Source organism: Emys orbicularis, chromosome 10 (assembly GCF_028017835.1).
Source record: "Emys orbicularis isolate rEmyOrb1 chromosome 10, rEmyOrb1.hap1, whole genome shotgun sequence".
NCBI classification, from domain to species: Eukaryota; Metazoa; Chordata; order Testudines; family Emydidae; genus Emys; species Emys orbicularis.
In genome coordinates this window covers 29,248,717-29,320,805 of record NC_088692.1, presented here as the reverse complement: position 1 = coordinate 29,320,805, position 72,089 = coordinate 29,248,717, and positions in this window count along the sequence as shown.

Below are 72,089 nucleotides of genomic sequence, written 5' to 3'. Positions count from 1 at the left end.
CTGCCGCCCTAGGTGGCGGAAGGTCCCGCCCCGAAATGCCGCCCCCCCCCCACATAGGCAGCGGAAGGGCCCGCCGCCGAAATACTGCCGTGGTCGCCGCCCCCCAAATTGTAGCGCCCTAGGCAACCGCCTAGGTCGCCTAATGGGTTGCACCGGCCCTGGACAAACCGCTGGAAATTATCTACCTGTAGGTTTGAGAGCCCAGGTTGCACTGATTTTTGAGAGCATGAGGGACAGATCATGTACAGTTGATATAAAAGAAAAAAAAAAAAAGAACAGGATGAAAGGCACAAGTTTAAAAGTTCCATTTCTTCTTAGTACCAAGTGAGCCAATTTTCCACCTGCTTGGAGATCTTTCTGTTCTCCATCCTATGTGTGAATGTATTTTGAAATCTCAGATGACAATTGATGCTGCTTTTGCCTAACATTTGAAAATGTTTCTTCTGCAGTTGGATATCAGTGGATTCAGTAAGTTTGCTCAGGCAATCCCTTACGTGGTATTACCACCACTTGTCTGGGATGAGAGAGGAAATGGGGGTCAGTAACAGACTTAACACTTCCTTCCATGTCCATCGTTGCTGTGGGATATCTCCTGCTGACATTATCAAAAGCTCCTTAGCTGCAGAATGGAAAAGTGCAACCTATTTTTGCTATTTGCAATAAATGGAGCCTTATATTAAACAGGGTGTCATACTAGAGTCATGTAAATAATGTACAGTAAGACAGGACTTTACAATGTAAAACATTCAGATCCAGCATGTGACTGAAATGGGGGTGAAACTGTTGCTTAAATTCAGAATAGATGACACTGTAAAGGGAGAAATAGCATAAAGATCAACACTATTATTTTCACTTTTCTGACATGTCAGCATGTTATTTGCAACATTTCTCAGAATAATAGAATTTATTCAGGCAATTTATCATTAATGTGTGTGGTATAAATAGGTGTATGCAGTGCTTATAGGTCATGTTAATAATACTTGATTTATGCTTTCTTTACAAATTGGAAACATTGATTTTCTTTAGTGCATCCTCTGTATTGAGGCTGTTGCCGTCAGTGCCTATTCTAGATTCTGTGGTCTGAAATAAGTTGATTTTTTGTGAAACTGTATTCTATCATAGGTGGGCCTACAATTCCTTTTTTCATATTATAATTATATCCTGATCTCTTTTTTGAACAATGTTATATTTTCAAAGTGGTGGCCCATGAAACCTTACGTTCCTTTCTATGCAATGAACATTTCCAGAGGAATAAGAACAGAAAAATACTGTGATATCTTTTAAAAGAAGGGTAAGGCTACCATACCCCTCTTAGTCATTGGTAAAGTCGCATATTAATCTGACTTGTGAAGGGATGGCCAGCTGTCCATCTCCAACTCTGCAGTGAATGTTTTCTCTAGCCAGGATATTTAGGAAATATTCCTGGTTTAGGAAAGCAGATACGACCTCAGTCATGGCCCTTGCCTCTTAAACTCCTCTTGCTTTCTCAAGTGGATATAGACAGTGGAGGCAAATTTAGCTGTGAAATTTTTCAAAGCCACCTCTTAAGTAAGTCAACCTCCTCTCATGAGATATATCAAAGACTTGAAGGGCAGAGTTTTCCTTATATACTCCTTTTTCACTCTACTTTGCCTTTATGCTTACTGGTAGAGGGTGCTACAATGCTGGTAGTGTGGAATTTCCATGTGATGGAAGGAGATGAGGGACTCCAACAATTATCAATGACTAATTTTCCTTTCCTTTCAGGGTCATGTTGTATAAGATATGGAACATATATAACTGGGCTATACACTTGCTTAACATAAGAAAAAATGGTACTTTCCCCATGCCTCTATTTTTTATTTGTAATATGTACATGGAGACAAATATCTTTAAAGTTATTACTTACAATGATAAAAGAACATCTTGTACAGTGCTAGGAAATGTGCATACTAAGAAGAGGTCAGAAAAATGATAAGGAAATGGATTTTGAGTTAAACTGTCTTTAAGATGGCAAAACACATCTACTTTCATAGGTCGACAGAAAGTTTGAGCAGTGAAAAACTATGTTTAGCAAAAGTTTGTAGCAGTGTGATAATTACCCCTAACATTTCACAAAGCAGAATTTGAAAGCTATTGTTGTGAACTTTTAGAGAGGCATGAATACATAGACAGCTGTATGATTTGCATCAAGTGGATATCATTCCGTTAATTCAAATTCATTGTTATATTTCAAAGATTAAAGACCTTTTCGTTCAACATGCTACAAGAGCAATAAATCTGAGTTTGATCTACCATATTAGTCACTCAGGATTAGACCTTTTGGTGAAGTGATCCATTAATGTGTTTAAATCTATTGATTCATAGTAGAAAGACACAATTTAAACTCAGAAGTCACTGAATGAACTTCCCATTAAGTTTGGGAGACTATGGTCACAGCTCATTTGATCTTTATGAACTAGAAAATGTGATGTAGACCACAATGGCATTCTATTAGAGGAAATCATGCATTTAACCATGTAACAAAATACTGTAGCCAATTATATGAACATATACCTATTTTACACATGGCTGATTTTCTGAGCGTAAACTATTAACAATGCACGTGCCACCATGTTTTAAGAACTATTTATTTTTAAGAAGAGATGCACGATAAAGGCTTGTAAGGAAAAAATAAATAAGTTTTGATTTATCCCCACATTTTTCAATATGGACTCAGACTTGTGTTTAGGATGTATAGAAATTCATCTTTTGGCATTGGTAAACAGACCAGGTGTAGTCATTTTAATATCATGGCCTAATCTACATTTTGAGTTAGTAAGGGGGGGTGGGGTGAAGAGATTTTACTATCACAAAGTTTCTTCCTTAAAATTCATGTAACATATTGCAAAAATGAATAAATAAAAATAAGTGTGACCACAAGATAGCAGCTGTGAAGAATCAGTTCTGAATAAAGTTTACATTTTTCCCTATATTGGAGTATACATGTTATTTTCTATAAAATCTTTCTATTTGAAAATGAGTATATTGTTACGTAAGAAAATAATAGGCCATGCATGGATGGTGAAGTAGTTGGTGGTTAGTATTAATGTGAGTAACAGTCTTAAGCACCAGTGCTGCAATCATATAAGCACATGATTAATTTTCCTCGCGTTAGTATATCCCCTGAACTCAGTGAGACTACTTGTGGGTAAAGTGCTTGCATGCATAAGTGCTTGCAGGATTCAGGTCTTGGTAATCATTTCAGCAAGGTGGTCTTCTTAGGAGATGTCTTTTTGTCAAGAAGAGAAGTTAACTGACAGATGCCAAAGTTGATATATGAAGTAGGGCTAGAAATGTTTGATAAAAATATTACATTAAAATATTGTAGTGTTGCTTCAGGGTTGCTGAGTTTAAGCTTTTGAATGTGCTTAATGATTCATTGCCTTATTTTTCCATTCCTACGCAATGGCTCCCTGCCTACTCACTGAGCATTGGGCACTTCTGTTGTCAGCAGATTATTTCTTCTTCCAAATCCTTTTTGGCTTACTTGCTGAGATACCTTTGGGAGGAAGGCAAATCTTAATAACCTCATTCTTAACTTTCAAATGACACTAACTCCTACACCAATGGCTTTGACTTATTCCGTTGTCAGCAATAAAATATAGACAGGGAAGTACCGACCTCTATCATTAAGGGCTTATTGTGTATATTGACACTATGGAGCCAGAATGGGCACACAAAGGTATATGTGTTGTATGCCATCATGTACTGTCCTTTAGAAAATATTTAGTGATATTATAAGTACCCTGTATGGAATTTTGCAGGGGATGCCAAAATTAAGTCACGGCAAATTGAACATCCCTAACTGGCTCTTACTTTCACAAGTAGGCACTGCATTACATTCTAGTGCAAATTATTATTTGTATTATAGTTCTCAGATTTACAGCTTAGTTTTCTGAAACACAGTTACATGGGTTCTTAACCATTAATTTGTTACAGAAAGATTTCAGAATTGAAGCACTTGGCTGAATTGAGAGAATGACAGAACTTTAAGTGTTGGTTTGCTAGCAGGTACTTAAATACTGTAACTTTAAAATTTGTCCATCAGCACTCCATCTAAATTAAATGACAGAGCAAAGATATTTGAGATTAAAATAAATAAATTAGCTACTGTATTTCTAGGCTAAGATTTTCATAAATAAGAACCTAAAGTTAGACTCCTACAATGGTATTTAAAGTAATAAGAGAGCGGATTTTCAGAGGAGCTGTGTATCCAGATTGAAGTCAGTAGGAACTCCCTTTGAAAATCAGATCTCTTACTGAAAATTCTGAATGTGGCCTTAGGAGCCTAACTTGAGACCTCTCTTGAAAAGATTGGCCTTATATTATTTGTAATTTTCATATGATGTAATGTATGTTGTACACTTACATTGGTCAAATTTTCTGCAAAATAATCAAATATGTCATATTATATAATGGTAAAATGAATCACACAAATATTTCATGGTGACAAGATGAATCATATAATGTTTTTCCTCTCAGAAACTTCCATGCTATATGAAAAAATATGATCAGTTTTTATGCATGGTGTCATTGTCCAGTCATTTCTATTAGAGAAATAAGGTATGTTAAGCATTGCAATTTATGGTTGAGTGTTACACATATTTCTTGATACTGTAAAGCAAAGGTTAAAAGAGGTGCATCTGTTCAAGAAGTGTTTCAGGTTACTGTCTGAAGTTTTTTTAATTAGTGTAACAAGAAAGGCAAAATATATATTTACTGAGTATTAGTAAAATAGACATGATATCATGATACACCAGTTACATTTTCAGCAGACCTTATGAATATATTGGTGCTCAGATGGTATGTTGAATGGAATATACAAGTGCCTTTAAACATTATATATTTATGGACTATTTCTGTGATAAATGAAGTGTGTGTGCGGGGGGTAGCTCCCTTTTCTGGACACCCAGCCAGCCAGTTAGCTACAAAATCCCTGTTAATAGCTGTTCTCTACTTGCTTTACCTGTAAAGGGTTAAAAAAGCCCATAGGTAAAAGGAAGGGAGTGGGCACCTGACCAAAAGAGCCAATGGGAGGGCTAGAACTTTTTTAAATTGGGAAAAAACTTTCCCTTTGTCGGTCTGTTGTTCTCTGGAGAGAGGGGACAGAGCAGGGACTGGGCTGAAACTATGCTGTAAAAAGCTTTAAGCCATGTATGAAAAATTATCAGATCATACCTAGAAACTACTTATTGAAAACCCCGGATATGTAAGTAGATCAGGAAATGTCTAGGAAGATGCAATTAGAGTTATCTCTTTTATTTCTTTATGGCTTGTGGACTCCTCTGTGCTCACCCCCAAATGCTTTTGTTTTGAGTGTAACCATTAAGCTGGACCTCAAGAAAACCATTCTTGATGCTTAATTATTATATTTGCTCTTTTTAAATCTAACAATAGCCTAAGTTCCAAATGTATTTTCTTTCTTTTTGTTTTTAATAAAATTTACCTTTTTTAAGAACAGGATTGGGTTTTTGTGTCCTAAGAGGTTTGTGCATACAGTAACTCCTCACTTAAAGTCGTCCCGGTTAATGTTGTTTTGTTGTTACATTGCTGATCAATTAGGGAACATGCTCGTTTAAAGTTGTGCAATGCTCCCTTCTAAAGACGTTTGGCAGCTGCCTGCTTTGTCCACTGCTTGCAGGAAGAGCAGCCCGTTGCAGCTAGCTGGTGGGGGCTTGTAACCAGGGTGGACCGGCAACCCCCCTGTCAGCTCCCCCTATCAGCTCCCTGCTCCCCTAAGTTCCCTGTGCTGCAGCTGCCCAGCAGGCTATCAATCGGCAGTTCAGCTGTCCCTCCCCCCCACTGCCATGTGCTCCTCCTGCCCTCTGCCTTGGAGCTGCTCCCAGAGACTCCTGCTTGCTGTGCAGGGGGGAAGAAGTGGAGGGCTAATGTCAAGGTGTCCCCCTCCCCCCTGCTCCTGCACCCCGCTTATCCCTTCTCCATATAGAGCAGGGAGGGGACACGGACGGAGAGAGACAGAGAGAGCTTGGGGCAGCAGCTGCTGTCTCAACTTCCTGATCCACTTAAAAAGACAATGCACTTAAGAGTGGGTCAGCTTACTTAAAGTGGCAGTGTGCATCTCTCTCTCTCTCTCTCCCACACACAAGGTGTGTGTCTGTCTCTGTCTGCTGTGCTGTCTCCCCTCCCTCCTGTTCGTGCTGCCTTGATGAGAGGCTATATTAACAACAATCTGTTAACCCTTGAGGGCTCAGTCAAGTGCTAGTTCATCATTTAGCAGCAAGGCATTCCCTGGGAAATATCCCTCCCTCTTCCACCCTCTAACTTCACCACCTCAACCAAGCTTCACAATCATCATAGCTGTGAACAGTATTAAATTATCTTAAACATATACTGTGTGTATATCTATATAATATATAGTTTTTTGTCTGGTGAAAAAAATTTACCTGGAACCTAACCGCCTCCCCCCATTTACATTAATTCTTATTGGGAAATTGGATTCACTTAACATCGTTTCGCTTAAAGTCGCATTTTTCAGGAACATAACTACAATGTTAAACCAGGAGTTACTGTATGTTGTTTAATTAACTGGTGGCAACAGCTTATTTCCTTTGTTTTCTTTCTGAGCTCTTCCCTGGAGGTGGGTTGAAAGGGCTTGAGGGTACCCTACAGGTCAGAGAGAAACTGTAACCTTGGGAGTTTAATACAAGGCTGGAGTGGCCAGTATTAATTTTTAGAATCCTTGAGGGCCCCCACCTTCTGCACTCAAAGTGCCAGAGTAGGGAATCAGCCTTGACAATTGCATTCCCAAACTAAAAAGAAAAACAAAAAAAACAACAATCTTTGCTAAAATGGAGTTAAGGTTGTGTATGTATCAATAATTGAAAAATATAACACATTACAGGGATATTTCAAATATCCCAAAACCAAGCATTATAAACACTGGAAATTCAGTGTTAAGGTTACATTTAAAATAAATCCAAACATGTTAAGTTAAGAAAGCCATATTAAGGCATTCAAACAACCTTAACTCTGCTCTCTAGTGACACAGTGAGGGGGGAAAGAAAAAAAAATGATTTGGGGTTTGATTCCTTCCCCCCCAGGAATGAATATATATATGTGTGTGTGTGTGTGTGTGTGTGTATATATATATATAATATATATATATAACAGGTATTGTGGATTTTCTTAATAATTAAGAAACCTATATTTTTTTCATCAACTGTATGAAAGCACAGCACAGCCAGTTTCATTTCCTGAAACAGATAACTACCCTTATTTTAGCTAACTAGCTACCACATACTCCTTGAAAGAAATGCCGATGAACAAATCACATTTGAGGTAGCTTGCTTTGAAAAGGCCTGAAACAAACCTTATTTTATATTCTTCCCTTTGAATTATTACTGAAGGAAGACTTTTGGTCATTTTACCTCATCTTCCAAAAGAAACACAGCTGTCGAGATGTTTAGATTATACCAAGGTACGAACAACGCTTTAAAAGGCAACAGGGCATGAATGTGATCGCAACGCTATCACCTGGTGTATGCTACAAAAGTTAGGTCAAATTTGTCTCCCACCAATGTAAGTGCCTGGATAGAGCAATGTGGTAACACCACATCCCCGAGCAGCGTTGAACCATCGTCAATGTATCGAGGTCAACGTAGCATGAGTGTAGACATTGCATTACTCATGTCGACCCTAACAGTCCTCCAGCAGCTATCTCACAGTGCCTGACACCGACCACTCTGGTTGCAATTGTGAACTCCACTGCCCCATGGGTCACAGAGACCAGAAGGCCCCGCTCCTTTTTAAGGCCCTGCAAATTTTTGAAATGCCTTTTCCTGATTATCCAGCTTGGCAAGCACACCTAACAGTTCCCCATTGTTGCTTTTAACTGCCTAGCTGACCGTGCCAGTTGCCCCGTGCCGTGGAGTAGACAGGAGATATTGGATCTCCTGGGCCTGTGAGGACAAGAGCCTGTGCAAGCACAGCTATGGACCAGCTGTAGAAACATGGACATCTATGAGCAGATTAAATGGGGGATGCAGGAGAAGGGGTACAACAGGGACCAGCAATAGCATAGGTGCTGGAACTAGGGTGCTGGGGGTTCTGCAGCACCCCCTGGCTTGAAGTGGTTTCCATCAGATACAGAGTTTAGTGGCTCTCCGCACTCCCCACTATGCAAATTGTTCCAGCACCACTGAGCAACAGTGCCATGTAAAAGTGAAGGAACTGCATCAGGCATACCAGAAGGCCCGGGAGGCCTACAGTGAATTCAGTGCCAAGTGGCAGACCTACCACTTTAACAAAGAGCTGCATGCCATACTTGTGGGAGACCCCACTACCACCCTGCAGACAACAGTGGGTACTTCCGAGGATCCTGAGTCATATGATCCTGACGTGAACAATGAGGAAGAGGAGCAGGATGGGGAATATGTGACTGGGGGGGTGGTCCAGCTATGCCACGAGCCAGAACCCGTTTGAGATTCCACCGCTGTCTAGTCACTGCCAGCAGTCAAGCCTGGGCTAGCTCCATGCAGGGGAAGAAACCTCAGGTAAGTGTGTACATTTATTTCCCATTACAATGGTGGCACCCCCAACTTAACAGGACACAGCTATTGACTTTTCATTAATTTGCTTGTACTAGAAGAGGTAGTGATACAACTAGGAGAGGTAGTGTTATCTGCTTTTCATTTCCCTATATAGTTAGGTGGGGGGTTGAAGGGTGCATTCAGAGCAGTTGTTTATGTACACAAGGATTTCCCTTGAATCCTCCTGAGAGATCTTGATTAAACTTCTGTGGAGGTACTCTGCAGTCCTCTCCCGAAAGTTTCTAGGAATAGCATCATTATTTTTTCCTCTGCAGTAGGATACTTTCCCACCCCAGCTAGCAAAAATTTCAGCAGGCATCATTGCAGTACACAGACTAGCAGCCTATGGGCACAAGTGGCTTCAGATGCCAGCAGCAGCTATGCTCTCTGCCTTTATTACCCTTAGGAATGAGCTATCTGCTAAAATCACCACCACCTGTGAAAAATGGTGTCAGTATTCAGTGTCCTTGCCCTATACTCAAAGTTTCATGCAACCAAGCAGTTCCCTCATTTCCATTCACCCTGGTGGGCCATACTCACCATGGCTGGTGCTGTGGCACTGTGCACAAGCATTCTGAAGCAGAAGTGTCAATAAGCATATCTTGTTTAAAACTTGAGGGGAGCAAGGGAAGGGAGTTCTGAATCTTAACTGTCGCTTTCTGTTGCGTCTATACTGACAGTGATACCTCCATGTGTTTTATTTGCAGGTGTTGCTGTTCAAGCCTTGAGGGTTCCTCCTCAACACTTGTGGAACACCTGAGCCAGATGAGGAGAAAGAAGAGGACTCAGGAAGACATTTTCAATGAGATCCTGCAAGCCGGTGCTGCATCAGACTGTGCAAAAGGCTTGGAGGGCAAACATTGCAGACAGCTTGGAGAAGAAAAGAGTGGACAAGGAAAAGGCCCAGGAGTCCCAGCAGGAAAAGAGGAGGGAGATGAATTAGGACATAATGAGGCTTTGCCGGCAGCAAATACAGATGCTGCAGACTCTTGTGGACCTAGAGTTTCAACAATTATGGGCTCTCCTCTTTGCAGTCCATGGAGAACTCCATTACAGCATCTCCCCGTACTCCCCCCTCAACATTCCACATGACATCAGGGGCTGCAACTCTACCTCTACCACTCCACCCTGGGGAACTTTAAGGACTGCTACAGCTTCACATACACTGACCTGTGAAAGGGATGGTTGCTATGTGTGTAGGTAAAATGGACTTGGACGTTTTTTCCACTGTTAAGTTCTGTTCCATTAATATTGTGGTTTTAATGTATTTGCTTTTAAATTGTACAGAATTTTTTGCACTGGTTTTGTTACTGAATAAAATTCTATTATTTGGAAAATAATTCATCTTTATTAGTTCACGACATATGGTACAGAGTGCCTAGCTGTTCTGAAAGCACCCACTTACTTGTTACTGCACAGTGTAACATAACTCATAGGATCAACGACAATCACAGTGTAACAAACATAAATGTCCAGCAAGCACCTCAAAATGAATAGGTGCATTGACAATGTTGTATTCATAGATGTACATCAAGCACCACCCAGTTCCTAACAGGCCCAAAAATAGCAGGGCCAGGTAAAGCACAGTACAGCACAACATATTACTGTGCCCCACTGTTAAAGTGCTCTTTCAAAGCCTCCCTGAGCCATATAGCTCTGTTTTGAACTCTTCTAATAGACTTTGTGTCTGGCTGTTCAAACTCAGCAGACAGCCACTCCACCTCCACCCCGCCAGCAACTTCCCCCCTTTGCTTCACAGATATTATGCAGGACACAGCAGGCACCTATAACAATTGGGATTTTTTTTTCACCAAGATCCAGTCTTGTGAGTAAAGAATGCCAGCGCCCCTTCTGTCTACCAACAGCGCATTCAACTGTCATTCCACACCTGCTGAGCCGGTAGTTGAATCTCTCCTTTGTGCTGTCGAGGTAGCTGGTATATGGCTTTATGAGCCAGGGACCAAAGGGTAGTTAGAATCACCCAGTATCACTACTGGCATTTCAACATTGCTAATGGTAATATGCTAGTCTGAAAAGAAAGTCCCAACTTGTAGCTTTTTGAACAGTCCTGTGTTCTTAAAGATGTGAGCATCATGCATCTTCCCTGACCAGCCAACATTGATGTCAGTGAAGCATACCCAGTGAGGCACCAATGCTTGCATAACCATAGACAAGTAGCCCTTTCTGTTGTTGTACCCTGATGCCAAAATGGGAATATGCATACCATCTATTTCTCCACCACAGTTCAGGAACACAATTGCTGCAAATCCATCCACGATGCTCTGCACGTTACCAAGCATAGCAGTTCTGCCTCGCAGGAGATGATTAATGGCCCTGCACATTTGAATCACAATGGCCCCCAAAGTGGATTTTCCAACTTCAAAAGGATTTCCCACTGACTGGTGGCAATCTGGCATTGCAAATTTCTACAGTGCAATTGCCACTCACTTCTTCACTGTCAGTGCACTTCTCGTTCTGATGCCCCTGTGCTGGAGGACTGGGGCAAGCTCAGCACATCGATCCAGGAACGTGGCCTTGCACATCTGAAAGTTCTGCAGCCAGTGTACGGCATCCTAAGCCTGCATTATGATGCAATCCCACTAGTCAGTGCTCATTTCTTGGGCCCAGAAGTGGCGCTCCACTATCTGCAGGTGCTCCTTGAATGTCACCAACAACCGTGAATTGATTCTCGCTATGTACCACCTTAATCTATCCTCCAAGAAATCATCGTGTCCCATAGTGATTCAGTTCTTCTTACGACTCTGCAAATACCAGAGGATTGTTCTTTCTGTGCTTGCAATGCTCATGACAATAGTGCAGAGCTGTGCAGGCTACATGCTTCTGTCAGAGAAGGCAGATAGTGAGGAGGGATTTTTTTAAAAAAAGGCATGAAAATTATGGGAGCTAGATGACTTTGTGGGATGGAGACAGTTACAAGCTGGGAAATTGACCCCTTGTTCCCAGTTGCCCCTGTGCGACTTGCTTCTGCCCCACTAGCCATTGTCAAAACTTCTGAAAAGACACTGTGCTGAATGGTGGCTAGATGCACAGTGGGATACCAATCCATAGTGAACCTCACTGTTTCGACACAAGTGCTCATGGTGAATATGTGCAGCACCCCTGCAGGAGCCAAGTATGCATTAACACAAGCGATATACTAATTTTGGCAGCTTTATGCTGATGTAACTTGCAGTGACCAAACTTTGTAGCATAGGCATGGCCTGAGTTCACACTGCTAGGCTTTGTGCTGATAGGATGACATTACAGTGCATTTCTGAGATGCTTTATCTACTGTCTTTCTTTTCACTCATATTTGGGAAATAGTGTATATAGTGAGTATTGGGATGAATTTAGTGTTCTCAGGGGATATGTCTATCCTGCGGTCAGAGGTGCAACTGCAGCATGTGTAGACGTATCTAAGGCTAGGTCTACACTGCAGCGGGGGTCCGACCTAAGATACGCAACTTCAGCTACGTGAATACCGTAGCTGAAGTTGCGTATTTTAGGTCGGCTTACCTGGCAGTGAGGACGCGGGAAAGTCGACCGCTGCCGCGCTGCTGCCGACTCCGCTGCCGCCTCTTGCCGAGGTGGATTTCCGGAGTCGACGGCAGAGCGATCAGGGATCGATTTTACCGCGTCTTCACTAGACGCGGTAAGTCGATCCCCGATAGACCGATTGCTACCCGCCGGATCGGCGGGTAGTGAAGACAAAGCCTCAGGTAGTTTTGATCTAGCTAGCTTGAGTAACAGTCGTCAATCTATGGTAACTGAGGCTGGCTACTCAAGTACATACCCAGGTTCCTGGATGGGCTTGTACAGCTTGTACTGCTGCAGCTTTACTGCTATTGTTAATTGGGCTAGCTAGATCAAACCTAGCTTGAGTATATTCAGTCCTTGTAAAGTGAGAATACGGCAAATAATGCTTATATTAAATCTAGCATTTTGTACATACAGGATTGTTACAAAGTCTCACTCTTATACACACACACACACACACACACACACACACACACGCATGTGTATATATTGCATAAAAATACCACGTTAAAATAATAATTAGGTTTTCAAGCCAAGTACTCAAAAGTTAATAGTACATGATCATGCAGCCTGTGTCACGGTGCATATGCACAAGGAGGCTGAATTAAGGTTGCACAAGCAACCTTAATTCTGATGTTTCCTAACTCCTAGTGCTTGACTTTGCAACCTTAATGTTCTTTAATATAGTTTATTATATGTAATTTCCTCCACATTTTCAAAAACAAACTGAAAACAGCAAATTCCATCATAGGAAATCACATTGACCCCCCAAATTGGGTTATCAGTAGAGCTGGGACCTTCAGCTGCACAGTACAAATCTCTACCACTTGAGCTAATGGAGTAACCGCTTGTAGTAGAGTGTTATCTTCTGTGTGATCCAGCCACTAGAGGAGGATGAGACATACATTTTGCCAATGGGTTTCACAGCTATTGGCTGACAAGAGAGGAATGTTGAGACTCAAGATTCCTATGTTAAATTTCCAGATCTGGAGGGTTATGTTCTCTAGTGGTTAGAAACCCTTCTATCTCTGACTCCCCACAACCTCCTGAGCTCCTGACCCTGTCACCCTCATCCCAGCTTTTTGGCTCTTGTCTTCTTCCAACCAGCTCTGCTGGCTTCTGTCTCTGATTCCCTCTTCCCCCACCCCCTTAGTTCTTGTCTCTGTTCTGTCTCAGACCAAGGTGCTCAGCTTCTTGCAGTATCATGCCCTTATCAGTTACTACAGACTGTGTTAGGGTGTGACAGGGCTGTCCCAGGTCACAATCCCTTGTAGCACGGCATGGTTTTGAAGGAACCCAGCTCTTAGCTTCTCTGGGGTCTTGCAATAATTTGCTCACATACTAAGATACTTAAAGTCCGATTCCCTTTTGTGGGTGTCTAACTTATTACATTTCTTATGGTTTGTCAAATTAGTCATTGGCACCTCAAGTCCCACTCTTGTTCCCTAGATCCAGGGTTCCCACAGCCTTCCTTCCATCACCTGTACAGATAACTCTAGTATGCTTCCCCCCTTAGGTTGGGAGTCTCACAGCGCTCCTTTAGGCTGGCTGCAGCCCTCAATCATCTTCTCTGAGATGGCCCCTTTAATCTTGTTCCTTCCTCCAGCGCTGCGTGAGGTCAGAAGGCCAGTAGGCAAGCAAGCAGACAGTCTCTCTCTTCTCCCTAAACAGGCCTCTTTCAAGCTGACAGTTCACTCTCTTCTCCTTTGACTCTCCTGAGGGTTCTCTTTTATCTCCAGACCTGGTCTGATTTTATTCACATGACCTACCTGTCATGTGGCTATATACAAAATTTCCCCACTTGGGGAGGAGGGCCAAGTGACTCACAGATGGAGCATTACCCATTACCTCTTAAAGGGCCAGTTACCGCATGTCATGGGGATATGAGGTGTTAGTTTTGAAGATGAATGTTATAAAAGAGATAGAATGGTGGGTTTGATTATTATTTATTCTTCTAAAGTCTAATTGGAAGTGTTGTAAAATAGAGCCACGATCCTGTGATGCTGAGTAAACTCTGGTAAAGGGTGCCCTATCCAGCACCAATAAAGCTGAAATCATTATAGCTGGGTTAGATGGGGACCCTCAGGACTGGACTATGCAGCTCTTCCCCTAAGGCAGTAGTTTTCAAACTTTTGTACTGGTGAACCCTTTCACATAGCAAGCCTCTGAGTGCGACCCCCCCTTATTAATTAAAAACATGTTTTTATATATTTAACACGATTATAAATGCTGGATGCAAAGCAGGTTTTGGGGTGGAGGCTGAAAGCCCGCAAGCCACCATATAATAACCTCATGACCCCCTGAGGGGTCCTGACCCCCATTTGGAGAACCCCTGCCCTAGGGGGCTGGAGACAGGCCTGCTCGAGTGCACTTCCAGACTCTGGGATTATGCTAACCACTGACACCAAGCTATGAGTGAGGTGTAGTGTGAGGGGATGAGGATGTGTTTAAGGGACAATTGCTTACTGGTTGTTCACACCAGCTAGTGGGGAACTGAGTTAAAGGACTATCACCAGAAATATAGTATTTCCATTTTTTACTTCGTTATATTGTGCTGTCCCAAGTTGATCCTATGTCCCATTGTCCCCTTATAAAGTCTATTCTTATTTAATAAGCAGACTCAGTGCTTGCAAGTGGGAAGTATTGCCTGTTAAGGGTGTTCTGGGAAGGTATTTAGTTTCTCCAGGTTTCAGGCTGGGGGTTTGAGCTGGTGATGTTTGTTAATTTTAAGAGGAGCCTCTAAATATTTGAATTTTGTCCTTGTTTTTGACAACACCACATAGAAGGGTTACATGAGCAAATCCATAAAATGGCATGATAGGAAAGGTATATGTAGTCACATTCTGCCTGATTCTTTGTTGATTATTTGGGCAGATTTTGATTTAATTGACAGCTCTGATCCATCCCTCAAACATTGTAAAGACAAGTGCAAAACTTTGCAACCTTGTCATAAGGTGCCACATTTTTTCTGGTTACCTTTCCCAACATGCCACCCACCTGCGTCAACAGGTGGGGGGACATGATGGGTGAAATGGGGACAGTGCCAGCAGCAAGGGAGGGAGACACTTGCCAAGGGACACCGGGTAGCTTCTCCTCTCGGGGGAGTGTCTGGCACCCATTGGCCAGCTGAGGGGAGGAGGTGTGCTGATAGGCCAGCATTCCCCAGCCCTCAGGAATTAACCTAGTGTGGGGGCCATGTGGAGCCTCCATCAGCTCCATTCCAGCAGCCCCACCCTACCCATTTGAACTAGGAATGGGACTCCAGGCTGACAAATGTTGCAGGTCTAATTGATCACCCTTTTGGGGGTCAGAAAGGAGTTTTTTCTCCAGGGAGTGTTTTGTCTTTCTGGCAGCACCTTCAAGCCACAGTGGCTTGATAAATAGGAACACACTTAGTACTTAACTTAGGTACCGGGGTGGTGGTGTTTGTTCATCACAACTTGCAGCCGTTTTTCAGCGCAGTTAAGAGAATAAAATGAATAGTTCCCAGAGGTGAAAGACCTGGGATTTCGGTGATGGGCCTTGGGCTCATGTGATAGGGTGAGACATTGTGGCCTTCATGGGCCAAGGCCAGACTTTGTGGCCCTCGTGGGCTGAGTTTTCCATCCTGCTGCACCATCTGTTCCCCTCGAGGGTGCTAGGACTCAGAGATTGTTGAGTCCTTGTGAGTAGGTTGAGGAGAACCTAACCCAAGTTATGGGTTATATGATAGGTGCCCTGTAACACCTGCACTGGAACCAATCAAATGCCTGGTATAGGAGAGTATGGGTAATGGGCCAGTAGCATCCCTCAGCTGTGTTAAAGTTTAATAAAAGTTGTGGCCTGCTGCTTAATTCCATGCATGTGTCATTCCTCATTTTGATGCTGTATCTACATCAAGTTCTTTCTGCCATCTGGTTAGCATCACAACGCCTAGAGAGGAACCATGAAGGAATGATGTACAGTTTAGATTTCAGAATAAAATGTCATGGCAGGGATCAATGTTACTTGTAACTTCCTCATAAAGTTTACCCAAATAATCTAGATGAGGGAAACTGCTACCTTAGATTAGTGTTTTTCTGTTTGTCACTGGGCTCTATGGCAATATGAAAATTAAAGAATAATAATAGTACAGTAACTCTTCATTTAATGTCATCCCACTTAACGGTGTTTCAATGCTACGTCCCCGCTCAATTAGGGAACATGCTCGTTTAAAGTTGTGCAATGCTCCCTTATAATGTTGTTTGGCTGCCTGCTTGTAAGATTCTGTGGAAGAGCAGCGACTTTACAAGGGAGCATTGCACAAGTTCCGCTTTTCCGCCTCCTCCTCCTCCTCTCTCCCAGTGCTTCCCCCACCACCCCACCCAGCGCTTAGGACTTTCTGGGAGGGAGGGGGAGGAGCAGGGAAGCACCGCGTCTCCACTCCTCCGCCCCCTCCCAGAAAGTCCTAAGCACTGCCAAACAGCTGTTTGGAGGCAGGGAAGTGCTGGGAGGGAGGGGGAGGAGCGGGAAAGCGCTACGTCTCCACTCCTCCCCCTCCCTCCCAGAAAATCCTAAGCGCCGACAAACAGCTGTTTGGCGGTGCTTAGGACTTTGGGGGGAGGGATGTGGCGTGCTCTAGAGAGGAGGTGGAGTGGGGGTGGGAAGAGATGGGCCTGGAGTGGAGTGGGAACAGGAAGAGGTGGGCCTGGAGCATTCCCTGCAAAGTCCAAGCCTGTTCTTCTCCGGGGAAGGTGCTGCTGCTGCTGCGAAGGTGCTTCCTAGCGTCCTTGCCTGCAGCGGGCTGTGCCTGTGTGGGGTAAGCCAGGGGCACTTCCCAACCACAGTACAGTACAGTATATAATGCCTTTTGTCTGCCCCCTAAAAATTTGCTTGGAACCTAACCCTCCCCGTATTTACATTAAATCTTATAGGAAAATTGGATTCGTTTAACATTGTTTCACTTAAAGTTGCATTTTTCAGGAACATAACTACAACGTTAAGTGAGGAGTTATTGTACAGTCTCAGGATATAATCTGTGGTTTAAATTTGTTCCAATTTTACAGTACCATTTAAAATACTTACTGAAAGAGCAGTTGACATAAAAAAATAACCATCGAAATATTCATTCATATCTATTTCACTTAAGCTGATAGATAATACGTAGTTATGTTTCAATATATCTGGTTTCAATATACATTTAAAAATGAAAGTGAATATAGACATACAGTGATGCAGAAAATAAATAGAACCAATACTCTGAGTAGTCTTTTCATAAAGGCACTAGATTGGGACTCAATGGATTCAATTCCCAGCTCTGCCAAAGATTTCTTTTGTGACTTTAGGTGAATCACTTGATTTCTGCATCTCAGTTCTCCACCTGTAAAATGGGAATAATAATAATTAATTAATAATACTTCTTTAAGTGATGGTCCATATGTCTATTCCACACATGGATGTGCATGCATGCCATGCACCAGAGTCCTGAAGTTTTTCCCAAGCAGTATCCATTGACCCGCATGTGCACGGTATATCATCTTGTGCTCCTGACTGAGGGCATAAGGGGCAGTGCAGATCGATGTTGCTCCAGTTCCCTTTTACCACTGACAATGAGCATGGCTTCAGCTACTCTGGCAGTGCCGCCTCAACACCACATGGACAGACCAGGCCTGACTATGGAACCCGGTCTTTCCAGAGTCTCCATGGGCACCCCACAGACTCCAGGACATATGGAGACATTCTTGTCTCCAGAGGAGGTGTTCCTGCAATACCCACAGTGCCCATTCCTCTGACGCTTGTCCATCCTCCTGGGATATCCTCACACCAGAGGATGAACTGCTGCTTCTGTTGCAGGAAAGTTCCCTTCTCTGTTCATCAAACCAGGGCTGTCTGGTACCGACAGTCCCACCGCTTCCATGAGAACAGTCATCCAACTCTGAGGAGTCCAAGGATGTTGGCCAACCAGTTTTGTCTCCACCCCACATGAGCTTGGACAGGTAGCCAAGGCACCCTTGCTCTGGTACTGTAGCCTGGTACTGTTTCTCTGGGGGCCAACTCAGACTGATGGACTCCTTGTTTAGGCTGTACTGGAACCCCTGGGACACCCAGCACTGTCACAAGGGTCCTATAGTTCCTTCCCCACGTATCAACTGGCTCCATTGGTGTAGGAGAAGGAAGATGTGGAACTAGTACTGCTGGTCCCAACGGGAACCTCCTTGTCACGGGATGAGGCAATCATACCTTTGCCACTTTCTCTGCCAGATGATTATCGGCAATATCACGAACTCCTGCAGTGAGTGGCTACTGACTTACAGATCCTACTGGAGGAAGTCCAAGACCACCAACACCATCTCCTGGACATCCTCCAGCCACAGGGACTCTCCAGAGTGGTTATCCCTATAAATGAGGCCATCCTGGAACAGTGTGGCACACACCAGCATTGTGAGCCCCCATACCCAAAAGAACCAAGAGACATTACTTTGTGCTGGCTAAAAGGGCTGACTTCCTCTTCATCCACCAGCCTCCAACTCATTAGTTGTCCAGGCAGCCACAGAAGGAGCCTGTCAACACCCCCAAAAGTCCAATCTACTGGATAAAGGGTCAAAAAGATTGGACCTCCTGGGTAAGAGAGCCTTTTTCATCAACAGATCTACAATTCCACATAGTGACCTACCAGGCTCTGCTCACTAAGTACAATTTTAACACATATGGCAAGTTAGCAGAATTTAAGGACAAGCACCTTGCAGAAGACCAGGGCCAAGAGGATGAGGGTACACTGGTGGTGAAGGTAGCCCTCCAGGCAGCACTGACACTGCTTCCCACACCTTAGCCACCAGGCTAGTAACACGCAGGGATTCATGGCTTCAGTCATCCGGATTCCCATGGGGGGTCCAAAACACCATTTAGGACCTCCCTTTTGATGAAGCCAATCTCTTCAATGCCAAAACAGATGAATCTCTGCAATACCTGAAGAACAATCATTCCACTCTACAGTCCCTGGGAGTTTATACTCCTGCCCATAGACAGAAGCACCAGCAGCAGCCTTTCAGATACCATCCACTGGCTACTTATCCACCCTACTACCAGTGGCCACCAGAACTCCCTTGAAAATGACTGAAGTCCCAGAAGCCCCACTTCCCAGCTCCGGCCACTGCCACCTCCTCAACCTTATCTCAGCCACAGGTCAAAGGACATGTTTGACATGTGGGTCTAGATCTGTGACCCACCATCAATGTCAACTGCCTCATCATCAGTCATTTTCAGTGCATGCCTTGCCCTTTTTGTCTATAGTTGGGCAAGATCACATGGACAGTTGAGTACCGGAGATCATCCATCACAAATATTCCATAGAATTTCTCTCCTTCCTGCTTCATCATCCTCCCTCCTGACCCCCTTTGGGGGGATCCCTCCCACCAATTGATTCTTCAGCAGAAAACAGACTCCCTGCTCTCCAAGGGTGAGATAGAGTGTGTCTTGCTGCAATACCAAGGGAAAGGATTCTATTCACCATACTTGCCTCATCCCCCAAAAAGGTGGAGGGCAGAGACCCATCCTGGACCTTGGGCAACTGAAATTCTGCGTAATCACATTGGCATCATTAATTTCCTCCCTCCATGAGGGAGCTTGGTTCATGGCCTTTGACATGGAAGACATGCTTCCATATAGACATACATCCATCTTCCTTCATTTCAAGGTGGGACATCAACACTACCAGTTTTGCGTCCTTCCCTTCAGCATAGTGATGACACCATGGGTCTTTACAAAGGTTTTCGCAGTCATAGTGGCTCAGATGAGATGCTAGGATCACATAGTATTCCCTTACCTGGATGATTGGCTGCTAGTGGGACAAGTCATCTCTGTGATCCAATGACTTTGAAGACTCTTGGCCTCCCTAGGAATCTGCATAAATGAGGACAAGTCTGTTTTGTTACCTACGCAGATGATAAATTTTATAGCGGTGAGACTGGACTCAGTCGCTGCACTGGCCCTCCTCCTGAAAGACGCTTTGCTGCAATGAGCACCCTGATCTCACACATCTGCTGCAAATCTGTGGCGTTCTATACACAGATGTAAAACTCACTATGCCTTGGATCACACAGCAGCCATGGACACGGCCATGGGATGAGCTGTGTTGCAAATTGCTCTACCATCAACCTCCTTGCCCCCACTGCCACACTGATCATTGCTGGCAAGTAACCCACATGTGAAATACACATAGGGACTATCACTTGAAAAAGGCAAGGTTACTTACTGTAACTGGAGATTCTTTGAGACGTGTGGTCCCTATCTGTATTCCACTGCCCACCCTCCTTCCCCTTTGCTTTAGACTTGACCACAGTCTGGCAAGAGGAGGAACCAGCATCGACCAGCACTGCCCCTTATACTCTCAGTTGGGAGCATGAGGAGACATACCGCACATGTGCAGGTCAACGGACACTGCTTGGGAAAAGCTTCCAGACTCAGGTGCATGGCAGGCATGCACACCCACATGTGGATTACAGATGGGAGCTACACATCTCGGAGAACTTCCAGTTATAGTAAGTAACATCCTCTTCCGTAGTCTGTCTGGTTAGAGACAGGGCTTTCAATTAAAGTGCGTGTGTACAATGCCTAATGGAATAGTGCCCTGATATGGGTTGGGTCTTTAGGTCCTACTGAAATACATACACTGACAATAATTTCAGTGAGAGTTCTGTGAACAGAGAACTTTCAGTCTGTCATACTATGAGCAGTAAGGGTTCTTTTTACTGCACAAAAGATTAGACCTACAATTGCTGGTGAGGGTAGGAGTAACATGAAAAATAATCCATATAATGTAATGGTGGAAAAGAATATTGTTCCAGATACATTTTGCTTCTCATTTTCCCCTAGCAATCTTTTATATAAGCTGCAAAGAACAGATAGGAGAAAAACAAAGACAATCATGTTAAATGAAACCTAGTTTGCAGGCTGTTATATTGTATCAGTGTCAAAGCTGAGGGCAAAGCAGAGATGTTCCCTTCTGCTCTACTGTACCCTCCTCACCCCAAGAAAGATGGAAAATGGGTTTTTGTTTCTGCACTTCCTGTCAGTTGCCCGGCTTCAAGCAGTTTTGTCTTGCTCTCAGCTGTGCAGTGACTCATTAGTTTCCCTGGCTTGTTGGAATTCATTCAAAACATGAAACGTATATGTATAGAAAGAAGGAAGGGCACAGCTCTCTCCAGAAAGTGAGCCCAAATGAATATCTTAGCACCTATGAGATTTTCAGAAAACAGACAGTTGAAAAAATAACCATGCAAGTTTTCACTTTTTTCTGAAGTGGCCTCTGAGCTTTATGGCTGACTCCTAACAGAAGGGCAGGAGAGTTGCATAATGCAGGCATTTAATCTCAGAGAAAACTTACAAACAGGAGATTCTTTGCCTTCTGCATAATCTTTAAGAAACAGAGTAAATTAATAGCTAAATTATAGAAGAATGATCTGTAAACCAAGTGTTTGGAACCAAATTGTTATTTTCAAGTGAATTGTTTCTGGCTGCAATAATGAGAGAAAATATCGTCAGGCATAACATTGGGTAATGTCTACATATGTAGTGACTTGGACCATGTGAAGATCCAACCTGGCTGCCTCAAGCTGATAAGGTGGTCTGTTGAAAGGACACTTGATAGTGAATAACCTTAACCCAAACACTGAGAAGTAGAGTTTATTGGATTGCATTCTACTTGTTACATGAACTTATGTTTGTGATATGTTTATATGGAGACTTTCCAGTGCATATCACAAACATAAGTTCATGTAACAGGTAGAATCTTTGTATGGATAGATGAAATACTGTACATAGGACATGTCAGTTCTCCAAAGTCTATGATGACATATGCCCACTAAAAAGTAAAAATCCAACTCCATAATGAAAATAGATATTTTAGTGACAAGAAGATTGGTACAGTGCTCTGAGGTAGCACAGAGAATCCTTTCTTAGATGCCTGGCTGGTGTGACTTGCTCACATGCTCAGCATCCAACTGATGGCGATATTCAGGAAGGAATTTTTGTCCAGATCAGATTGGCTTGGAGGGTTTTCTTCTTCCTCTACATCAAAGGGCATGAATCACCTGAGAATATGCCCAGATAATCACCTGATTATCTGGGCATATCTCACCTAATCAGTTTACTGCCATTGCAGGGGCCTGTTGGTCTCTCCTATTTGGCTGTGGCGCACAATGGTTTAACCTCAAGAGGGCTGATATACACCTCTACCTCGATATAATGCTACCCGATATAACACGAATTCGGATATAACATGGTAAAGTAGTGCTCCGGGGGGCGGGGCTGCGCACTCCGGCAGATCAAAGGAAGTTCGATATAATGCGGTTTCATCTATAACGCGGTAAGATTTTTTGGCTCCCAAGGACAGCGTTATATCGAGGTAGAGGTGTACTTTAGTCTAACTAAACTCATTGGGCTCAATATAGGGCTATTTGGCTGAAATTTAGTGGTCAGACTCGATGATCTAGTGGACCCTTCTGAATGATAACTCCTGAATTTTGACTCTTAGGATATGTCTACACTGCAGTTAAACAGCCACAACTGACTTGGGCTCAGGGGGCTTGGGCTATGGGACTGTTTAATTGTGGTGTAGACATTTGGGCTTGGGGTCCCAGAACTTGGACTCCAGTCCAAGCCCAAATATCTACACAGCAATTTTACAGCCCTGCAGCTTAAGTCCCACGAGCCCAAGTCAGTTGACTCAGGCCAGCTGCTGGTGTTTAATTGCTGTGTTAAATGTACCCATAGTAGTCAAAGACTTTTGAAACATACCTTTATATGTAGGAAATTTTAATTTTAAGGTTAACTAGTAAAATTAATCTTCAGTGCAGACAACTTACATGATCTACATATTCATTAAGAAATAGTTCCTGTTGTTGTTGGCTTCAACAGCAGATACTAAATTGTTATATGAAATACAGATATGTCAAATTAGCCAGCTTGGTGATACAGGAGAACAGCTGTTGCGTTCTCTTATGTGGGAAGTGTTGTGTGGGTGAGATGGGAAAGGGAAACCCATCAAGCCAACACCCCCAAACAGCATTATTCCTTACTTATCACCCCTCATTATCCCCATTCCCCATGCCACAGCACCTAAAACTTCCCATGGGCCAAATCTCACAGTCCTTTTTGATGCTTTGTTGAAAACTCATAGGAGTCAAAGCACAGGAAAGAGAAACATACTATGGGAAATGAAGGAAAGAATATGGAGAACGTTGTATATTAGACAAAAGAAATACCATGCAGAGCTAGTTAATGTCATCATACAACTGGCAGTTTGACCTATTTCCCTTAATACAGCAGATATTTAGCCTCCATTGCCATGTCTCTTGGAGAAACTGAAATACACAATGGGATGCACGTTATTTGGCTATATTTTAATATAAGAAATGTTTTATCAAATATTATAAATGTTATAGGAAAAAGTATGAAATCATAAGTTAATAACTAAAGCAGGACTAATTTTCTAGTACATGGGATGACAAAGTCTTCTAAAAATAGACTTCAATTTACCATGGTTTTGTAAAGAGAAGTTGGTAAAACTCTTATATCCCACACTTTTGGACACTGATCTTGCCAAAATAGCTTCATACGAGCAACCCATTTATGACATTAATAACAAAATTGAAGGATATTGTGATAGAGGAGGAATTTAGATATGCAAGTGAGAAGTATATGACAACACTAGGGAGATATGTGAGGGCATAGTGCTGTAGCAATCCAGGACAATTATTTGTATTGTTTTTGTTGGTCCATAATGTTGTCATAAGATCAGATATTTAGTTTAAAAAAAAGCAAGCAAGCAGAATGTCATTTTATATTAACAAAGGGATGTAAATAATTGAAAACTTTATAATTCCATTATATAAGTGGGTGGGTCCCAGGATCCATCCCTTTTAATGCTGTGTTCAGTTCTGGTCACCCCATTTCAAAAAGAATATAGTGGAAAAAGAAAAGGGCTAAACAGGGGGACAGAACTTTATTCCCCTCAAAAGTAAGTATCAAGCTCTGTGTCTGAGAACTTAGAAAGACCTTGTACTGAAAGGAATAAATAATAATAATAATCTATTGATGCTAATGGGTGTAGGACTGAAAGAGCTCAGTGGAAAAATATTGCCTGATAGCAAGACTTACTTATTTTGAGTGCTTCGTATCTACAGATATGCTGTAAGTGAACAGTATTAATTATCATTTCTTAAATTTTTTTACACATTTCCCAGGGTAATAAACTTAAAGGCAAGATATCATGAAAAAAATATTTAAAGTGATGTTTTAGAGTGTTGACTCCTCCCCATCACTGGTCTTTGTACTCTGCTTCTCTTTTTTCTTTAGTTTTTGTGACTTTCTGATGCCTTCTTGCTGCCCCTTCTCCTTCTTCCACTGTTGAGTACATGCTTCCTCCTCTTATTGTCATGTCTGCTTCTCTGAATAATATTACTTGCCTCAGGGGTCACATTCAGAATAAGATCTGAACACAAGACCAGATTGTGAGATTTTATTTGGGCAGCTCCATTTGTATCATATTAGAGAGAGAACTCAGGCCATGCATGTTGGGAACATTTGCTGGGCGCAGCTAGATTGGGAGAGGGAGGAAGCAGCTACTGGAGAACTAGGAAACAAGCAAGGTTGTTGGGTGGAGCAATTTCGGATGAGAGTTGAAATAGGGTGTAAGGTAGAGAAATGGGTGTCTAAAATGGGCAGATGAGCATAAGGGTGTGTTCTCTTCCTCCATGATTGCTCACTGCCAGCACCTCTTGGAATTTTAGATGGTGAGAATGTGCGAAATGCCAGGCAAATTTGCAAATTGGGGGCCTAAGGCCTGGTATTTAGCTGGGTTTGTGAATAGGAGCGGGTGTTCTGTTTACAAGAGATGTGGACACAAATAACACCTTTTCCCCCTGTATGTAGGGGCACTTTCCTAGGTTGGGGGTTGAGTACTGTAAGCTGTTTTCTAATACAGTTGTTGTCTTCCACCAATTTAAGTTTATAACCTGTGTCAGCTTTTCTCAAGGCTCTCTTCAGGAAACCTTGTGCTATTTAGAAAGTTTTCAACATTTTTCACTAACCAGTATTTCCATTTGAATTGTAAAATATTCTAAAGGCATAATAACACTGAACACTTACCTGTATCTTGACATCCTCAAAGCGCTGTACAAACATTAAGTACTCTTCACAACATCCCTGTGAGGTATGCAGGTGTTATCTCTGCTCTACAGATGGGAAAACAGACCCATAGAGTTATATGCAACTTGTAACAAGTAATAAAATTCCCAAACTTTTAATGGACTAATATCAAAGTTTGCTGATAGGTTCTACAGTTCACTACAGCTTAGAAATATTAGTCCAGATCTTCAGAAGGTGTAAATAGTTGTAGCTTCTTTGATGTCATTTGAGGCTTGATTTCATAGACATTTTTATGGTAATTACACCGTCTGTCATATATAATGGTCTTCTGATGGCGCAGAGAGGTAATATTCTGATGTACAAAAAATCATTTGAATGTTATTACCAGTAATAAATGTGCTTACTTTTTTTGGTCCAGATGTAGACGAAGTTTACAGATTTCCCCAGTTCTCATAATTTAACTTGTATCTCCTGCACGATGAGCCTTGACCACAGAAATGTACATCTTTGGCCTGGTGCACAGGAATTAGACATTATAATTGATGGGAGTTGTATGGCTAGTTCCCAGTGTGCTGAGCTGAAAATGTATCCCTAGAATTTTTCTTTTAACCAACTGATGTGCTGTATTAAGTCCATCACTTTCCTATCTATCCTTCTTTTAAGGTAGAATTTCAGATTTATTTGTAATTCATAGAGAAGCATAAAATTTTCTAACATTAAAATTAGTGGCATGAGAGATTATTTTCAATGGTAGCTTGCAATGCAATATCATAGATATTACATTATTACAACCTGTCTCTAAGAATGATTTTAGCTTCTTATGAATTAGAAAAGAAGAGGATAAACCTGCTCTGTGTTTTGTTTTTATTTTGTTTTTACAATTCTTTAATTATTTCTATATGAACATACTAGTGTTAAGACTGGTAGTCCCCAAACTTCTGCTGCTGTTTCCTCAGTTGTTGGAGGCCAGAAGGAGACAGGCACCTATAGATTCTTGCCTGGTTTATTTATAAAACAAAACCTAAATATAACATGATGACATACCTGCAACTAAAAACCTCAAAACAAATGGAGATAAGTCAATGGATTTAAGGTGCACAAGCCTATAGGACTACTCACATGTTTAAAGTTAGGCATATGTTCAAGCAACTTATGGAATGGCTTAAGTTCGAACCTTCCTAAGAGTCTGATCCAAAGCACACTGAAATAAATGGGACTTTTTCCATTGAGGAGTTGGGCTTTGGATCAGGCCCTAAGTTGGCAACTTGGCAATGATCCACACACATAATTGGAATTCATTTTATACTTGCTGGTGACCAGGACAGGCACCACCATCCTCAGGTTACATGTTAATGAATGTGTGTGTAACCCTTCTGTCACGTGGAGCCAGCAGCGACCAGGACCAGGTTCAATATCGAGGAGTTCCTTTCCATTGATACAACACAGAACTGGCTCGAGCCCTCACTCAGTAACCTAGGAAAATTACACACCACCCCTGGGTGCCTCTGAGAGGCAATACTTCCCCACTCTCAAGCATAGAGTCTGAGTGTGGAAAAGAAACTTTCAATAAAAGGAGAGAAGTAACTTGGCATTAATTTTGGAAAACACTGCAAACAAGGTTCATAAACATAAACCATGAGAAAAAGACTCACCCCCAAGTAAGTTGGGCAGTGTACTTTTCCCATCAGGTTCTTAAATCCAGCAACCCAAAAGTCCCTTTCAAATGCCAGACCCTTCTTTGCACCCCACTCACAGCTGCTGTCCTTGATCAGTGCAGAGTTCACCTCCCACCTTGGGTGGAGGTAGGGGGCTAAAGCGGCACCTTACTTGCTCCACTGCTTGGGCATTTGCTCACCGGCCCTCTCTGCCAGCCGCCCTTTCAGCCGATAGCTGCGCCTCTCTGCCAGGCACCCTGCTGGCCGCTCACAGGCTGCTTCTGCCTGCTCACCGCTCCTGCTGGCTGCTCCCACCAGCCGCCTGCTCATTTCTCACACCGTGCCTCTCTGCCAGCCACCCTGCTGGTCACTCGCCGCACCTCTCTGCCAGCTGCCCTCTTAGTCACCTTCTGCTGCCACCTGCCTCTCTGCTGTGACCTCTGCACATCAGTCTCTTACTAATTTTTAGCTCTTTGCAGGCTGGGCAGAAACATTGCCCCATCTCAGGTGATTTTGGTTCTGTGAATTTTAGCTCTTAGCAGGCAGGGCAGAAACACAGTCCAACCATAACTGATTTCAGCTCTGATTGAGAATTTTAAATAACAAAAAGGCTTCTGATGAAGCCTTTTTAGCTCTTTCTTTAAACAGTGGGTGGGTGGGGGCATGTTAAACCAGTCCAGGAAGGACTTTTGGTGGAGGGTCCACACTTCCGGCTCGGACACCTGTTCCCACCCCTCTTACTTTCACAGGGCTTTGGCATTTGAGCCCCTGGCTTAATGAGGTCCTTTCAGCTGAGGGTGACTCTCTCATTTGGGACAGGTTAAGCACAGTCCTGCTTCCCAGTATTCATACAATAATGCCAACATTGGTAACAGCATTTCACTACGCCTGCATTCAGTACTAAAGTGATTTGTAACCCAACACCAGCCAAAGTTGATAATTTGATAATTCTGCTGGATATTTAAGCAGACTAGGTGTGTTCATGTAAATACAGTTTGCTCCAGAAGTCTCTCCCCCTCCCAGCTAGTTGTCAGGGGAGAATTCATTCAGTTCAGTTAAACCATGTGTGTAGAGGGGCAAATCCAACTCCCATTGTAGTCTCTAGGATCATGCTTATAATGAGCAGTATTAAAAGGAAACATATTACATTAGTACACTATAGAAAGGTATGTACAGAGAAACTGTGTGTGTATGTTGATGTAGTAACACATGGTGTGTATATTTTAAAAACTGCAGATGTCTTGTGTGTAGAAAAACAAGTATTTAAATATTTCATTGCAACATATGGCTCATCCTACACTAATAAACAGTTTAGACCAAACTATTACAATAAATGACAGTAATAATAAAGCCAAGTAATTCCTCATCCATATGAGGGCTTTTCTTGATGGGATTACTTGAGGGGTTTTATACTTCTGCTGTCCCTTGCCTCTCACCCTTTCCTGATCGTGCCAATATATCATTATAAATAAATGACAGCATGGTAGTAACTGAGCTTCCTTCATCTTGGAAAGGAAAGGACGACGATAGGGGTGGATTAAGATGAATTACTATATTCTGAGTAACTGAGCTGCTAAGCCCCGGGAGGAATCCTGATGGTAAATGTGTGGGATTGGGAATCATTTAGAGTAGAAAAACAGGCATTTAAATAAATACATACATAAAATAAAGATTACTGGCAGCCTTACATTACTGGAAGAAATTAAATCCCAAAATTAAATGATAAATTCAGGCAACAAAACTGTACTGTATTTCATAGGAAGCATGCAAAAAAATATAGCCGTCAGGATAATCAGTTACAGCTCTAAAAGTACATTGACTGTTAGCTTTCTTTTACACCTGGGTGTCTAAACTCAGAATATGAAATTTTCAAACAAACAAAAAACAAAACCCCAAACAACTAGGGAAATGCTCCCAGAAATGTGAGTGAAATTTACAAACCTTCATGCAAAATAAAAGGATTAGAAGTGGGGTTTTTAAAAATGTGCCAAATCACAGCTAATCTATACTCTTTCAAATCTATTCAGGCACAGCTTCCTACCCGCTGAGTGTAATTTCTGAATCCAGTGATATCCATTAAAAAAGCAAGTTTGATCTTTCACCTATGCATTGATATGTCTCATAAGTGTGTGTGTGTAATGTCTCTCATAATATTATCAGCATTCCACAGTAATGACCCCAGACATCACAATTTACAACAGTGTTATGAACCAATAAATTAGTATTTTAGTAAGGGGTTAACTGACTAAAACTTCTTTTAAATTAAGTCCTGGCGTGAAGTCTATCAGTAAGTGCCTCTACGACAAGCTTACAAATTCAGTCTGGCACCTAAAGACAGTTTTATAAGACAAATGGAAATAATCATGAAAACTATTATCTCAATCTGTAAATGAATCCATTGATAGTTGTTCCACTAGGTATAATAAAATGTTGTAAGATTATCAGACATATTTGCAGATTTTAAGATTTGAATGTATTTTGCACTTGCAACATTTTATTTTCACCTCCACCAAATACTTTATCCAGGTGATCATTTTACACTTTAAAGATATTGATTCAAACTGTTTGTATTATCCTTCACACTATTAGTATCTTGTGTTTTGAATCACATTTATTTGTCTAGTTAATAACTAGATAATTAATACTATGCTCTAATGGGTCGGACACACCCGCTCCCTGTTCTAATCATTAGTATATCTTCACTCCCTATCTTAATTAACTCCACGTAAGTGTGTTCCTATGAAAACTACAGTTTGCAATTTTAATATGAATGTTGCATATATGTGAATACATAATAGACTTTAGTTAGCCAGTCAGAAGAAATACTGAATGCTTTCTTTGAAGTAGGTTTCAAAATGTATTTGGCATTCTTTTTCATAGAGAAGGACTCTAACTCATACAGTTATTCATTCCAAAGTCTACTTAAGCTGATGCATATTGAAACCAGTATTATTTTTTAACAGTGCACACTGTGTCAGATCTGTTTGTATATACTTGTTAAATTTTCTGTCATTTAGTGGTAAGGCAAAAATGAGAGAATAATTTACATAAAAACAAAACACGAGTAATTTCCTTGTGTATGAAGAGGCTCATTATTTTAAAAGTGCTTTTGTTTCTATTTATCTTTACTATGCCTATATCACAGAGCCATAGGACTGTACAGATGTTCACAGTATGCAAGTATTTTTATGGCAGCCAATCACTAGCATCTAGACATTGAACAGCAATTATAGAAAGCGGAAGAATTGCCATATTACTCAGAATGATCTGAAATATTTTTGGTGATGAAAATTACACAGAAATTTTTTTCTTTAAAGAGTATCTCAAATTGGGTGCCAAAAATTGAGGTACCTAAAATGAATAGACACTATAAGAAAAGCAATGATGCCAGCTAGATTCTGAGGTACAGTGTCAAAGAAGGTAATACATTGTCAGTCAGGATAAGAGAACCTCTCCTAGGCTTGGCTCTTAGGAATTGAGTTGTAGGGTAGGTTAGGGTTAGCTCATGTAGTTAAATAGCCCCCAGCTAATGCATCCCCCCCCATAGGAAGGTTTGTTGGAGGAAGCATTGGGGGGAGAGTTGATTTTTAAACACATCAGGTAGTCGTGTCTCTAGGATTATAAAGAAGATAAGGAAATGAGTCCCACATACTAGGGAAACTACTGTTGCTTCTCTTTGGCCAACTGGTTAACAATCTATAAAAATAAGCTAATTTCCTAGCTGTCAGTAGCCACGTGGAATTAGCAGCACATTGGAGAAAAATAATAATAGCCCTCTTATAGGAAAAACGGAGAAAAGCTGACATGCATTAAATACGTCAACAATGTGTAAGCAGAGTCAGGATAAGCTCTACCCTGACATCTGGTGGTGAATTATGGTGAGGGTGGAAAAGAACTTCAGGGGCTGATGTTGTTTGCATAGGCACACCCACCCGCCTAGCCTGTGACAACAACAACTGAAAGTGGTTACTTTGGCTGGTGTGGGATCTCCAGTTTCTCTGTTATTGGGGCAGGAAGAATAAAGTGTTGTTACCCTGATTCTGTGAATCAAAGCCAGTGGAACTGTTGTATGACAGAGGGACTCATCAGTAACTAAGTAGCACTCGCTAGACAAGGGGCATGGGTTACAAAACCCAGTGAATTGAGAGAGGTTGGGGACAGGTTTGTGTACCTGATGGTATGGGCCCATTTTGAGGCCCTGGAACACCAATTGCACTACCCCCTCTCTCCACTGTTGAATAGCAGAGCTAAGTTTGCTTCCATTAGGAGTCTAGCTAGAAGTTGCTGAACTGAATTCACTTTGGGCCAATGGTGCACCAGCACTGGGGCTCCCCTACTACAAGCTGAAATCACTAAGAGCTGAAATCACTAAAAGCGCTAAAATTGCTGAGCTGAGATCACTGAGTGATGTGTTAACCAGTGGGGGAGCCTGAAGATATATTGCTAAGCAGCTGGCAGAGCCGACCAGTTTGTGGGACTGTTGGAGTGGCCCATGGAACAGCGAGCAGAGCGGAGCTGAGCCATTTGCGGGGGCAGCTGGAGCGGTTCATGGGACGGCTGGTGGAGTGGAGCGGCTGGCAGAGCTGAGCAGTTTGTGGGACGGTTGGAGCGGCCCACGGAACGGGGAGCAGAGCGGAGCAGTTTGCGGGGACGGCTGGAGGAGCGGAGTGGCGCGGCTGGTAGAGCGGAGCCATTCGTGGTAAAGGCTGCAGCAGGACTCCACGGAGAGGTGGGGCAGTCGGCCTCAGACCACGTAAGGTGCCCCTTGACATCCCGGACGAGCCCCCAAAAATGTAACCCTTCTGCCCCTCTGAGTTGGCAGCAACAAGGGCAGGGTTCAGTATCTAGGGGTTCCGTTTCAATAACGCAATGCAAAACCGCCTCGAGCCCCCACCCAGTGACCTGGGACAATGACGTACCACCCCCTTGGGCGCCTCTAGGAGGCAATACTTCCTCTCTCGCAAGCTGAGTGTACTGCTGCGAAATTTGGGTATTGCTGGCAAACACAAGATAGCTGACAGATGGAAGGCAATACCTTACTTGGTGATGGAAAAGCTAGGAGACCTGCCGGTCTACAAGATCAAACCTGAAGAGGGTCCAGGGCAGATAAAGACAGTGCACAGAAACCTTTTGCTCCCTGTGGGGGAATTGGTAGGCACCCCTTATGAGATGGGCCACAACAGGGCAACCGGGCAGAACGAAGGTGCTGGACCAAAGCCGCTCTCCAACGTGGACAGCCGGCCCCCTGCAGCTAACCTACCCCTATGCCGCACATCCAAGAGTGAGTCTGAGGAGGAAGACTCAACCATGGTGTATCCTGGGATGGAGACAAGATTTCAGTCTCGATCAGCTGAATCAAAAGAGAGCTCCTCCTCTTCTGCCCTAAACCCCATGGCAGAAGTATTTAGGCCCATTCCTGACACCCCTGAGGCACTGGTGGGACCCCCGTGTGATGACACACACAGGTTATTGGACAGTGGAGACATACAGGTGGAGGATGTCCTGGGCACCTTGGACCCTCCACTGTTAGAACTAGAAATGCAGGGGCCTATGCCAGTAGCCGAGGGGCCCTCAAAGGAAGCCTCTCCATCCATCGTTCAAGAGAATGTCCCCCCTACCACGGCAGCAGAGATTCTCAATAGACGAGACAGGGTAATAAGCCCAGTAAAACGGTTAACTTATGATGCACCTGGGGTGACTAGTGAGGAGCCAATACATTTAGCACACAGGCTTGTGGAAGCTAAAGTGGGCTATCTGAGGCCCTTTGGAGGGAACACGTGAGTTGGTGTAATAGGGAGTGTGATTTGTCGGGACGACAAATTCTCAGCTGGGGGGGAGGATGTAAGCAGAGTCAGGATAAGCTCTACCCTGACATCTGGTGGTGAATTATGGCGAGGGTGGAAAAGAACTTCAGGGGCTGATCTTGTTTGCATAGGCACACCCGCCACCCCCATTTCTGCCCAGGCTGGGGGGGTAAAACTCTGCAGATAACCTTTTGAACTCTGGGGCGGCACTGACCAGGGACAGAGACTTTGGGGTTGTTGGACTTTGCGGTGATTGGACTTAAGACCCTGAGGGGGAAAGGACACTGCCAAACTTACTTGGAGGTGGGTCGTTTGCTCATGGTTTGTGTTATAAATCCTGTTTGTGGAGTTTCCCCAACATATTGCCACATTGTTTCCCTCCTTTATTAAAAGGCTTTTGCTACACTCAGACTCCGTGCTTGCGAGAGGGGAAGTATTGCCTCCTAGAGGCGCCCGGGGTGGTGGTGGTGGTGGTATGTAATTGTCCCAGGTCACTGGGTGGGGGCTCGAGCCGCTTTTGCATTGCGTTATTGAAACGGAACCCCTAGATACTGAACCCGGCCCTTGTTGCTGCCAACTCAGAGGGGCAGAAGGGTTACAAATGCATGGACTATCCCACTTGGGTTTGGGCACTGATGGCATCAAATTGTGATGGTATATAGTTACCTGGGATTGTAATTGCTGCTTGTTCAGTATGCAGGAAATAATATTTCACGGCATGCAAGCTGGGCCTACCCACGGTGGAATCGTGTAGGTTCAAAAAACAAAAGCACAAATTCAGTACAAACATCTCAGATAACTCTCCCAGTTGTCAGAGACTCTGCTCTGGAACATTGAAACAGCCTGTGCACTTCCACAAGGCCTTTTGGGGAGCTGAAGCAATGGTTTCCAACTACTCTTCACCATGTTCTGCAGCTGGGCCTGATTCAGTTGAAGTCAGTGGAATTATTTAAGAGCAAGGATTCTTATTAAAAATCCCAAGTTTGCATTATTTTTCTGTCTTAGGTTTGATAAGAATGTCCAGAGCACATTTCAGAAAACAGATGATTTTCAGAGTCCTGTGTGTGAGATGAGCTAATGTGTTAATCCAGTTGATAGTAGAGAGGTGTCCACCTCCTAAAACACACCAGACCAGTTAGTACTAATTGGTATCCTTCTTGAACTCTCAGCCTAGAAGCTAAAGACAGAATTTTATGGAGACTGAATTATCCTTTTTCCCATAGGGGTGGTTCCTTCTGTTAATGTGGGAGTATGGCTAAAAAGAGGAATTGAGTCTCCAAAGCTGCCATTACAGCAACTTTGACCAACAGTAAATTCACTTTCCACCCCACCTGCCCACCCCAAAAGGAACAAGAAGATCAGAAACAAGAATATTCCTAACTTAGGGTTTCTAATTTGATGCTTCTGGTGCTTGTAGCAATGTTAAAGATTTTTTTCCCTTCCAGGATAAGAGTGCCAAGCCTCTTTATTGCATCTATTTTAAAAATCTTGGATGCAGTTATGTGGATTTTTGTATCATCTAGTGTACAATTAACCAAAATGGTTAATAAAAGCTCAGCTATAGGAAAGTTTTGGGATTTTCTAAATGAATGTAATTAAGTAGCTGATATACTCACTAGGATTCTGATGAAGTGGGTGCCGCTGTCCTGCACACAGTGATTTGATGCTGTTTCATATTTCACAACAGTTAGCTTTTTCATAATAAGCACTTTAAAATACCTATAACACAGAGACTTTAAAGAACAGAGATGAAAGAAGATACACAAATAAAATGTACAATAACATAATTAAATTTGACCCCATAAATTGCCAACCTTCAAAGCTAACACTGCAGCAGCATGCTATTATTAGCAATAAAAAGAATTTGCTTTGCCCTTTTAAAATTACCATAAACCGATTGCCTGAGACAGAATGATGTTAATATTTAAGAACTAGGACACTAGATTCTATTATCTCAGAAGTTCTGTCACCAGGCACACTCTGTAGTTGTGTCATCTAATTATTGTTTTTAAATTGCATTGGTGTGCCAGCAATTTGTCTACCATTGGGAAAGTAATTGACATTTGGGTTACAGCTTCATATTTGGGAGACTCACTAGCTAGTTCCAGAGAGTCCTCTTCTGTCAAATAAGATTAGCTTAATTTTACCTAAAAGAAAAGGGAAAATTCTGTTTTAAAGTGTGTCACTGATATAGTGTTCTTGTAATTTGGTATTAAAAATATGGGCTACATATTAAAGCCTATCAGAAACTGAACATGAAGTAAGACAAGGTTGTGGTGACAAACTAATTAGTCATTTTTAACTTTCAATTGACTTAGGGTAGACAACTCTTTTCTTCTTTCACCTATTGTGCAAGAAATCCTCTCCCCAGTATACAGTCCAAGGAAAATTTGGGGTGGAGGGTCTACAGTGATGTGGAGAGGAGGTAAAATAAAAATGTCTCTTAGCTGTTGCTTACACTTCTGTATGTGTATGGAGGATTGATAAATAGATCTGTATAACCACAGATCCACCCTATATATATACACTCTCTCTCTCTCTCTCTCTCTCTCTCTCTCTCTCACATGCTAGGGTGAATTAAGCTCTGTGCCAGGCAGAAGAGGCATAGCCTCTGCTCAGGTTCTCCAGCTGTCCTAATAGTGGAGTTGCACATAAATTTGTCCCATATACATATTTGTACACATATTCTATCTTTGGAGCTGGCCCTTTAAATATAGCAGAGCAAAGAAGCTGCAAGCCTGAAGTGTCCATTTTGTAGCAGCTGCTGCTTGCTATCAGGGCTGTAGCAACAAAGAACATGGCCCCCTCCGAACATATGTCCGGGCGGGGCCCCTTACAATGCAGAAACTGGAATGCGGTATTTATTTTGCCACTTTTAGGGGCCCCCTTCCTTGCGGGGCCCCCTCTGGTCGGAGGGTACGGAGGGCGCTCGCTACGCCTCTGCTTGCTATAAAGTGGTCTTCCAGCTGGTGAATATTCCAAAATCCTTTTTGAATCCCGCCTTTTACTTTTCCATGAGGCGAATAGCACATTTTTGTAAGCTGTTTCTGTTCACAATGAAGTCAGTGGGCATTGGTCATAGGAGCAGAGTTGAGGCCTGAATTTGTAGACTAGTTGTGTTTAGATTTATCTAGCTACTTTTTAATAAACAGGTTGATCTTCTGTTTATCACTGAAGTAAGATATAATTATATTTCAAATACTATTTTAGTTAAATATAACAAATGTGCTTTCCCATATGGTTCATTTCCCCCCCCATGGTTCATTTTTTCCCCACCAATTTTTTTTGCTTTTACTACTAGGTTTCTGTTTTCCGGGGAAAAGTGCTTACAAGCATTTCTTTGAATAGGGCACATAAAGTTCAGAGGATCTCTTACAAGTATCAACACAGTCTTAAAAAAGGGAGGAGTATCTAGAAATTCAGCCATAACATTACACTGGAGATGTTCATTGGGCCTTCCTATCCTGTTTCCTATGGTTTGAGACCATGGAAACTGTATTTAATTACTTGCCTGAAATTTACCAGACTAAAGTCATTTATGATCTAAAGTTGATTAGAAATGTATAATTACAAAATGTGTATCATACTCTGAATAACTACTAGAATTAAGGCTAAAAGATACCTCAAAATTTATCCAGGAGGAAATAGCTACATCATGATTTACTTATGGGGGTAATAATTTTGCTAATATAGATTTTCTTTGTGTTTTAATACAAGAAAATATAATTTTTTAATCAGATACAACTTTCTTAGAATAATTGTGTAAACTAGCATTCAAACTTACCACTCAGGAAATTTTAGCAAAGTAATAATTTTTAAAAAATCACTAAAGAATGCTTTCTTAAAGTTAAAAACTAGTCTGAATTAATTTTGACACTATTTTCCAGCAGAGGAGTCTCTGAGTTTACTGATCTTTACAGCAGTCTTTTCCAATATGTCTTCACAACACTTCATCTGCCTCTGACAGTGATCAGAATTAACCCTGCTCTTGATGGATTATTTAATATAGTCACCTTTTTCTCCAGTATTATAATTTTGTTAGTGGCTTCTGAGGCCCATGTTATTCAGTGGAATATTTTGCATAAACCACACTTTGTATCTTTCATCTCCCAAGAAATGATTGTTAATGCAATCTATAGAAATCCATAAATGAGCTTGATAAAATTATCAAGGAGTCAAAAGGTTGCTGCACTCACTTGTCTAATTCTCAAGAGAACATAAGAGATTGGGTAGCAAGCAATCATTTTACCCAAAAATATCACCTTGCATGATGAGGAACTAATTTTCCAAAATGTACTTGTTATTGATTCTGCAGCCAGAATGTCAATAAATTGAAAGCTCTTTAATGAGAGTAATATTCAATGTGCATCGTAAAATAAGGATGAAAATTAACCAGTGTTCAAAAAATAATTAAGACATAATTTATATGTACATTACTTTAATCAATATGAAATTAGTGTATGACAATATCTCAATGACTGAAGGTGTAATTCATGAGAGCATCTTAATAATACTGAGTAACCCGTTCCACTTCAGAACCATTTTACCCTCATCTGAAATTAGTCTCATCTGAAATTAGTCTGAGACATGACTGGGGGGAGGGGGAGAGAGAATGGGGGGAGGAGAAGTCTGGATATCTATGAGAAAATAATCATCTTATTTGAGTGTTTGAGTTATGGGAAGTCAGAAAGCTTGTTTCCTTAGAATAATCAGAGATGGAAATGCCAAACAGAATTTATTATTTCAAACCATTGCCCAGAACTTAGACACTTTTACACCTTAGATTTATTTAGGCCTTTTACTCCTTCACATACCACTCTACTATCCATATTGTTTTAAAGGTTTTCAGGCAGAAAGTGTGTCACTCTAATTTGGAAAAACACAAAATGTCTGGTAGCTTTAAACAATGAAGAAATGACAGATGATAGGTGGCTGTTGCTTTAATTACATTATATGTTTACTGTCTAACATATACAGTTGATGAATTGCTTGCCTGATACGTAAAATATATTGGACAAGACAAAAGTACATTTCTCTCATTCTGATAGTGATGTGGCCATATTTGTTTATGGAGTTTTGTTTAAAATCAGTTTGTGTTATGTCTAAGTCTACTTTTATTGAAAGTACAGTTTTAAGTTGTACCTTCCTGTCCATATTAAAACAGGTCACTCAATTTTTAGGAGACAAAATGGCTGATTAAATTAGCAATGTTGTACCTGATCCTGTGAGGGGCTTAATCCAGTCCATTGACTTGATGGGAAGTAACAGAGGGTCCTGTGGCACCTTTAAGACTAACAGAAGTATTGGGAGCATAAGCTTTCGTGGGTAAGAACCTCACTTCTTCAGATGCAAGTAATGCATTACTTGCATCTGAAGAAGTGAAGTTCTTTCCCACGAAAGCTTATGCTCCCAATACTTCTGTTAGTCTTAATGGTGCCACAGGACCCTCTGTTGCTTTTTACAGATTCAGACTAACACGGCTACCCCTCTGATACTTGATGGGAAGTGTGAGCACCTCAGTACCTTGGAGGATTGGCCCCAGGGAGGAGGCTATAAGGCAAGACATATATAAAATGCTTACTGGAACAACTAAACAAGTAGGAGATAGTTTAGTTTGAATTCTAGGCATGAACTATAAGGAAAATATAGAATTATGCATCTCCACAGCAGGTATTCTCCTTCTGGAGAAATTACCCACTTAAGAGGTGAAGTTGGATCATTTAATGCTTGACAGTTTTATAAAATACGTATTTAAATAGCTAGTAATTTTCTTTTCATTAGGACAAACTACCATACAAAACTAAAAGGGATGCTTGCTCTCAACTGAAAAATCCTATTATTACATTTATTCATTTATTTATTTTCTAATGACACCTAAGAAATCTCAGCGAGAAATATGTTTTCATACTGGATTGGTAATTCTGTCACACAGCTTCTTTTCCTATGCATGGAAGGATTATTCATGCACATCGGCGTAGTGGTGGCATCATTGTTCTCTCACTGCCATGGAATCTAAGTGCAGTCTCTCTACCCAACTCAGTCTTATGGAGCAATGTCAGGTGAGCAACTTCCCCAGTTAAGTACTGAAAGAAGTGAATGTGAACAAACACCTTGTACTGCATTTTCATTGCATTACTTTAACACTGTGTGTATTTGATGTTCCTGTATGTCCATTTCACCACAGTTGTTTGCCCTCTTCTCCTAGGTGACACCATCTTTCTTTAAAATACAAACTGAAATGAATTTCTCATTTTACCTAAACCTCCTGAGCCACACAAAGATGATAAACACCATACACACATACAGAGAGAGGCTCCTCCCACAATGCACAACTTTGGGGGAGTTTACTTCTGGCCTGAAGGAACAGCTGACAACTCTTGGAATATTATTGCAAATCTTGTAATATGTGTTCTTTTCCTTAAAACCCCTCTTCCTAGAGTCATGGGATTACATGATAATCTCATTTTTCATTAAAAAATAGGGAGGTTTAGCCCCCATAGTTGCAGATAAAAGCTTGGAAAAGTGTCCTAAAGTCTTGGAAAATAGAAGGCAAAGACTCATGATTTTAGAACACTTGGCAGTACTGTGAAAATCTCCCTATCCTCCATTACTTTCCCAAGAGCATTTCTGAGTGTCCCCTAAGGGGCCCAGCAATGGTGTTGTCAGGGTTCCCTCCCCACTCTGGACTCTGGGGTACAGATGTGGGGACCCGCATGAAAGACTCCCTAAATTTATTTCTAACAGCTTAGGTTAAAACTTCCTCAAGGCACAAGTCCTTTCCTTGTCCTTGGATGGTATTGCTGCCACCACCAAGTGAGTTAGACAAAAATCCAGGAAAAAGGGCCACTTGGAGTCCCTGTTTCCCCAAAATATTTCCCCAAGCTCCTTCACCCCCTTTCCTGGAGAGGCTTGAGAATAATATACTAACCAATTGGTTACAAAGTGAGCACAGACCAAACCCCTGGGTATTTAGGACACTGAAAAGAAGAATTTTATTTAAACAAAAAAAAGTAAAAGAATCACACGTGCAAAATCAGGATGAAAGGCAACTTTACAGGGTAAATAAAGAGGATAAAACACAGAGGATTCCCCTCTAGGCTCACCTTCAAAGTTACAAAAAACAGGAATAAAACTCCCTCTTAGCATAGGGAAAATTCACAAGCTAAAACAAAAGATAATCTAACACATTTCCTTGCCTTTACTTACAATTTCTGTAATTGTAATGTATCATTTCAGGTATCTTTTCAGGAGATGGTTTACCTGCTTGGTGTCTCTCTCTGTCCAGAGAGGGAACAAACAAATAGAGAACAAACAAAACCTCCCCCCTCCCACCAGATTTGAAAATATCTTCTTTCTTTATTGGTCCTTTTGGTCAGGTGCCAATCAGGTTATTTGAGCTTCTTAACCACTTACAGGTAAAGTGATTCTGTACCTCTGGCCAGGAGGGATTTTATGTTACTGCATACATAAAGATTGTTACCCTTCCCTTTATATTTATGACAGGTGTGTTTCCAAGGAACATTCCTATGGGCTGTGCTCCACGTGCCTGTGTTTTTAAAGGGCTTTAAAACACTGGGCATGTCCCTGTCCAAAGTGGAATTGTCCAGAGGATGACAGTTCTGTTTAATGACAGATACTGAGGTTTTGATGTTGGTTTTTGTTCTGCATTGGAATAAAACCAAAACCTTTCACTCTGTGTCACAAAATGAAATTGTGTCAAAATGGCTGATTTTGCCTTGAAAAGCTCAAGTTTTCAGTTTGGGTCTCTCTCTCATCAGTACTGACCAGACAGCTCTGGACTTCAGACACCTTCCTGATTGAAACTGTCGAAACACATAGATATTCATGAATTCTTCTTCGAGTAGATGCAGACGTGTATTCCAAGTAGGTGTGCGCGTGACCTGGGCACCAGAGCTGGAGACTATTGCTTAGCAGTACCGGTAGAGGGGTGGTGCTCATGCCTGTAGACCCTCCTCTGTATGAGGTGGCCAGCCCCAGCCCCCCTCTATTCCTTCTCACTGGCCGTTGGCTGGAATCAGAGCTGTGTTCTTGTTGCTTCACAACCTCACAGTTTATCTCTTAGCCTAGTTTTTATTGTACATAGTTAATAGTTAGTAATGTTTGTTAAATGTTATAGTATACAATATAGTGTTAGTGGTAGTGTTCCCTGGTGATGCCCTCACTGTGTGGAGTGGCAATTCCTAACAGTGACCCCCATACGCGGTGCTTGCTCTGCCTTGGCAAATCTCATGTTAAGAAGCACTGTTCAATCTATAGATCGTTCATGAAGAGGACTCAGGTTGTGTGGGACCTTTGATTTATTGAGCAGGCCATGAGGCCTGACCAAGTACCAAGGACTTCCTCTGGCAGCAGATCCCCCTGGCTTGGAAAGTGCTATTGCCTACTGTTCTGGGTCTTAGGACTTTCTGAAGAGGCACAAGAGTCATTCTCCATCATCAGCACCAAAGAAGAGGCCGCATAAGACTGATCAGGAGTGCTCCAGGTCCCTGGGCAACTCTTCTGTCTCCTCTAAGAAGAGCACAGCACTCCTTTGTGCACCCCTTCCCCCTGAGACAGCAAGACTACCCTAAGAAGAGAGAGAGGTTTCACAGGAGGAAGCACTTGAGCTCAGAGCCCAGCTGTTCTGCGCACCCTCCTTCGGCACTTGCTAAGCACCCATTTTGACTCATTGGTCCAGAGCACTGTCCCAGTTGTTGTTCTTCCTCCCTCGTCCCCACATTCCTTTGAGGACAGGCTGTCTCACTTTTGCAATACCTGGGTCTTGATAACATCTGACAGCTGGGTCCTAGATACTGTCAGATCATCCAGTTCCTTTCCACACCCCCTCCACACACCTCTCTCTGTCCCTCTTCAGGGACTCCTCACATGAGACACTTCTCTTTGAGCAGGTCAACTCTCTACTAGTGTTGGGATGATGGAGGAGGTTCCACAAGAACATTAGGGTCACGGTTTCTACTCCTGGTATTTCCTGATACCAAAATCCAAGGGCGGGATGAGGCCTATCCTCGACCTCTGCGGACTCAACAAGTTCATATGTGAGTTTCTGCATAGTCACTCTATTAGCTATCCTCCCTGCTTTGTCTCAGAAGAACTGGTTCACTGCTCTGGACCTTCAAGACACCTACTTTGATGTGGCTATTCTACAAGTCACAGGAAGTATCTTTGCTTCATGGTAAGAGACCTCCACTTTCAGTACATGGTTCTCCCATTTGACTTCTCTTCTGCAACCCAAGTCTTCACCAAATGCATGGTGGCGGTCATGGTGTTCCTCAGGAGGAGGGGAATCCATATCTTCCCCTACCTCTATGACTGGTTGCTGAAGGTGGCTCCAGGTAGAATGTTATCACCCACATTCACACCACGCTATACTTACTCAGGTGTTTGGGACTCATTTTAAACATTGTGAAGTTGGCCCCCATTCAGCAAATAGAGTTCATTGGAGTCATGTTAGATTCCACAAAGTAAGGGTGTTCCCACTGACCGCCCTTTGAGATGATTTGACAGCTATGCCTCAGTCTGCAGTCACAGTCATCCATGACAGTTTGTGTGTGTCTGAGCCCATTGGGCCACGTGTCTGCTTGCACCCAGATTGTCTCAGTTACCAGGTTGCACCTTTGCCCTCTTCAGATGTGCCTCAGCGTGGTTTACTGCCCTGCCCTACATTCTCTGAACAGGTTGGTTCACCTTCCTCCATTAGTCCTGGAGTCCTTGTGCTGGTGGCAGTCCCCTCTCTGACCAAGTCAGCAATTACCGATATGTCCCCTCTGGGTTGCAAAGTGCATCAGGACTCACTGAGGGGGCAGGGTCATGGGCAGAGCAGGAGGTTTTGCTCCACACCAAGTGCTGCAGCTGTAGGCCATCCAGAACTCATGTTGTACCTTCCAGGACTGTATCAGGCATTCATATACTCAGAGACAATACCACCATGATGTATTATGTGAACAAACCACGGGAAACTCACTCTGCCTGTAGGTGATCAATCTGTAGCAATTCTATATCAAAGAAGACATCACCCTGATAGCCATCCACATATTAGCGGTCCAGATCCATCTTGTGGATCATTTCAGCAAGGTTTTCTCCCCAAACTACAGGTGGTGCCTGAAGACATAGGTCCTTCAGATGGTATTCGCAACATTGGGCATCCCCACCCAGGAGCGCCGCCAGCTTTTCTGCCACCCTAGGCGGCGGAAGGTGCCGCCCTAGGCGGCGGAAGGTCCCGCCCCGAAATGCCGCCCCCCACAGAGGCGGCAGGAAGGTTCCGCCGCCGAAATACCGCCGCGGTCGCCGCCCCCCAAATTGTAGCACCCTAGGCGACCGCCTAGGTCGCCTAATGGGTTGCGCCGGCCCTGTCCCCACCATCAATCTCCTTGCACTGAAGGAAAACAAAAAGTGTCATGTATTCTGCTCTTGGGAGGGGCTCAGCCCAGGCTACCTCTCCAATGCTTTCCACTGCAGCTGGCAGTCAACTCTTCTGTACGCATTCCCTCCTATTGCAGTCCTTCCGCAGGTCATTGCCAAGCTCAAGGTGGAACAAGCCAGACTCATCCTGATTGCCACTGTGTGGCTGAGGCAACACTGGTTCTTGGACTTCCTCGCTCTGTCGGTTTAGTCTCCCATGTTGCTTCCTCTCCTTCCCAATCTCCTCACAAAGGACCAGGGCTGCACCCTGCATCCAGTGATCAGCTCCCTGCCCCAACGGCATGGCTGAATGAGGAGGAAGGGCATTGCTTAGAGGCTCTACAACAGGTCATTTTTAACAGCATGAAGTCTTCTATTAGAACGGTCTACTTGGCCAAGTGGAAGAGGATTTCCATGTGCTCCTTGGCCTGTGGGACCCAGCTGGCAGAGGCTTCCATCCAGGACACCTTGGAGTAGCTGATACACCTTCAGGAATCGGGCCTAGCACTCAGTTTCCTGAAAGTGCACTTGGCAGCAATATCGGTGTTTCATCCACCTGTTCAAGGGAAATCAGTTTTCCCTAATGCCATGATAACAAGATTTCTGAAACAACTTCTCTGCCTGCATCCTCCAGTCCAAGAGCTGGTCCCCTTGTCAGCCCTGAACATGGTTTTAGAGGCTCTAATGGGGCCTCCATTCAAACCCCTTGCTTCCTGTCCACTGCCCCTCCTGGCTCAGAAATCTTCATTCTTGATAGCCATTACCTCTGCCCGAATGGTGTGAGTGTTGCAGGCCCTGATGGCTGGGACTCCTTACACACAGTTCTCTAGGGACAAGGTTTGGCTTTGGCCACATCTGAAGTTAGTATCCAAGGTAGTCTCTCAGTTTCATTTGAACTAGGCGGTGTATTTGCCTGTGGGACTGGAAGGCAGTGGGCCTAGGGAACATGAGCATGCACACTGAAATTAGACACCCATGGTTGGCCTGTGCCTGCTGAATCAGCTGGCCTGTGGGGCTCGGGCTGCAGATCATTTTAATTGCAATGTAGATGTTTGGGCTCAGGCTGCATCCCGAGCTCTGGGACCCTCCCACCTCACAGGGTCCTAGAATCTGGCTCCAGCCTGAGCCCAAATGTCTACACTGCAATTAAACAGCCCCTCACCCCGAGTTAGCTGGCATGGGCCAGCCATTAGTTTTAATTGGAGTGTAGACATACTCATAGAGGTCAGGTGCAAAAGAAGAGAGAGATCAAATGAGGAGCCGGGAGAGGGGAACTGAAATTGGCTGGGCAAGAAGACTGGGACTGGTAGCAGGACAGGGGGAAGAACTGGGAATGGAGGGGGAAACAGGGATTGTCTGTGTAAGGAGACTGAGACTAAGATGAGGAATGAGACAGCTACTAGCTAAGTGAGGAGAATAGGATTGGGATGAGGAGTAAAGGATGGGGAAGAAAGAGGACTCTGACAGAGACAGGAGGGAGAGGATAGGGCAGAAGGGTCTGTGACCCCCCAGAAAAAAACTTTCCTCCAAACACTGGAATGGAACCCAAGGGCAGGGGTTCTTTGGGAAAAGTAATATTTCTTCATGTACTGACTGAATCATAATTAAGGTTATGTTTAAGTCACAGATATTTTTAGTAAAAGTCATGGACTGGTCATGGGCTGTAAACAAAAATTCATGGCCCGTGACCTGTCCATGACTTCTACTGTATACCCCTGACTAAATATTGGGGGTGGGTGGGTGGCCCGGGGCTGCTATGGGTGCTCAGGGGGGCCGACCGGGACCACGCTTGGGCTGGGAAGGGGAGGGGGTTGGGCAGTGGGGCCAGCAGCCCCTCTACCTGGCTCCGTGCTTCCCCAGAAATGGCGATATCCCTGTCGCTCAGCTCCTAGGTGGAGGCGTGGCCAGGCAGTTCTGCACGCTGCCTCCGCCCAGAGTTCCGGCTTCAAAGCTCCCATTGGCTGGGAACCGCGGCCAATAGGAGCTGCGGGGGCGGTACCTGCAGCCAGAGGCAGTGCACAGAGCTGCCTGGCCACGCCTCCACCTAGGAGCTGAGCAAGAGGAATGTCCCTGCTTCCGAGGAACCGCGCCGAGGTAAGCACTGCCCAGAACCCGCCTCACCTCGTCCCGTGCCCAACCCCCTCCCACGCCCAAACTCCTGCCGCTGCTGGGGGAGGGGGATGCGGTGGCCCGAGACTGCCCCAGCAGCGGCTGGTGTCACTGGCACAGGGGCTGCCTGATCTGCCCCCAGGCCAGGTGCACTGGCCACTGCAGAAGTGACGGAGGTCACGGAATCCATGACTTCTGTGACCTCTGTGACAAACTTGCAGCCTTAATCATAATGCATATGTACAATGGGAATGAATTAACATTTTTTCTGGTATTTCCTATCTTCAGAGTGGTTGTCTTTCCAATCTTAATGTTCTTTTAATATTTTCTGTGTGTGTGTGTGTGTGTGTTTGTGTGTAATATGAATTTCGAACATAGCAGAACACAAATTATCTACATTTGTTAGTACTGGAAGCTAAATACCAGCTTGAATATTCATCTTTTTGGTCCACGATTGCCGTGTAGGGTTTTCTCCTCAAATTTTTGCAAGTTGCCATCAAATTCATAGGATTAAAAAAATTCCCTTTGAACTATAATCTTTGAGATTGCAATTCTTGTCACCATATTTAATTTCTATTTATTACAATATCTCTTCATTTAAATATGGAATACTTATATATTGATTTTGTTTTTCATTACTTAATGTACTTTTTAGTAGCTAAATCAGCTCTTTCATGAGGCTATAATTATTTCTCTCTAGGTGACCTTGTAAAAGGCCCTCATATGTGATGACATCAGCTTGGTCGCCTCCACAGCAAACAAGAGAATCAGACAAGAAATAACACTGACAGTTTTAAGACTCTTTACTGACATGTTATAGTTAGGACATGTCAGCCCAGCCAAAAAAATCCCAAAAAACATTTTTGTGAAAAATAGATTTCTTACGCTAACTTCTTTTTTTAAAAAAAAACAACAACAAAACAAAACTTTAAAACCTTGTTACCTGTCCAAATGGAAAAGATTTTCCAGGTGAGGAGCTGATGACTAGAGGGAGGTAGGAAGTTTGCATTCCTTGAGTTTCTTAGTTTTTCATCCTTCTGTGTGGGTTATATAATGCATTTTTGCAGTTTTATATTTGTCCTTCTTTAAACTTAGTTTCTTAAACTTCAGTCATATTTTTTTCTCAGATTGAAACTGTAATTTTTTTGTGGACTCTTTCATTGTCTTTATATTTTATTCCAGAAATGTTTTATGTGGATTTTCTGAGAGTCAGTTTTGTGCAGTTTTCCATTTTAAAATATTTCTTTCTCGGTAGCTTTTTTTTTTTTTTTAATAGTATCTATGTCTTTTGTTCTCTCTCTTTTTAACTGTGCTGCTGTTCTTTCACATGCTCATACTGAGGCCCTCTGGTAGATGTTCAGAATCTTTCTAAGAGACTTTTGACAAAGATTTGGCAAGTCAAGTACAAAAAAGAACCTCTAAATGGAACCAAGTTTTGGGTTATCAAAGTCTTACAAAAAGCAGTACAGGAAGTAATGGTTTGACTAAAACACTTCCAGTACAAGCTAAAATAGTTCACTTTGCTCTACTGAATTCCTTCTGTCAGCATCATTCTTATAAATCACAGTAAAATTTGCTTCCTTGTTAAGCAGCTGCAAAAACACCAGCAAGATCAAATAATAGTTGTTAAATTTCTATAAAATAAATTAGTTGTCTCAATAGGAATTATCTGAAATTTCTGTGGAAACAGTTCTGGTAATGAGACCTCTTTTAAAGGATCTGAAAATTAATAAACTGCCAATAAAAAGAGCTTCTAATCAAAGAAAGTAGAGACAGAAAAGACCTATGGGTTCATCTATTCTGGTCTATCCCATGGTCAGGACAAGCTTTATTCTTACAGCATATATGCCAGTTTGCTTATTCTGATCTAGTTTTAAATGTTCTGAGAGCTGAGATTTCCCTCACTGCCAGAATTACACTGGTAAAGTGATAACTCTGTAGTTTACTTTCTTCATTTTTGGAACTTTGCAACTTCCTTTTCGTAAGGACCTTCCTTGGTTAGAAATAATACTTCAGATCTGAATCAGTAGACATCAATTCACTGTGTTTTTGTTAATAACCTTCACGTAAGGTTTGCAATATAATTCCATCCAGTAAGCTCAGAATTATAATATTTACATTGCAGAACCAAGTAGAAACCATAGTTGGGGATGATGTTTATATTTGGAGTTAACATGGGTTGTGATTACACTAAATGTCCCTCATTCTGGAGGCACATCACTGCACTGCTAGCTCTGCCCAGATGGATCAGATTGCAGGATCAGGGCGTTGGTTAATAAATAGGATATATATTTTGGGATAATTATTTTGTTACATGTTTGGAATAGAACATGATTCACATATTTTATGTACAGTGAAACAAACTGTTCAAGATAGGAGAGTTTTGTCTTTTCATTTTGGAAGGTCTGCACTCAATTCAATATCTGTAAATGTTTAAACTGGAAGTATTTTTTGTTTTGCTTTATAAACTGTCTGTGTTTCCAGAAGTTAAAACATAGTTGGATTACAAATTAATTTCAAATAATGAGTATATAGAAATTATGCAACCTTATAGACTCTAGCAGATGCCCACAGATTATATCTCAGCATTGAACTGTTTTTAATATTATATCTATTATATTAGAAACAAAGATTAAAAAGGGTTTCCGTGAAAAAATTAAATCAATTCCTTGTATCTAGCAAAATGGGGCCCTGACCCTGTTTGGGGAATAGGTGATACAGTGAAATAACAAATAATTATATACAAAAAACAATGTTTAAAGAACATAAAGTTTGCAAGGTCAAGCACTTGAAAATTAAGACATGTTGGAAGCAAGGTTATTTGACTTTAAAGAAATTAATAAAACTAGGGTGATAACTTTCTCTTTCTATTATGCTAATGTACAATATGTCAATAATCACTTGTGATTGGATGAAAAAAGTCAAATGATGAATTGATAAATTACCATCTCATTGGTTAAGAATATGAGGTATTGAGCAATTTCAATCCATAAGGTAACATATGCATGCACTCTGGCTGCAGCCAAAGTCTGTGAATGTTGTTTTGTGACAAATAGTTTTTGTGTCTGGAGTGCTAACTGCAACTCCCTTTCAGAAGGTAACTTACAATAGTTACATCTCTGAAATGAATGGCTATAATTATGAGATTTTAAAGTATTTCTGATTAAGATATTCACAGTCACAGAACACAGGACACATTCAATATTAAAATTTTGTTTCAATTAATATCACGATTTACTGTGCCTCCAGGTAAATATTGACCTCAGCTTCACCCCAATCGATATTAACCACTCAGGTCAATATATCTTGCTAGTCATCTCAACACAAGTCAATATCTCCTTATTTTATAAGCAAGGAACTAATATAAAAATATTGAGAACATTTTTCTTAAGAGCTTTTTAATGTACTAACTACTATATTTAACTATTACTATTTTAAGTGTGCTTCTTTATGACTGAACTAAATTAAGCAAAGCAGCTAAATAAGGGAACTGATAGAACAGAGTTTAGCAGAGTTTCAATATATATAATCTTAACTGATAAAACTGTATGTACTGAATTTTGAGGAAACCTTTGAATTTCTTCTGAATAATATATATAAATGTAGAGCAGGGGTTCTCAAACTGGGGGGTCGGGACCCCTCAGGGGGTCGCGAGGTTATAACATGGGGGGTCGTGAGTGGTCAGCCTCCATCCCAAACCCCGCTCTGCCTCCAGCATTTATAATGGTGTTAAATATATAAAAAAGTGTTTTTAATGTATAAGGGGGGTCACACTCAGAAGCTTCCTGTGTGAAAGGGGTCACCAATACAGAAGTTTGAGAACCACTGATGTAGAGTGTATCTTTAGCAGAATTAAAATAACATCTGTCTTCATATTTTGGTTGGGATTTTCAAAAATACCCAATATTTGCTTACCTTTGCTCCGATTGATATCAATAGTAAAACTCCCATTTATTTCAGTAGAAGTGGTTATGGCAACACTTTTGAAAAACCCAACATTTTTGAATATTAAGTGCTTTAAGATGATTTTTAAAAATGTTGTAACAAGCAGAATTAAGGTGACTCACAAAGGTGAATCACACAAACTTGTATGTGGTATGCGTGTTCTGTAATAAAAAGAGAAGGTGATACACAGTCAGTGCTTAAATTGAGGTGTCTGCTTGCAACAGGTCACAGACCCGGGAAATAAAATTTCTAAAAATGATCCAGGTTGCTAATGGGTACACATTTTTAATAGTGTCCAGGAGAGGAATGTGAAGAACCCCAGTAGCGGACAGGAGGTGGCAGAACAGATGGGGGGAAGATGGGGAATGATTTGGGGCTTGGGGGCAGACTTAATTGCTGGGCCGGGGAGGGACAGATGTGGGGGTGATAAGTCCCCCACTTTTTTCAGACCACTTTAAGCACTGTGCACATTCATTGAGAAGTAACAAAGGCATTTTAAAACATTGAATAAAGTAGATCATAATATAAGGAAAATCTCACTAGTTTTGGTGGTTATCATAGGAACACAGGCCGTGCCAAACTTCACCAGACATGAGGTCCATTTAGTACAGTATTCTGTCTCCAACCGTGGCAAATACCAGATGCTTCAAAGAAAGGTGTAAGGAACCCAACAGCAGGCAGTTATGGAGTAATGCTCATATTAGGCCTAGATGTGATCTCTAAATTAGAGATTGGCTTAAGCCCTGAAGCATAGGATTTAAAATCCCTTCCACAAAAAGTATCATTAATTATGACCAGGGATCCTAGTTTTCTGTGATTTAAAAAAAAATCTCTGATTTAAAAAAAACAAACAAATCATAAACATGTGCATTTTTCCACAATTGAAACGCTGAACTTTAGTTTTCCTACTCACAGCATATATAAGTATCAGTTGGACACAATGTTTTGTTATATTACAATTTTTAAGCAAGTTTGAAGCCTACCAGTGTCAGCAATCATTATAGTAAAATAAAATCAACAGAACTGCAATCTGTATTTGTCTGCCTTCGAACATAATCTACAACCTTGCTGCATACAATACAGAACAGCACATTACCATCAATGTGAATATTGTCCTTGCCAAACTCAGTGACACAGTCTTCAGGGGTGATTTTTAAAGTTTTCAGCATCTTTTCATAACTTAAATTTCATTTCAGCCTCCAGATGTGGGTAATTAAAGGTGCATTTAACCATGAACCCCCTATATGCCATTGAATAACCTCTATACGCCGGAAGCAGTTTATTAAAGTATGTTTAGCTATGTAAATTTAAAACGCATTAAAAAATCAACCACAAGAGGGGCAGGTTGTGTGCATAGAATAAGTGACACTTGTACTTTCAGTAAAATTTAGTTAATAGTTAATATACGTTTTTATTTTTTTTACAAAATGTAAAAACTGAAGATTCGCTGTAAAAATACAGATTCCACATTTTTCTGTGGCAAATGGATTTCTAGGATCCCTGATTATGACAACTCTGGATATTCTTGATATCCATATAAGTGTCTAATCCCTTTTTTAACTGGTTACACATTTGGGGCCTGAAAGAATACTGTGGCAGTGAGATCCAAAATTTAATTACACATTGTATGAAGAAGTAATTACTTGCATCGGTTTTGAATTTCCCATTTTAATCAAGGCACACCACTATTATCTTTTCTCCATGATGAAAATTGACCATTTAATCCCACTTTTTGCTTTCTGTCTCTTTGCCAGTTTTTGATTCATGACAATACTTTGCCTCTAATCCCATGACTACTTAGCTCCTTTAGTAGACTCTAGCTTTGTCAAAGGCATTTGGGAAGTCTAAATAAATTATGTCACCCTCTTCTTCTTTATCTGCTACTTTAACATCCTTCTCAAAGAATTCTAAGAGATTAGCAGGGCATGATTTTCCTATGCTGGCTGGACTTCAACCAATTTGCCGTCTAAAGATATAAGGCTATAATTCTCTGGGTTGCTCCTAGAGACTTTTTAAAATACTGTCACAATATTTGCTACCCTCCAATCCTCTGAAACAGTGGCTGTTTTAATAAGTGATTGTATATTTTTGTTAGCAGCACAGCTGCTTCCATACTTGATCTGTTTCAGAACTAGAATGCCTGGATGTACCATCTGGGCCTGGTGACTTGTTGATTTTTAAGTGATCGGTTGGCACCATAACCTCCTGTTCTGACAACTCATTCTCTGAGAGCATGTCATCTTACTTACCAACAAAAAATCATGATGGATCTCTAAATCGTGAGATGAAGGGTTGAATCCCCTTGTGATGGGAAGCAACAAGGGGCAAAGAATGGAGACAAGAAGAAATGTGTCTGAAAAGAGTTCTCAATTCAAGCAGAACTGTGGACAGCTAAACAAAGTGGGTGTGGATATGTCGTTGGTTGTCAGGGGATGCATCCCTGATTGCTCCTACTCCCATTCCTATAAATGTCACCAGTCTGAGATTCCTTCTCTTACAATATTTTCAAATAAGTGTTGTAGTTTTTCTGCACTTCAAAAGACACTGATAATTCATGGGAAGTATTTTTATACATATCTGCATACACACACACACACACACACACACAAAAGGGAGCTTCACTAGTATTCAGATGTTACTTGTGAGAGGCAAGTTATCTTCTGCTTTCTTAGTTTTCCTGTGTTCTGCTGTCCATTTCCATACTTTTTTTTCTATTCCACGCTGCCTTGCTTCACTATGGAGTGCTAGAAAGGGAGAGGGCTCTGACAAGCAATTTTGTTGTCTCTGGGATCTTTTCTCTTTCCTTTGGCTTTGGAGCTAGTGGAAAAGGGTTTTTCCCTTTCCCTATTAAGTGAATCAAGGAGCTGGTGTGGTAACAGATCTATGTTTAGAAGAAATAGATGGGGGAGACTTTCTCATTATCAGAATTTACAAGTTCTCAACCTCATAACGGCTGCCAGACTTTCAAAATAGCTCAGCACCTAGCAGCTGTCGTGAATTGTCTGGAGCTTTTGTGAAAATCGGGCTTTTATGTGGGTGCCTAAATGAGATCTCTTGAAAATCTGTCCCTAATTGTGGATGTATTGATCTCTCTTAAAAAATTTGATCCATAAAGTGCAGATGAGAGTAAGGTTATTTGTTAAAATATATGTATTACTTGGCTTAAATGGGTTATGATAGTTTGCTAGCTGTATGTCTCATTATGTAAATGTATTGTTAATATATAGGTTTTATTAAGAGCTGAGGCAACCCATATTATTACTTCTAATGACCTCATCTGTATCCTTTTTTTGTTTTTTTAAACTTCCTATTATCTATCTATCTATCTATCTATCTATCTATCTATCTATCTATCTATCTATCTATCTATCTATCTAAATCTGTGTGTTTGTGTGTGTGTGTGCACGCACGCGCACATAGAACAGGAGTCATAGAACTTTTTCCTCTAAGGATTAATTCAGTCAGGATAGCTGGAATGTTCATTTAATACTTTGGAATGATATCAGTAATATATGCAAAAGATTGTTCTATTAGATAAGTATTCATTACAAATCAGTCATCTCTCTTGAGTTTTTAAATAGAAAGGGTTTGCCTTTAGCAAATGAGAGTGGTGAAATTTACTTTAACTCTGACTACAATAAAAACTGGAAGAAAGAGAATTGCTCACAATACAATATAACTTCACAAAATATACATAATTTTGGGGGGGAAATGCAATGCCCTGCTCACACTCCTTGTCTTGATTTAAATTGGTTTTCAAGTAATGTAAGTGGAGATTCATAACTAGATTTAACAAAATGGATGTCAGGAAATGGAAGTATTAGCCTGGAAGGCATCACTAAAGTACAATTCCCACATACATAAAAAATGTGTTTCATAATTTTAATGTAAAGGCTATGATGGATTTTACAGAAACTCTGGATTTGTGTTTTTCTTTCTATAAGCAACAACAATTAAAATTTGAAAATGTCAAGTCTTTTAAGAAACTTACAAAATAGTTTCTTGAATTATTGTAGATGTATCTTGTATACAAAATGTATCTCTCAGACGGTTGATTGGGTGGACTTACATAGAATGATGTTTTAATTGGTGTCTGAAATACCATTTGTGGATTTTGAGGGACTGCTTCCTCGTTTGCCACCCCCTCTTGCCTTTCACTGACAACCCAGAATGACTAATTGTCTACCTGCATTCAGAGGTTCAAACAAATCTTTACTGCTGTTTGGACTCCTCTCCTGGGCACAGAGTGATCCCAGGGAAAGAGTTGTAGGATTCTATTGTACTACAGATCTCTAACTTTCATTCAGTTTACATAGAATTATGTTTATTTCTCACATATAATCATACACCTTTTGCAGTGCATCTTTTTACACTAACATTTCCCATTGACTACTTACTTGTAATAAGTTCTTATTCAGTATAAGCATGTATCAGAAAATTGTTAAGAATTGCAGTGAATATTACTCTTGATATGTCCTAAGTTGTTCCCCTTAATACTTTACTTAGGGTATGTCTACACTACAAAATTAGGTCGAATTTATAGAAGCCGGTTTTATAGAAATCGGTTGTATACAGCCGATTGTGTGTGTTCCCACATAAAATGCTCTAAGTGCATTAAGTCGGCGGACCGCGTCCACAGTACCGAGGCTAACGTCGACTTCCGGAGCGTTGCACTATGGGTAGCTATCCCACAGTTCCCGCAGTCTCCGCCGCCCATTGGAATTCTGGGTTGAGATCCCAATGCCTGAATGATGCAAAAGAGTGTCGTGGGGGGTTCTGGGTACATGTCGTCAGGCCCCTCCCCCTCGTTCAGAGCAATGGCAGACAATCGATTCGCGCCTTTTTACCTGGGTTACCTGTGCAGACAACATACCACGCCAAGCATGGAGCCCGCTCAGCTCAGCTCAGCTCACCGTCACCATATGTCCTCTGGGTGCTGGCAGATGTGGTACTGCATTGCTACACAGCAGCAGCTAATTGCCTTTTGGCAGTAGAGGGTGCAGTATGACTGGTAGCCTTCATCGGCGATCTGGGTGCTGGCAGACGTGGGGCTGACAGACGTGGGGCTGCATTGCTTCACAGCAGCAGCCCCTTGCCTTTTGGTAGAAGATGGTGTATTACGACTGGTATCCGTCGTCGTCGTACTGCAGTGGCTGAAACTCCGTATGTCCCCCAGTCGCTGCCTTACCAATGACGATGATGGCTATCAGTCGTAGTACGCTATTTTCTGCCAAGCGCCCAGTATTTTCTGCCAAGCACCCAGAAGATGCCGAGGGCTATCAGTCATGCTGCACCGTCGTCTGCCAGCTTAAGATGTAAAAAATAGATTTGTTCTGTATTCATTTGCTTCCCCCTCCCTCCGTGAAATCAATGGCCTGCTAAACCCAGGGTTTTGAGTTCAATCTTTGGGGGGGGGGGCATTCTGTGTGACAGTTGTTTGTGTTTCTCCCTGATGCACAGCCACCTTTGTTGATTTTAATTCCCTGTACCTGTATGCCATGTTGTCACTCGCCCCTCCCTCCCTCCGTCCGTCAGATACTAGTTTCGCGCCTTTTTTCAGACCAGACGCCATAGCACTGGGATCATGGAGCCCGCTCAGATCACCGTGGCAATTATGAGCACTATGAACACCACGCGCATTGTCCTGGAGTATATGCAGAGCCAGGACATGCCAAAGCAAAACCAGGACCAGCCGAGGAGGCGATTGCAGCGCGGCGACGAGAGTGATGAGGAAATTGACATGGACATAGACCTCTCACAAGGCACAGGCCCCAGCAATGTGCAAATCATGGTCTTACTGGGGCAGGTTCATGCCGTGGAACGCCGATTCTGGGCCCGGAAAACAAGCACAGACTGGTGGGACTGCATCGTGTTGCAGGTGTTGGACGATTCCCAGTGGCTGCGAAACTTTCGCATGCGTAAGGGCACTTTCATAGAACTTTGTGACTTGCTTTCCCCTGCCCTGAAGCGCCAGAATACCAGGATGAGAGCAGCCCCCACAGTTGAGAACCGAGTGGCGATAGCCCTGTGGAAGCTTGCAACGCCAGACAGCTACCGGTCAGTCGGGAATCAATTTGGAGTGGGCAAATCTACTGTGGGGGCTGCTGTGATCCAAGTTGCCAGGGCAATCAAAGCCCTGCTGATATCAAGGGTAGTGACTCTGGGAAATGTGCAGGCCATAGTGGATGGCTTTGCTGCAATGGGATTCCCAAACTGTGGTGGGGCGATAGACGGAACCCATATCCCTATCTTGTCACCGGAGCACCAAGCCACCGAGTACATAAACCGCAAGGGGTACTTTTCAATGCTGCTGCAAGCCCTGGTGGATCACAAGGGACGGGAAAGGTACATGATGCTCGCGTCTTCAGGCACTCTGGTCTGTTTCGAAAGCTGGAGGAAGGGACTTTCTTCCTGGACCAGAACCTAACCTTTGGGGATGTTGAAATGCCTATCGTGATCCTTGGGGACTCAGCCTACCCCTTAATGCCATGGCTCATGAAGCCGTACACAGGCAGCCTGGACAGTAGTCAGGACCTGTTCAACTACAGGCTGAGCAAGTGCCGAATGGTGATGGAATGTGCATTTGGACGTTTAAAAGTGCGCTGGCGCAGCTTACTGACTCGCTCAGACCTCAGCGAAAATAATATCCCCATTGTTATTGCTGCTTGCTGTGCGCTCCACAATATCTATGAGAGTAAGGGGGAGACATTTATGGCGGGGTGGGAGGTTGAGGCAAATCGCCTGGCCGCTGATTACGCGCAGCCAGACACCAGGGCGGTTAGAAGAGCACAGCAGGGCACAATGCGCATCAGAGAAGCTTTGAAAACGAGTTTTGTGACTGGCCAGGCTACGGTGTGAAACTTCTGTTTGTTTCTCCTTGATGAAACCTCCGCCACCCGGTTCACTCTACTTCCCTGTAAACCAACCACCCCCCTCTTCCCCCCTCGAGCACCGCTTGCAGAGGCAATAAAGTCATTGTTACTTCACATTCATGCATTCTTTATTAATTCATCACACAACTAGGGGGATAATTGCCAAGGTAGCCCGGGATGGGTGGGGGAGGAGGGAAGGAAAAGGACACACTGCAGTTTAAAACTTTAACTCTTATTGAAGGCCAGCCTTCTGATGCTCGGGCAATCATCTGGGGTGGAGTGACTGGGTGGCCGGAAGCCCCCCCACCGTGTTCTTGGGCGTCTGGGTGAGGAGTCTATGGAACTTGGGGAGGAGGGTTGTTGGTTACACAGGGGCTGTAGCGGCGGTCTCTGCTCCTGCTGCCTTTCCTGCAGCTCAACCATACGCTGGAGAATATCAGTTTGATGTTCCAGCAGACGGAGCATCGACTCTTGCCTTCTGTCTGCAAGCTGACGCCACCTATCATCTTCAGCCCGCCACTTGCTCTGTTCATCCCGCGATTCAGCCCGCCACCTCTCCTCTCGTTCATATTGTGCTTTTCTGTAGTCTGACATTGACTGCCTCCACGCATTCTGCTGTGCTCTGTCAGCGTGGGAGGACATCTGGAGCTCCCACTAGCCTCTGTGAAGGAGAAACTTTTGCAGCTGGTGGAGGAGAAGGGAGAGGTGGTTAAAAAAGACACATTTTAGAGAACAATGGGTACACTCTTTCATGTTAAATTTTGCTGTTCACATTACACAGCACATGTGCTTTTGTTACAAGGTCGCATTTTCCCTCTTATATTGAGGGCCTGCCGGTTTGGTGTGAGAGATCACTCACGCAGTGCCAGGCAACAGATTTTGGCTTGCAGGCAGCCATGGTAAGCCACAGTCTTTTGGCTTTTTTAACCTTCTTAACATGTGGGAATGGTTTCAAACAGTAGCGCCCTCATTTCCCATACCAAGCACCCGTTGGGTTGGCCATTTAAAATGGGTTTGCAATGTAAAAGGAGGGGCTGCGGTTTCAGGGTTAACATGCAGCACAAACCCAACTAACTCCCCTCCCCCACACACCCAATTCTCTGGGATGATCACTTCACCCCTCCCCCCCACCGCGTGGCTAACAGTGGGGAATATTTCTGTTCAGCAGAGCAGGAAGGGGCACCTCTGAATGTCCCCTTAATAAAATTGCCCCATTTCAACCAGGTGACCGTGAATGATATCACTCTCCTGAGGATAACAAAGAGCGATAAGGAATGGATGTTGTCTGCATGCCAGCAAACACCGGGACCATACGCTGCCATGCTTTATTATGCAATGATTCCAGACTACGTGCTACTGGCCTGGTGTGGTAAAGTGTCCTACCATGGCGGACGGGATAAGGCAGCCCTCCCCAGAAACCTTTTGCAAAGGCTTTGGGAGTACATGAAGGAGAGTTTTCTGGAGATGTCCCTGGAGGATTTCCGCTCCATCCCCATACACGTTAACAGACTTTTCCAGTAGCTGTACTGGCCGCGATTGCCAGGGCAAACTAATAATTAATCATTAAACACGCTTGCTTTTAAACCATGTGTAATATTTACAAAGGTACACTCACCAGAGGTCCCCTGTGTGCCCTCAGGGTCTGGGAGCACGCCTTGGGTGAGTTCGGGGGTTACTGGTTCCAGGTCCAGGGTGATAAACATATCCTGGCTGTTGGGGAAACCGGTTTCTCCGCTTCCTTGCTGCTGTGAGCTATCTACATTATCTTCATCCACATCTTCCTCGTACCCCGAACCCGCTTCCCTGTGTGTTTCTCCAGTGAGGGAGTCATAGCACACGGTTGGGGTAGTGGTGGCTGCACCCCCTAGCATGGCATGCAGCTCCGCGTAGAAGCGGCATGTTTGCGGCTCTGCCCCGGACCTTCCGTTTGCCTCTCTGGCTTTGTGGTAGGCTTGCCTTAGCTCCTTAATTTTCACGCGGGACTGCCGTGCGTCCCTGTTATGGCCTCTGTCCTTCATGGCCTTCGAGACCTTTTCTAATATTTTGCCATTTCGTTTACTGCTACGGAGTTCAGCTAGCACTGATTCATCTCCCCATATGGCGAGCAGATCCCGTACCTCCCGTTCGGTCCATGATGGAGCTCTTTTGCGATCCTGGGACTCCATCACGGTTACCTGTGCTGATGAGTTCTGCGTGGTCACCTGTGCTCTCCACGCTGGGCAAACAGGAAATGAAATTCAAACGTTCGCGGGGCTTTTCCTGTCTACCTGGTCAGTGCATCTGAGTTGAGAGTGCTGTCCAGAGCGGTCACAATGAAGCACTGTGGGATAGCTCCCGGAGGCCAATAACGTCGAATTCCGTTCACACTACCCCAATTCCGACCCGCTAAGGCTGCTTTTATCGCTAATCCCCTCGTCGGAGGTGGAGTAAAGAAACCGGTTTAAAGGGCCCTTTAAGTCGAAAAAAGGGACTTAGCCGTGTGAATGTGTCCAGGCTTAATTTGATTTAACGCTGCTAAATTCGACCTAAACTTGTAGTGTAGACCAGGCCTTGTAAAGAGGCAGACAATTCACCATTAATACAAAACTTATTGTCAATGCTCAAGCAATAAAGGTATGAGCTTCTGTCTGTCCTCCCCATTTCATCTGCCTTTGTGTAATAGTGGGAAATTTTTCTGAAGAGCTGCAAACACTTGAAAACTCATTCAGGATTGTGTATCAGTGTATTCTTCCTCTGAAGAGTACCTGCACATCTGATTGCTGAATGTGTGAAACATTTCCTGAGATGAGAAGAGGATTTGTACACTAAAGGTAGAAGAAGTACACCAATTATATAATGTGCTCTCCAAATAAAATATGTAAATGTTGAGAAACCAGTTCACTTTCTTCAAGAAAGTGAAACCTTTTGCCTGTTACAGTATTCCCATTTGAACACAATTGTTGAGAAAGTAAGTTTTCCAGAAAATGAATAACTAATGAATGAAAAGGTGACATTACAAATAAGTTGAATTTTGTTTTCCACTGTGGTGTTACAAAATAGATCCCTTAACCTAAGTTTCATAACATGTCTGTTTATGTATATTGTGTTCATCATTCTAGTCTCTAGCTGCCTTACAAAGAGGGAAATGATGTAGTTCAAATTACCAGGAGGTTGTTCTTTCCTTTGCCTCCATTCACTATAATGGCTTAGAGCAGTATTTCTCAACCTTTTTGATACCAGGAACTGGTTTTGCTGCCTTCCTAAACTGGGTCAGGGAGACCTCAGGGACCAGTGCCGGTCCATGGACCGACTGTTGAGAAACAATGGTTTAGAGAAATGTTTGGAATTTGTCAGTTGAAATTTTTATTTTTTATTTCTCCCACTACTTTTGTGATCTGAAGTTAGTGAGATTCAAGATTATTCTGATCTGTAAATGAAAGGAGTTGCATAATCATTGTTCAACTACCACAAAACACTTGTTTCCAGCAGTGAGTCTTAACTATTGTGGAGGTCACCTCCATTGTTAACACTTGAAGGTGTCTAAAGCCCCAGAATAAATCAAACATTAAACAGTCCTGTATTATAAGTCTAAACATCCTGACCTGGTTATGAGATGCATCATGTGCTGTATTATTTTTCACATAAGAAAATCCTTCAAACATGACTAGGAAGCTTGAGTTAGTGAACCTAGATAAATATTGACACTCTAGAGACAATTCTGTATCTCTGGGTGGGTGACTCTTAGGGATTTGTTCAGCTGAGCTAAACACTGACCTGTGTTGAGTTGGTTTGGTTTAGGATTAAATCTCCCATGATCATGTATATTGGGAGAACAAAAACACTAATGATAATAATCCTTATTTTTTTAAGATGTCAGCTTCCTTTTTTTTTTAAATTACCTTTTCCATATGGGCTTACCTGTGATTGTCAGTATTAAAGACTTGAAATAAATGCCAGAAATCAGATGTCAAAACAGACATTTGAACTGAGCCATAACAAAAAACTTCATAATGTGATCTTTCAAATGTATTCAAACATAAGATAGTCATGGAATTTCCAACTTTTATTATGTGGAAACTTCCCAATAGTTAAATGATGTATCAAGCATAAGCAGTTAAATTACCATATGTGAGTGGCTATCTGAATATAGCAAGAAGTTGATAACACGATGTTAATGTATGGCTAAACAGCACAGTATAAATGCTTAGGCCACTGAACAAGCAAACAAAATGCCAGAAAAGTAAATGCAGTTGAAATACTGTCACCCAGAATTGTGATACACAGTACAGCTATTTAGAAACATAGAAATCATATTTTAGGATTGAGAATATATGTTAACATTAAGGCAGTAACTAAAATCAGATGTGCCTATAACATAAATAATATGTATGCTAATTAATTAGTTTTCAAATATGCTTGATAGCTTAATAAAATAAGCACCATGATGCTATTTTTGAGTGCTAAATCAACATGCGGAATTAGCATTCATTATATTAATTTTTCAGGAGTAGTCATTGTAGAAGACAGGTAAAATATCTTCATTCTTTTGTCTATGCCCATGGGATATCAGAATGAGAGTGATTGATGTTTCCAGCAGTCAGGCTGGAAAGATACTTATTAATATATTTGTGAATAAAATATGAAACATAAAGAAAAAGAACATGGTTTTCTATCCATTTTACTAGTATGTTTAAAACATCTGAAGAATATATTTTAAAGTCCTCATCTGATATCCTTTAATCATATGATGATTAGTCCTGTTGAGTTCAGTGGGACTACTCACATGAATGTCCTCCACATATGATTATGCATTCCATATTTAAGGGGGAAGGGGGGAAAGAAATGAAAAATCCAGTTCCTCATGGATGTTGTGCTGTTTGACACTATCCTGCAATTATTGTACGTAACCCCATTCACTTAAACTTAGTGAGTTTAATCATATGAATTTGGGCTGCAGTATCAGGCCCATTGTAAACAAATATATTCTCTTCAGTATATTGTGCTTGTCATCCTGGTAAATTAATGTTAAAAGTATTTGTTTGGGCGCACCCATGTTTATTACCAAGTAGTTAATAAATAATGATCTCCTTGCAATGATATTATTAAATTCCCTCCTGCCCATGGTGACTGCTTTTCCTCTTTGCTAAGCATCGAGTTTCTGAGGACTCCAGCACCACAGTCCTGCAATGAGTATGAGTAATCCTATTGAATTCCATGGGACTATGCACATACTTCAAGATGAGCATGCAACTAAATCTTTTCAGGATTGGGATCTATGTCCTGAGGCCATACGTTCATTTTCCATTTAGCACCTGCTATTTCCAGGATGACTTCAAAAATTAAGATTCCTTAGCATTGTCACAAACTCAAGATGGTGATCAATTGTAGCGTTTGGACTTAACATGAAAAGAAATATTTAAAATTGAAACACACATTTAGAAATTATTTTATGATATCTGTATATATGTGCTGAGTTAACTGAATGAATCTGATGAATCTCAAACATTTGAAAACATGATTTACATTTACTACATTCAGGGCTAAAGCTGGTGGAATAATTCATTGCAATAATGTTCATTGCAAATTGTCATGTTTTTAAATAAATGTTTTCACTATTTGACTAATTTTATTTGACTTGAGAGTTAAGTCAAATATGATTAGGTACAAAATACATCAGCTATAAGTTGAAGGGCCCAGAAGGTCTTTTTTATTTTTTAATGTTTTTTGTGAAAATTGTTCGATCAAAATTTTGAGTTTATTATAAACAATTGATTGCAATTTATTTTTTCCTGTAGGCAAATAATACCATATTACAATAATAACGTACTCAAGAAGATTGTCTATGACAATTGTATGATTTTGCTCGGGAGCATGTTTGAAAACTTGGTACTTTTTGCCAAATGAAGCTGTGTCTTCTGAGAGTTGGCCTTATATTGTTAGTCTAATCTAACTCCCATTCCAGTCATTCAGTTAATTCAGTTTTGGTACTACCCTTACTGAATGTTAGCTTGGCAGGAGCCTGATGCTGCTCTCCAGAGGTTTCCTATCATTCCCTACTGCTGTTGTATCTCAGTCTTTCTATGTTAGGACTTGATCTTACTCCATGGAACTCAATGGGAGTTTTGCCATTGACTTGAATCAGGATGGGGTCTGACTGTTAGTGAATTAAAACATTTGACAAGAACTAAAAAATGAAAAACTGTCCACCTTGATCTGTGAATAATAGAATTGAATTAAGATGTCAGCCAGAAAACCCTGCTGAGTTAACTTCTGTAGATTCACACAGATAAACATACAAACTTCCCTTCTGTTCCCCTGTTGTTCTCATATTATGCTATTTGAACTTTCAATTTTTAAGTGTCCCCCTGCCCTCTTTGATGATGCATCCACCTCAAGCTCTCACTCTGCTATTCTCTTTGACAGCCTCTGTTTTTTTGGTCTCTTGTATTTGGGCAGATTGAGAGAGATTTATTGAGACAGATTGGATAACAGAGTACCTCTGCATTAGTTTGAGTCCTCAAAGTAATGATTTCATTTAGAACACTAAGTCACTTGTCACTTTAATATACGTCTGTAGAGAACCTCTCGCTGTGGTGCTGAAGTGGGTGCAGACATATTTTAAATTGCTAAGTCTCATTTTTAAACAATTTCCAATGTTATGAATGTAATCCTGATTTTTGCTAGTGAATCTTCTGCAGAGTTTTTTTATTATATTCCACTTCCTATAACATCATCTGCCTATGAATCTCCTTAATGCATTTCACAAAGTTGAATGAGTGAAGGCTCACAACACACCCTTTAGGTAGGGAAGTATTATCCTTATTTTATACATGGAAAAACAGGCACAGAGAAGTTAATTGTCATGCCCGAGGTTGCACAACAATTTAATGACAAAGCTGAGAATGGAACCCAGAAGTCCCAACTTCCAGTACTCTAGACTAGACCTTTATCAATCTGTATTAAAGTAGTGTCTAGAAGCTCCACCTGAAATCTGGGCCCCAAAATGTTGGTGCTGTACAAACACACAGTAAGCGACTGCTCCTGCCCTGAAGTGCTTCCATTCTAAATAGACTAGACAAACAAATACTGGAAGGGGAGACAGAAGCTCAGAAAAGTGACTTGCCCATGATCACACAGCAGGTCAGTGGTAGAACAGTGAATAGAGCCCATTTTTCTTACTCCCGGCTCAACACCCTTTCCACTGGACCTCCAGTGCCTCACTGGACCACGCTTCCTGTTTGCTAACATCCAAATAATCTTTCATTGTTCCAAAATCTCAGTAAAAACAGGCTCTTTCATGGGGACAACAGATTTGGTTGCATGCCTTAAATATGGCTTCAGTAGGAGCAAGGGTATATTTAAAGATGCCTGGATATTAACAATAGAGTAGGTCCTTATCTGCTTGCAGCTTCTGCAGAGTGTGTGTGTGTGTGTGTGTGTGTGTGTGTGTGTGGAGGTTGTCCCTCTTTTATATTACTATTTTATTCTCACATCCATAATCTGCAATGTGTGTTGGAACTTATTGTGTCGATTTGGGAATCTGTATGTATAAGAGTTCTGATAGTGCCTTTTGTTTCTGCTATGTATTCAAAGACGCGTATAGCGTCCACAGAAAGAATTAATCAGCAAGTCAAAAAGTAGGAAAAATTAGGGGTGATCTGTGGCCTTTGCGTTCAAATTAGACATAGCATAATTATGTGATAAAGTGGCATTATTTTCAGATAAAACATGTGCCTGAAGTAGGATCAGATACCATCTTTCTTGGTGAAGTCTTTTGAGCTTCTTGAGAGCACTTCTAATCATCTTGCCACTAACTAAGATGAATCACAGAAAAGACTTACCTTCCAACAGTGGAAGCAGAGGCTAATTATGCCCCTAAAACATCCTTCCAAGAGATTGAAACACACAGTTGTGAGGCACAGGCAGGCTGTGGCAATAGGCGTTTCCATCATTAGAAATATCGGAAGTTTGGGTTTGTGCTCATTCTGAAAACTATTTGGTGACGTGCCTAAATGGGTGCAAAGTTGCTAGATGTTATGAGATAAAAAAAAAAAATTCAAAGCTCCACAGGTTGCTGGGGACAAGTCTGTGGCCATGGTACATATTGATACCAGTAGACTTATGAAATGCATATGCGAAGGACAGAGAGGTAGGTCCTGGCGTTTACAATCAGATGAGTAGGAAAAACATTTTAAGTCCAGAGCCTTTATGGTGGCTTTCTCTGAAATTATCCAAATTCCACACGGTGAGGCCAGCAAGCCAGGAGGCTATTCATAATCTGAATAGATGAATGAGAGAATGATGTAAAGAAAAGGAGCTTAAATGTACTAGGCAGTAAAACACCTTTTGCTGAAGGGGGAGCCAGTGTAGATGTGATGGGCTGCACCAGACTGCTGCCACTGAAAAATGACAAAGTTTGGGGTGATTATTTAAAATCAGCTGGGAAAAAGCCAAAAGCAAAAGGTGTGGAGGAACACTCAGGTCAGATGAAAACAATCTGCTAAGGATGTTAGTAGTACAAAGGTAAATCTGTATCTAGTAATGAAGAATAGGACAGAAATTACACCTGGAATATCGAGTCCCTCCTCTGATTGGCCAATGGTGCTAGCCTGTGTTGTCCACCAGTTACATTTTCAAACAAGTACCTTTGTGTTTTCTTCCATTCTGCCCCTCAGGCTTGAGAGGAGCTCCTTCTAAAGACCCACAAACTAACTCATTATCCTCCTTCAAATCCCTTCTTAAAAATTTTCCTTTGTCATGATTCATCCAAAAACCTGACTGTGGTTGGGCCACTGGTATGCTGAGACCACTGCTGATTGTACTCATAGGTACTGGGGGAGCTGCCACAACCCCTGGCTTGAAGTGGTTTCAATTATATACAGGGGGTACAGTTTGGTTCAATGGCTGTCAGCACCACCACTATAAAAATTGTTCCAGCACCCCTGATTCTACTGATCACTATTGCCAAATTGTTTCCTTGTACTCTGCTACCTGTCTGTCTGTTTCTTGTCTTATATACATAGATTGTAAGATTATTGTTCTGTGTCTGTACAGACCTACCAAGATGGAGGTCATGGTCCGTGACTAGGTCTCCTACATGCTATGATAATACAAATCATAAAATAATAATAATACATCTCTCTGAATGCATTTATGGTGCTAGTCTCTGTGCTTCAAGTGAGAATATAGGACTTGACTTCTCGTAGAGTCTGATAAAACTGCAAGTGTGGATACCTAAGAGCCATTATACTATCCTCTGGTAAGCCTTCTTAATTCCCTAGAATGCTGATGGAAGGTCTGGGTGCTGATAAAAGACAGTATGTGGGTGTCATCTCTAGGGAAATGGTAGCTAAGTGGGAATAACTAATTGCTATGGAAACTAGATGGCTTCTTGGAGTCTGGATTGAGGAACAGTAAGGAAAAGTTGCTTCTTTCAGGTATTAGTAATGGGAATGTATAGCTCAAATAAAAGAAAGCAGGACCATAGTAATATGTTTTGAAAAAGCTGATACAACAAATGGTTAGATATTGACCCAGGAACAAAAAAATAAAGCTTCTTGCCCTTTTGTTTAATAGATTATCATAGAAGCTAATATGCTTCATGGTATCAGCAGCATTTTGTTAGATTCAGCACTGTGCTTCATGTCCCACAATAATAATGCAAGTCCATTTCTTAACAGTTTATTGAAGACCAAAAGTGCTCATTTAGCAAAGTACAGCAGAATAATTTAGAACTGAAGAAAAATTGCAGACAAATCATTATTTTCTTCAGAAACTGGGATTGCTATATGGAGTGTGTAAAATGCTACCCTGGGGAAGACTTGCACTAGACCAAGAGGTCAGCTGGTGGGATTTAAAAACTTATTTGTGGAATTAGGGTTGCAATATAAAAAATAGTTCAGTAAAGAATCGGTGCCTTTTCTGGATTATATGAGAAATCTCTGATCTCCTTTGAATAATGGCACTATATGAGTGGAATGTTTCAACATTTGTTCTGAGATGACAGTTTTGTCAGGATCCCAGAGCTTTTATGCTTGGTTTTTATCATTGTTAAATATCAGGAGTGTAGGTTGTTTTTTGTTTTTGTTTTAAATCACTTTAAAAACATTTGTATACCACATATGAGATGGGACTCTCTTGTTACTGTTACCTGGGAAAATCTTGATATAACTGTCTGGATCAGGGACTGACTGGCTCATTTAAAACATCCAGGGATTGACTCTCCTTTCCTTACATTGATGTAAATTCAAAGCTCCTTCACTGAACTCAATGCACTTACTGTGGGATGAAATAAGCATAAGTGAGAGGAGGATGAGACTTTATAGCTTTTATTTTCTCTTACCTTTAACGCTGAGTTTTTCTGTGTGTGATTAAAAATGTGTAACATAAGTACAAATATTTGAATTTTCTCTGCACGCACCTAATTATGGCTTGGTAAATTCAAACACACATGGTATATTTAAGAGATGACATATTAACAACTGAGAATTAAGCAGAACTGCAGTTTTCTGAGTCAGCAAGCATCTTTAATATTAATCCTTTAGCTCTTGGGCTACTGCATTAGTGTCATTCGTATGTACATATTCTGGGATGATATGTATTTCAATTATATTTTCAAGGGCTATAGTTAGAAAAGATGAAAAGATAAACCAGTTCAGTTTTCCCAGTTTAGGATTCTTATTTAGTGAGTGATGGTAGAATGCTTAGTGCTGTGCAAAACAGTGAGGAAGATATCTTCCAAAGAGTTTATATTCTAAATTAGGCAATACAACTGAGGCCTCAAACCCTGGCGTCCCCTGGCAGAACTCGCATGTACCTCTCCTTATCCCAGACACCCATATGGTCCAGATTCCTGCTTTTCTTCCTTGCTCCACATCCCTGCTTCTACTTTCTATCCCTGATAATGACTCTGGCTTTGACCCCTGGGTAGACTCTTGACTCTGTCTCTGGCTCAGACCTTTGGCTTGCCACCGGAACCTAACCATTAGGAATGACTCCCAGTGGCCTGGTCCCTACTGGAGCTACACACAAGAAGTTATTTGCAATGCACAACAAGATGTTCTGTTGGTCCTGCTAAAACTAGTACATGTTCTTCAGTATCATCTATGGGTGCATTATCTGTTGACTATACAACTATCTCTCCTTTATAGAGCACTGCTGTAACAGTCCCCTTTTTTCATACAACAGTAAAATTGGAAGTGTCTTATCTGATGCAGTACTGGCTCTTTAACTCTGTGGCTGAGGTACAGTCACACTGCACTGATTACCATTCTTTTAAGCACCATAAAAGATCCTTATTAGAGGACTCCCTTGCCTCATTAACACCAACAAAAAAGTAGGATAGAGGGAGCTAGATAACCACTCCCTGGAGAGTCCAGATAGGGCTGGCTCTCCCTTGGAAGATATTAAAGGTGTGTGTGGGCAGGGGGCATGGAGCATGGCATTGGATGCCACTAGCTACTCCATCATCCCAAAACATGGCCAAACAAGTGGAGGGAACCTAAAATGTATTGGGAAAAAGGGGCCATGCTTTTTGCTGGGTCACCTCTCAGAGACAATAATTAATGGGTTTATCTCCTGCCACCAATCTGAGGTTGAAGAAGAATCTTTGAGAAGAGATTTTATGGTTCTGGATGATATCCAGACAAAACCCAGGTTTCATTTGGCTTGAATCCTAAATCAGAGAACACTCAGTGATTTTGTCTGGGTTTCACCTTCCATTTCAAAATACAGCTCATAAAATAGGAACCTAATGGAAAAAGGCTAGCAGAATGGTACGTGAATCCAAAACTACAGAGATTTGCCCAACTCATGATATAGCTAAACATAAAATTTGCTGCAGGTTATGCACTGTCATAAAACAACTTGCAGTTATCACTTTTTAAGAAAAGTTTGAGTAACTATAAAATCTATTTTAAAAGCTCCTTGTTTGTTTTTACAAGTGAAATGTGTGTAAACGATGGTCTAAACTCTGCATTACACACCACTTTCTGGCACCCTTTGGTCAATGCAAAGGGGCCAGATTCTGGATGTAAACTTACCTTCAAAGAAGTCTTGTGGTGGAGGGGAACTCATCTCACTTTTCTACTCCCTCAAGACCACCCTGGTAGGGTTGGGGCAGAAGAGAGCTATTTTCAGCTAAATAATTCTCCACTGGTGTAAGGGTCCTTTCAGAGACTCTATGCCAATGGCAGAAGATGGAGCAGTCATTGTGGTGCTTTAATGCATTGTGGGGTTGGCTTGTGTCATCCTAAATGGCCTTCCTCCTTCCAACCACCTGTACCAAGCAGAGCTCAGCTGTAAGAGCTGGTCCACACTAACCCCCCAGTTCGAACTAAGATACGCAACTTCAGCTACGTGAATAACGTAGCTGAAGTCGAAGTACCTTAGTTCGAACTACAAGGTACTTATCGCGGGTCCACACGCGGCAGGCAGGCTCCTGTGTAGACTCCGCATACTCCTCTCGCAGAGCAGGAGTACCGGCGTCGACAGTGAGCACTTCCGGGATCGATTTATCGCGTCTAGACAAAACGCGATAAATCGATCCCAGAAGATCGATTGCTTACCGCCGAACCCGGAGGTAAGTATAGATGTACCCTAAGAGTGAATCAGTCCAAAAAGTTCATTTTTGCAAGGAAGTGGGAGAGGGGGAAGTGAAGTGGTAGAGTTGTTACTATACGAGTTTTTAAGGACAGTTACTTATGTCCCTAAGTAGACCAAAACTCCAAAGAACCTGTACTTCACTCTTGCTTTCCTTGTGCATTTATTGTTTCTGACAAAGAAACTACACTGATATACAAGATTAAAAACTCATGTAGTGTAATGATATTTTATTCTTATTTTTGAATAGTGAGTGAACCATTGAGGTGAAATAAATAGATGCTTTGGGATTATTCAAAGATTTTATCTTACTAACAGTAAGATACACTTTGCTTTTAGTGATATGGTATGTTCAAGCTGTGATATAGGCCTGACTACAAACAGACAAAAGCAAAGAGATTACAAAAGAGATGTTCTGGCTCTCTGACCTTAACATTGTGCCTTTAATTTCTTTCTTTTTCTTCCTTTGTACTGTAGTTTGAGTCAAGGCTGGGAAGGGAGCACAGATTAACTACCTTACCTTTGAATTTCCTTCTTTCTGAGGGTCAGGGTTGGACCTTGTACATTGCTTCAATAGTAATTTTTTTGCAGTTGAATTATAGTTCTTAATTTAACACTATATTCTCTAGCCAGATACTGTTTAATGGCGCAGTACAATATCTGTGACTTTTGTCTAGCATTTCTTAGGTCCTTTTGCTGACATTTTCTGTAACAATGCTCCTCCCACCACCTTCCCAAGCCCTCTTTAGTACCTCATTTAAGTTCTAAAACTACTTTCATTTAAAAATACTAATGAGAGATAATTTCCAGGCACCACAGTATCTTAACTGGCTTGAGGCTTTCTAGTATTACATCCTACAGTATATACAATGGGTCAGATGATGCAGCTGATGACTCCAAATTAAGGAAATAACATCTAATTTCCATAAACTTCACTGTTTCCCTGGGTATCTCATAGATCAGCGGATTCAATCCCATTCAAGCCAATGGGCGCCTTTCTGTTGACTTCAGTGCGTGTCAGATTGATCCCCGAGAGAGGGATGAAATTAGAATTGCACGGCTTTGACACATGCTGTTCAATCAGAGAATGTGTGCCATATTAAACCTCTAATGACAGTGCAGTCTTCTCAATAACAAGGTGATTGTTGTGAGAGCAGGCATATGAACTATCAGATGATACCATAATGCAATCTAATCTATTTATATATTATTATTATATATTTTTCTCAAAGTAAAAAATGATATTTGAATGACGAATCACTTTTTGACGTTTTCCTGAATGACCCTGCATATTATTTTTTCATACCGTATTTAAATTACTATGAAAAATAATTGGGTTTGTCTTAGCTAAATAGAAATAACAATTAATTTTCATTCTACTAGAGATGAATTGTGGTTTACCTTAACTTCTGAATACTTTTCTATGCAGCTATGGAAACACAATTAACATCTAAAAGATTTTTTTTAAATATATAAGAAGGCTGTTTTTCTATATCTTATTTTAATCTCCTAATAATCCTGTGCCTGAAGCATTTAACAAATATGTTGACACTTTCTCCTGCAGTAGCTTATTTACAGTACTAAAGCTAAATTGTTTCCAAAGATCATTTAAATATAAATTCCCAACTCTTGGAACCAATATGTAATTACTGTCTCAGTATTAATCACTAATATAAAACTTGTGGGTGATAGATATTAAAAATTCCTGACTTTCTAGATCATAGAATTAAGATATAATGATTAATTATTTAAATTGACCAAAAATGTGATGTGCTAAGCAAGTGTATGAATAGTACTCTACTGTATGTTGTATATACAGCTGTGATACTGTACAGTAGCTACTGATATAATATCTTTACTGAATTCTTGGGTGTACAGTATAATCAGGATATTTTGAGTTGTTTATTTTTATTGAATATGTTTGTGTGTTTCATGCACAAAATAAAATGTAGCCAGTCTATTCTGATTTTAAGAGTGCCAGGTCGGTCTTACGGTGAACATACTGGATTAGGACCTGAGAATTCTAAGGTTCAGTTTCAAACTCTGCCACATATGTTTTCTGTATTTTTGTTCAAGTTACATAGGGCTGGAAAGACTCCCATTGACTTTACTGGGCCTTGGGGGAGACCCAAAATCTTTGTGCTTCAATCTGTAAAATGGGGATCACACTACTTCCTTACATCACAGTATTATTGTGAGGTCCTCAGGTACTATAATGATAAGATACACATGAATAAGTAGATATTCCTGAGATGGATAACTGAGACAAAGATGGCAAAATAGAAGAGATAAATAACAGTGGAATACAGTACTCCCAAATGTGAATGGGTTAAGGATCAGCATTGGAACGTATTTATTGTTCATTTAGTTTTGTTGTTCTTGTTGTTGCTTCATTTTCCAACAGGATTTCAATCTCAGCTCTAAAATTTAATTCATTAATTAATTTTACTTCTTGATTTGAACACAGAGAAAATAAATAACCGAAGGGAATCAACCTTCCTTTATAATTAAACTCCCAAAGATAATAAAGACTAAGTAAATGTAATAAAACAGACAAGCATATCCCAAAGCTCTTATATTAATAAGACCCACTTGGACTAGTACTTACCTGCTAAAATAAACTGTCATGGTAACCTTCTGTTCTGTGTTCTGATTTAGAATGAAGTCCTTGCCAGTAACTTTAAATGAGGTTCCCGCTTAATAAATAATGGCCAGTCTTTTCAAACCTGGGTGCCCAACGTTAGGCTGCAAATCCATTTTTAGACTCCCAATTAAAAGCAGCCAGTTTTTTAATAAAGTTACAGAGCACCTGCAACTTCCAATGACTTCAATAAAACCTGTGGATGCATAGGTTTCAGAGTAGCAGCCGTGTTAGTCTGTATCCGCAAAAATAACAGGAGTACTTGTGGCACCTTAGAGACTAACAAATTTATTAGAGCATAAGCTTTCGTGGGCTACAACCCACTTCTTCGGATGCATATAGAGTGAACCATATATTGAGGAGATATATATACACACACATACAGAGAGCATGAACAGGTGGGAGTTGTCTTACCAACTCTGAGAGGCCAATTAAGTAAGAGGAAAAAAACTTTTGAAGTGATAATCAAGATGGCTCAGTACAGACAGTTTGATAAGAAGCAAGTGTGAAAATACTTACAAGGGGAGATAGATTCAATGTTTGTAATGGCTCAGCCATTCCCAATCCCTATTTAGCCCTGAGTTGATTGTGTCTAGTTTGCATATCAATTCCAGCTCAGCAGTCTCTCGTTGGAGTCTGTTTTTGAAGTTTTTCTGTTTTAAGATAGCCACCCGCAGGTCTGTCAAAGAATGGCCAGACAGGTTAAAGTGTTCTCCCACTGGTTTTTGAGTATTATGATTCCTGAAAATGCGGAGACTTTTATTGAGGAGCCCATAATACTAATTTAGGAGTATAGCTTTGGGCACCCAGGTTTGAAAGTTTTGGCTAATAATTTTAAATATAAATTACACACC